At 37.6% G+C, this 72,089-nt stretch overlaps 1 long non-coding RNA gene and 1 pseudogene across 1 annotated transcript; both read left to right on the forward strand.

Moving 5' to 3' along the window:
- The first annotated feature begins 37,026 nt into the window (after positions 1-37,026).
- On the forward strand, positions 37,027-37,145 carry LOC129901935 (5S ribosomal RNA; annotated as a pseudogene).
- Positions 37,146-49,281: 12,136 nt separating this feature from the next.
- Positions 49,282-50,400, forward strand: LOC129898552 (uncharacterized). Its single transcript, XR_008769394.1, has 3 exons — positions 49,282-49,356; positions 49,451-49,542; positions 50,161-50,400. It is a non-coding gene; the product is annotated as an uncharacterized LOC129898552 (long non-coding RNA).
- The last annotated feature ends 21,689 nt before the right edge of the window (positions 50,401-72,089 follow it).

Genomic DNA, 72,089 nt, shown 5'->3' on the forward strand with positions numbered 1-72,089 from the left:
CACTCCACTCGTGGTTAGATCTTGATATTTTTCCCTCATTGTTGGTGAGTCCTCAAGATTTAAGGACAATACATTTATCTTTTATTGATCTTTATGATGCTTACTTCTTTGTTTTTGGGTGATCTAGGAGATTGTCCTATGCCTCCATCTAATTAGTATACGCATGTTAGATTGCTATGGAATCTATGTCATCCTGATGTCTTTGGAGTTTGATTCTCATCTATCTAGACACTTATATTTAGACCTTTATTCCACTTTTATGATGTTTTCTTTTTATGTATTGATTATCTTATGTATGATCATGAATGACTTGGAAAGAGGCTTGGTTGGAGTCTCTTTAGATTTTAATCACCATGTTTCACTGATATCCTAACTTGGGCCATGAAAACTTGGTATTAAAGCACAAGGTTTAAGGTGTCCTAGGGAGTCTAACAGATGCATCAAGTAGAGTCTTATTCATTAGTATAAAGTGGGCCACATATTTAAATAGGAGGCTTTGAGGCATTTAGGAAACTTTACTTCTTTCATCACTCTTATGTCATGCGATAGAGTTGAATTTAAGGCTTCTCCTTCTAACGCTTTATCTTTGATATTACAGAATCATACCTTCAAGAAGAATACCTACAAGAAGGAATGCCAACTAGGAGCAACAAGCTCACCAAGTTCCAAATTACCCCTTGAATGAACAAGTCTCTTATACGGAGTTGTTTCCAAGTTCATGCTCAAGCCATGGCATCTCAAGCCATGGCATCTCAAGCCAATTGGAAATTCATAGCTCCTGTTAACCCAAATGTGGGTACGACGGCTAGCCAAGTTTTTGATTTCACCTTTATTAACCCTCCTTAGTTTCATGGCTCTAAGGTGGATGAGGATACACAAGAATTCATGAAGAGCATTGCGAAGATTGTTGATATTTCGGTGTTAGTTTGGTGAAAAATGAGGACTTGGGGGCTTATGAACTCAAAGGGGTTGTGCAAGTTTGGTATGATCAATAGAAGGATGAGAGGGATAGGGATGATGGTCCTATTGAGTGGGAGGAATTCAAGAGTGCTTTCCTTGACTGGTTCTTTTCGTTGGATTTAAGGGAAGCTAAGGTACAAGAGTTTATCAATTTGTGACATAACATAAATGTGAGGGAGTACGCCCTCAATTTCACTAAGTTGTCAAAATATGCTCCTTTTCTAGTTGCCGATCCAATAGCTCATATAAGCAAGTTCATGTTGGGTGTGTCTGACTTGGTGGTTGAGTACTATAGAACCGCCATGATTATTAAGGAGATGGACATATCGAGGCTCAAGACACATGTCAAAGAAACAGAGGAGGAGAAGTTTAAGGAGAGGTATAGAAGGGAGTCCAAGAGGGTTCAAGCCGATAGTGGTGAATTTTCACATGGTTAGTTCGGAAATAGTGGTTATCCTCAATTTTGCCAAAAGTACTATGACTAAAATTCTTATAGAACTCTGGATCCTAAGTTCAAAAAATATATGGTGTCTAACCCTAAGCCTCAAGGATGAACTCTGAGTGGTTAACCTATTTCCGCATGCAAGAAGTGTGAAAAAAAGTATCTTGGAAAATATTTAGCGGGTTCAATTTCTTAATTTGGTTATAGTAAGATGGGTCATCAAGTGAAGAATTATCCCTCGAATGCTACTAGAGGTGGAGATAGTCGACCCTAGACTAACACTAGTACCGGCCGACCGGCTCAGCATGGTACTACTTCAGGTGGCGGACAATGCCAACATAAATTTTATGCCCTTCATACTCGTCAGGAGTTACGTCATTCACCCGATATTGTGACTGGTATGTTGAAAGTCTTTGACTTTGATAATTATGCATTGTTAGATCCAGATGCTATTCTATTATTTGTTACTCCTTATCTTATTGTAAAATTCATTGTTAGTCCTGAAATCTTGTTAGAGACTTTCTCATTCTATACCCCTTTTGGTGATTCAGTTTGGCTAAGAGAGTCTATAAAAATTGAACCTTTTTAGTTTTCCATAAAAATACCTCAATTGATCTTGTAGATCTTGATATGATCAATTTTGATATTATTCTTCATATTGATTGACTTTATGCATATTATGCTTCTATATATTATAGAACCCGTGTGTTCAAGTTCCACTTTCTTAATGAACCAGTCCTATAGTGAAAAAGTAGTAATTCTATGTTTAAGGGTCAATTCACCTAGTTCCTTAAAGCTCGTAAAATGATTTCCAAGGACTCTATCACAACCCAAACTAAGGCATAGCTGTGACATAACAAGTAGGATACCATTCATGTACATATATAAAGTAAATAGATCGAATAAAGCCAAAGATATGGAAGCATAGTCTCAATAATATGAGCATAAGTCTTGAAAGGAACAAAAGTGACAACATACTCTCATCATCTATCATGCATAAGATGGGAGCATGACACAAGCTCCTAGATCACCCATGACAAAATGAGAGAATGAAACTAATTAAGTGACATAATGAACTAAAGTGTTCAAATGAAATCAAGTGTATTATCCTCGGAACTTGAGGACTCACTAAGCGTATTATTCCAGACTCAATTCAAATCATGAATAGGATGTGCGCGATAATCGTCCTTCTATATATTATGATACACTATGGACAAAAATTATACGTTAGTACATGGAATGCACTACGCATGTGAGAAGATGCATGAATCATAAACATAGGACATAATCAATATAACAAAATGAGATGAAAGATAATTATCTTAAAAGATGAGTGAAACCATGAAAAACATTAAAACATCATAGGATTGGTCAATGCATCAAAACTTTATCAACATAAGAACTATACATATGTTGGAGATAAGTCTTTGTGAGAGATATTGTTAACTAACATAAACTATATGAGCTCTAACATGGGGTCTGATGTTTACCCATACACCAAAAAGAGAGAGTCCATACTTGTCAAGGTACGAACTGTAATGCCTAAGTGGATCTACTAAGCTAGTAAGGAATCAAGCCTCTACTAATAGGTGGTCCTTCTTCCTATGATGGCACATAGTTATAGGAAAATGGGATTTTTACTAATGGTCTCATGCCCCTATTAACAGATGATCCTCTTATCCCAAGGTCCCCTCGGTGTTTGGTCAACTCTCAATGAAATAGCATACATAATATATCTTAAGCTTTGAAGATAGTAAGAATCTATTAACACCAAGTTCCACATAAATACTTGAAAATCATAAGAATAGCTACTCTAACATATCATGATCATAATCATAATTTATATAGACTCTCGCTTCTATTAATGGCGTCTAAAATTATGATTTCTTTCATATCATGGGAAAATCTTTCATAATTCATGGTCACTTGCTTGAAACATCATTATAAACATCATTATTAACTTTCATGACTCATTCATAATCTCTGTTAAACATTCATAAAATATTAATGGAAATCCTTCATAAATTATGATCATAAATCCTTGAAAACATACTTAAAAATAGTATGTAGCATGGGTCATTGAATTTCATCTTGAAATCATGCAACGTAATGTGAATTATGCATAATCTAATAAATAATTATAAGATATATAATGATTAAGAATAACCATTGCAACATCATAGAAGGGAATTTAGAAGAAGAAATCATAAGAGAATTTTAGAGAAAAATTGAGATTCCATGGGTGAAAGGCCCTAGATTGAGGAGAAGGATAGGCTTACCTCTAGTCCCGTGTTGAGTTTACCAAAGGTTTTGATAGGTTTTTTTGTCTATTGTGATGCCTCAGTATTTGGTGTTGGTTATGTCCTAATATAAAATGGTAAAGTAATAGCTTATGCTTTAAGGCAACTCAAGGTTTATGAGAAGAATTACCCAACCCATGATTTAGAGCTAGCGGTTGTGGTATTTTATTTGAAGTTGTGGATACACTATTTATATGGAGTCCATGTGGATGTATTCATCAATCAAAAAAACTTGCAATATATGTTCACTCAAAAGGATTTCTATCTTCGTAAAAGAAGGTCACTTGAATTATTGAAGTATTATGACATGAGTGTGCTATACCATGTGGGAAAGGCAAATGTGGTTGCCGATGCTCTTAGTAGAATGTGCATGAACAGTGTTACCCATATTGAGGATGAGAAGAAGGATCTAGTTTGGGATGTTCATAGATTAGCCCATTTGTGTGTTCGCTTGGTTGACTCCGATGATGGTAGTGTCATTGTGCAAAATGGTTTCAAATCGTATTTTTGGTGGATGTTAAGGAAAAAAAAGATAATGATCCTTCTTTGGATGAATTGAAGAAGAAGATTGTCGAAAAGGCCATTGAGGATTTCTCCTTAGGAAGAGATGGAGTTTTTAGATATCAAGGCTGATTATATGTTCTTGATGTTGCTAGCTTGAGGGAAATGATATTGTCCGAAGCTCATAGTTCACAGTATTCTATTCATCCGAGTTACACAAAGATGTATCGTGATTTGAGAGAAGTGTAATGGTGTAATGACATGAAAAGAGATATTGGAAAGTTTGTGGCTTTCTGTCTAAATTGTCAACAAGTGAAAGTTGAGCATAAAAAAATGGGAGGTTTTAGGATATTGAGATTTCCACTTGGAAGTAGGAAGCCTTGAATGTGGACTTCATTAATAGTTTGCCTTTTACTAGTAGGCAACATGTTCTTTCTTTTAAGACTTCATATCCAACCGAGGACTAAACTAGATTGTATAACCAAGAGAGAGTTGGTTAAGATTCACGGTGTTCCATTTTCTATCATCTCGGATCGAGGTACTCAGTTTACATCTAAATTTTGGAGATTTTTCCAATAGGGTCTTGGTACTCAAGTGAAGCTTAGTATATCTTTTCACCCACAAATGGATATTCAAGCCGAGAGTACCATTTAGACATTAGAGGGCAAATATTATCAATTTTAGGGGTAATTAGGATGAAAATTTTCCATCGATATAGTTTGCCTAAAATAACAATTATCATTCCAACATTCAGATGGCTCCATTTGAGGCCTTATATGGTAGGAGTTAGGTCTCCTATCGGATAGTTCAAGGATGGTGAAGTTGCTTCGATAGGACCTGAGTTGGTGTTTAAGGCTATGGAGAAGGTTGGACTTATTAGAGAGAGATTGAAGATAGCACAAAGTCGACAAAAGTCCTAATCGGATGTGAGGAGAAGGAACTTGAGTTTGAATTTAATGATTGATTTTATTTGAAAATTTCATCTATGAAGGGTGTGATGTGGTTTGATAAGTAAGGGAAGCTTAGTCCCTACTATGTTGGCCCTTATCATATTTTGAGGATGATTGGCAAGGTGGCTTATGAGTTGGATTTGTCTACTTATTTAGCATCGGAGCATCCAGTGTTTCATGTGTCCTTGGACAACATTGCTATAAGGAAGAGTCTCCACTATGAGGAGGTCCCGGTTTAGATCTTCGACTGGCAAGTTAGAAAGTTGAGAAACAAGGTATTGGCTTTAGTTAAAGTATTATGGAGGAACCAAGAGGTTGAGGGTGATACATGGGAAGACGAAGCCGATATGATGTAACGATAGCCTCATCTCTTTCCATCTGTGCCTTGTTGAGGTATTTAGTTCCTTCATGATCCATTCAACCCAAACTATATTTTTCAGTCATTCTTATGTTTTCATATGTATTCATGATCGTGAAATGAGTTTTAAAGTCATGTTTTAGCTTGAGATTAAACATTTCATAGTTTATTCAATTTTGAGATGTTTTGCATTCATGTTCGGCTACTATGTTCCTTTTGTATTGCATTCATTCTAGTTTGATTCCCATTCGAGGATTAATGTTCCCATGGGGGAGATATTGTATGTCCCCAACAGTCAAAAAGTCACAAAATGAGGCTCAAAAGAGATTGCAAGGAAAAATATCAGTTTTTGGCATCAGATAGCCACCACGGGCTCAGACCATGAGCCATGGTCCTAAGTGCGGCCCATTTTGGCAATCGTAGTAAATGTCTCAAAACTTAGGATTCCGCAAAGAAATATCCACAATAGGGACCATATTCCTTGGAGAGTACCATAAATTGTGGTGCCCTCCGAGGTAGAAACCCTCCTAGAGCCCCTTATTTAGTCCCCTCACTATGCATGACCACCAAGGGTCGTATTGCCAATCACGGACCATGGTGGGTCTCATAGTGGGAGCCCTTGCAAAGACCTGTATCCTTAATGGAAACTACTATAACCCAAGAAAATAGACCGTAATGTACATCACGGACCATTATAGTGTCACGGCCCAATCTGGGCCATGATGACGCCTACTATAACCCTCGAGTAGGCAAGAAAACTCCCAACTAATGCGATGGTCAAACCTTAATTTAAATAGATAATTGATAACAGAAGAAGGCGAAGGCAAAAAGAATATAACAAAAGAACAGCCGTACCAAGGTATAGATATGTAAATAGGATACAAAATGTACAAATGGCCCTATATTGACCAAAAGAAATGATGAACTGACACTAGACCAAACCTCGGACCTGGTATCACCCATACATGAGCTACTAAGTTTAAAAGCTGATAATGTATAAATATACAATACAGATCTAACTATACAAAATTATAAATGAATTCAATAAAAAGAGGTAAAGTGTCAAGTATCGAATTGTCGAGAGCTCACCATAATCCGAATTTGGCATCGCTACGGATGATCAGGATCGCGCTGGGGGTGACTCAAACTGGGAGCTGCATCAAAAAGACGGAGAAGTTCAGTATGAATACCAAAACATGGGTACTCAGTAGACATCAAAGGCCTACCGAGCTTAGAAAGAATATATGTATATATTAAGCAACACGATTATACCACTAATAATAATTGAGAATCATAAAACTACAGTTATGAGAAAAAAGGGTACGGGGAGAATCATACGGTAAACAAGTAACTTCCAAACAAACAAGTATTAATAATACTCTCAACCCACAAAATACCACAAAATACATCAACATATAATAGTATATATAGGTCAATACTCACTCAAAAGGATCATGGGGCACCCTGAATTCATACTTCGAACTTCTCAATAATAATAATAATAATACTAGTAACACGAATATGTATCAATGGGCCACCCGAAATTCACGCCTCGAGCTTCTCAATAACAATAGTAATAATAATAATAATAACCCAAAATATGTGTCAACGGACCACCTGGAATTCACACCTTGAGCTTCTCAATATAAAATGTCATAAGTAAAATATCGCCGGTATTTCTTTAATAAAATCCTTACCCTTATTCATCAACTAAAAGTATTAATCTCATCATTTTATTCTTTCTTCAAAAAAGGTTTTTAACACTGATGAGGAAAATCAATGCAAGTAGTATGTCAAAATCATATGCCCCCAAGCTAAGTAAAATGCCCTTCAAGGGTACCAAATCACTAATCTTAGACTTTGGTGTACCAAAAATACCCCCTCGATCTCAACATTTCAATAACTAAGGCAATCAAGATACAAGCACAAGCCAAAATTCACAATAACTAGCAAATGCAACCGAACAAGTCAAACCATGACATCCTAAGTCCAAATCACCAAGAAGCAAATTCTAAGGATTCTAAGCGGTGCAAGCATACCACAATATTACCTAGACTAAGGCTCCAAGGGAAAACCCAAACTAGTCCCAACAATGATAATCGGTTCCAAAAGCTAAATAGGATATAGAAACCTAAATCACTAACCTAATCAAATGTTACCACCTAAAATATACCAATTTCAACCAAGCCAAGTCTAACAAGAGTAAGTCATAACCTACCTCAAGTCAAAACCGCAAAAGAGTCGCTAAACTTGAGCCTTTCCTTTTTGGTCTACTCCAAATGATGTCACACTATCAAATTATCGAAGAACACATAAAAACAAGAACAACGATACCTATATTGCTACAATTAAAAATGGAACCAACATTGGGTAAAAAGTCAACATTGGGACTCGCGCACGAAATCAAAAAACAAAGGTCCCCAAAGTCTTAAGAAACTTGTGCTCCATAAATGGGCACATTTCAAGAACCTAAAGAGCTCAGACAACCCCACCAATTTCAATCCCTAGATCAGTCAAAAAATACAAAGAAATGATGAATTTAAGCGAAACTTACAAGGTTTGTAGTACTACAAAAGGTCTTGGAATATCGCTGCAAGAATTCCCAACACAATGAAGAAAGAATGATCCAAAATGGACAAGAGAAAGTCTGAAAATCCCTAAACTTCTAAGTCTCAAAATAGGAATTAGCTACTGAAAACGGCACTTTTAATTCACTGAAGATAGTGAATTTTTGCATCTCGATCGCTAGCTGAACTCACGATCACGAGGTCTAATCCAATTAACCCATCACGATCTTGATGTTTAATCACGCAATCATGATGCCCAGGGTCTCAAACCTTCGCAATCGCAGACCACTAGTTCGCGAATGCGAAAAGCAAAAGCTCTTGCACCAGTAGTTCAGCTGGTGCTAAATTTGGAGAATGGAGATTTGCTTTGATGGGGTTCTAAAATTCATTCGGAACCCTGCGAATGCAAATGGACTATGGTATCCAAATAGAAATGACATTATAGACTCAGTGGAATCGATGGATTTTCCAACAGAGGTTGTTTCATTGAAATATTGACCAAAGTTAATACTTTCCAAAGAAAGCTTTCAAAATGAACAAATGGCCTAATACTCATTCCAAGCACCTCAGGGATCGAACCAAAGGTCATTTTAGACAAAAATCAGCATCCCAAAGCTTACCGCATAGACAAAATTTTCATTCGAGCTCGTTTACTCAAAATGTTGACTTAAGTCAAAATTGATCAAAACTTTAGAATTAAAAGGACAAATCACACAAACTCAAAATGAAGACTCCAAAACCCAAACCAACCTTCCTTCTAAAGAAATATTACCTTCTGAAAGTTGATAGAACCGTCAGAATTGTCATACGATGCCTAAATCTCCGAATGTTGACTAAATTCAACTCTTTCAAACTTTAAGCCTCAAAAATGGCCAAACCACCTCAAAACCCCAAAAAACACCTTGGGAAATGTTCCACCCATATAAACATCACATATTAGCTATAAGGAAGCTACGAGAAAGTGTAAAATCATAAAAGCACACAAAAGTACAAAAATAACCTTAGAGATCATTATATATAGTCTCTGTGAAGGAGGTCCTGCAGATCCCCTTTTTCCTCAAGTTTAAGGCATAGACCATGATCACCACCACGACCCTTGGTTATGTTCATGGACCATGGTGGGTCCTTCGTGAAACTTAATTTCCAGTGACCTCCTCCATCGGACAATGCCTTTACTGGACTTTTAACGATGGAATCTCCTTAGACCTCAACTTCCTAACCTTCTTGTCTAAAATAGCTATAGGCTCCTCTTCAAAGGCTAAGGACTCATATAATTGGGCTGAATCCCATTGAAGCACGTGAGACTCATTTGAAATGTACCACCATAGTATAGAAACATAGAACATAAGGTGAATATCTACAAGTATTGGGGGCAAGGCCAACTCATAATCTACCCCCTACCCAACTCATGATCTTAAAAGGGCCAACAAACCTGGGGCTGATCTTACTCCTCCTTTTGAATCTCATCACGCCATTTATGGATGACACTCGAATGAATACCCGGTATCCAACCATAAACTCCAAACACCGAACCCTTTGATTAGCATAACTCTTCTTCCTACTCTAGGAAGTATGGAGCTTCTCCTGGATCATACGAACTCTATCCATCGAGTCACACAACAAATTGGTGCCCCAAGACCTAACCTCAAAAATATCAAACTAGCCCACTGGGAATGACATCTCCTACCATAAAATACCTCAAAAGGTGCCATCTCGATGCTCGAATATTAGTTATTATTATATGCAAACTTTTTCAAAGAAAATAAACGATACCACTAACCTCTAAAATCAATAACACAAGTCCATAGCATGTCCTTGAAGACCTGAATAGTCTTCTCTGACTGACCATCAACTTGGGGTTGGAATATTATGCTGACTAAACTTAGGTACCCAATTCTTTCTATATAGAGTCCCATAAATATGAAGTGAACTGAGTACCATGGTCCTAAATGATAGATACTGGAACCCCATGCAATTGGACCAGTATTTGGATTTAAATCTAAGCTCACTTTTGTGAATTGTAGGTAGTTTGGATAGGTAAGTAGTAAGCCAACTTGATCAATCGATCTACGATGAACGAAATAGAATCAAAACATTGGGAGGTATATGGTAAACCTACTATAAAGTCCATAGCTATCCGCTCCCACTTTCGATATAGAATGGGTAGCATGATTTGAGATAGTGTTACTAGAGGATGGTATAAGAAGAGATATTATTGAGTATGTGTCTTGTTGCCTGAGTTTTTAGTAGGTGAAGGCTGAGCATCAGAGGCATAGCGGAGAGTTCTAGAGATTATCCATTCCTGAGTAGAAATGGAAGCGTATCATTATGGATTTTGTGATGGGATTGCCTCGGATTTCTAGAGGTATTGATAGTATATAGGTCATCGTTGATCGATTGACCAAGTCAGCTAACTTTTTCCTAGTTTGGTCTTTTTATTATGTAGAGCGGTTAGCCCATATTTATATTCGGGAGGTGGTTTGCCTACACAAAGTTCACGAGTTGATCTTAGCACTTGTTTCAACTCACAGACCAATGTCCAATCAACACGTACTATTTAGGTCCTTGAGAACATGTTTCAAGACTGTGTGTTAGAGTTTAGGGGTCAGTGGGATCAGTTTTTGCCTTTGGTGAAGTTTGATAACAACAACTACCACTCTAGTATTAAGATGACCCCATTTGTGACCTTATATGGTAGAGGTTATCATACTCCAGTTTGTTGGTTTAAGTCTTTGTAGCCTAGGTCGTACAGTACATATTTGCTTCAGAGGCTTTAGCCAGAGTTTGGGTGATCCAGGATAGACTGAGAACAGCTCAGAGTAGACACCAGAGTTATGCTAATAATAGATGCCATCCTTTGCATTTTTTTGTTGGTGATTGAGTGTTTCTACTAGTATCATCCTTGAAGGGCGTGATAAGATTTGGTAGGCAGGATAAGTATTTCCCCTAGCAGAGTGGGTGAGGTTGCATATAACTTAGCTCTACCTCCAACATTTTCAGCCATTCACCTAGTTTTTCATGTCTCGATGTTGTGCCGGTATATTCCAGATGAGTCTCATGTGGTGCAGTCTGATCCAGTTCAGTTAGATGATCGTTTGACTTTTGCTGAGGAGCTGACTGTTATTTTAGCTTCAGATGTCAGACAGTTTTTCTCTAGAGATATTCTAGTGGTTAAGGTTTAGTGTCTCTATCGTCCTGTCGAGGAGGATACTTGGGAGACTGAGAGGGACATGTGGGAGTAGTACCCTAGCCTATTTGAGCCTTTAGGTATTTCTTGTCTCTTACTTTCGCAGATAAAAGTTCCTTTAGTAGTGGATGTTGTAATGACTGACCAGGTCATTTTTGTGTTAATTCCTATTTTTATCAGTTAGACCTTCCCTATAACGACCCTAGGTCATTCATTTGGATTGTGTGCAACTTTTCATGTTTAGAGGTCTTTATAACTTAAAAAGTTGACTTTGATCAAAAATGTAGATAAATGGCCTCAAAATGGAATTCTGAGAATTCCATCAGCTTTTTAATAATCATTTTAGGATAGAAGCATGGTCATCTTGAGTGTCGATGCTTTCTGTGCGAGTTTGAACCATATAGCATTTTAGCTTCAGAAAATTTTCCTAAAGTTGACTTTTGATAATGTTCTTAGAAATTGGGCCCGAATGAAAAATCTGTCAGTTTAGTTAGGTTCAAAACATTGAGTTTGATCTAGAACATCCTTTCGTTTGGTTCTCGAGGCTTCTAAATTCATTTCAAGCCTCTTGATAAGATCTAGTTAAAAATGACCATTGGGAATAGGACCCACTTTGTTTTTGAAATGAACTCATATGAAATTTTTGACTGCGCCATTGAGTCTAGAATATCAAATGTAGTGGGGCTATCATAGACCATTTTGCATGCACGAGGTTCTGAATGAATCCTGAACACCCTTTCAAAAATATTGAAAATCAGAAAAGATCTGCTTATGCGCTGAATGAGGCTCAACCTCGCCTATAAAACAATCCATTTTCATATTTTATTTATAATTTTTAAACTTGAATATCTTGAGCTATAAAGTTGCAAATTGAGTGATTCAAAAGGCTAAATTGTGGAGATTTTCCGGGAAAACACAGTGGTGTGGTCGGAAATTGTTGAAGAGGCTCTATTTGAGGTAAAAATCATTATTTAGATTCTGTCCCTAGTGTATATTCTTAGCTTAAATTGGATTTTTATTGCATGGCTGATTTTCGAGGACCAATTGTGATCCATTTTGGGAAATAAGTTCGTAGAACTATTTAGAACCATTTTATGGAGTCAATTATGAAATTTCCAAAGCGAGTCCCACTTCCCATTTTTGACTTCAAAATTGATTCGTCTCCATTTCTTGCAAATTTAGTGTCAAAATGATCATAATGACATTGTAATTCTATTTTTAATAGTGTCGCAGCATTCATAGGCCATACGAAAGGGAAAAGCTCTGGCATTGTAATTTGGTTTACACGTGATTGGCCTATAGGTAGGCTATGACTTTTCTTATTTTAGATTGAGTTAGAATATGTGAATGTATGTGGTTCTACATGAATATTGGGGCAGGGAAATGATTTAGTAGGCTATGTTTGATAGAATTCATATTTTTGCTTGTTTTTGAGTTAGGCGGGTATGTGAATTGCTATAATTAAGTTTTATTGTATTTCAATTGCTTGTATTGATCTATATATCATATTAGAGCATCTTTGGCCTTAGTCTACGCTTAGACTTGCAATATTTTGGTGCCGATAGTGCTTGTTTCCTCTTTTTCAACATCGTACCAGATGACTTAGCTCCCTGTAGACTGATGTAGCAAATTTAGATCTGATAGAGATGGGCCTTAGATATGTAGTAACTCAACTCAAAGCCTTATTATCCATAATCCCCATACTTTTCTACTTTTGCATCTTCGGCCATGCTTTTGGACCCGTTTAGAGAAATCGATCAGTTATGATGCACCATCAGCTACTTTTGGGCTTATTCTGAATGAGTGGACGATGATCCGTGAAGACTTGTATGATAATGGTTTGTACGGGAAACTTTCGAAGAGTCACTTCAAAATAAATTTTCTTCATATGATATTATCGAGAGGATTCATCCACGATTTGAGGTCCGAGCTCAATCATTCCAGATTTGGCAAAACATCCTCTAACTGGTGTTAAAATTTAGTGTTCGTCCCCTTCTATATCATCACTACACTTACAAGAAGGCGACATCCGCGATTCAAGGTCTAGGCTCTGCGCTAACCCTTACAAGGTCTGGTTTATTGACATTCCACAGTAGGGAGACTCATCTATGGTTTGAAGTTTGGGCTCTACACTTCATCCTAATTAGATCTTGGAATTATTAGAACTTCTGAAATATCTTGGTTCTATTGGTTCGTTTATTCTTAGTATAGCATTTTTGTGTATCAGTTAGGCTTATGGGGGTCCGTCTGGGTTTTCACCTTAACTTGTGCACGGGTGTACTATCTGGGCTTATGGGGTCTCAGTTGGGTTTGGTTCTTAGGCTTTGGTTATTCTTTTACACCCATCTACATACCTTAACTATTCTTGTTCTTAACCTCTATTTGTGTTTTTATTCTAGCATTTCCTATTGCATTTACTTTTCTTACTCAGTCAACCTATGATCCTTGTTGAGTTCCTTTAATTGGTATTCATACTATACTCTGCATCTATTTTTGTGATGGAAGACAAAGCACAAATTATCACCACCGTCATTTGAGATAATAGCAGCCAGGATTCAGACAAGAGTGTGATCGCACAGGTTTTTGGATCATTTTCGTCTCCTTCTATTATTTTGTGACTTATCATTTGAATTTGAGACAGTTCTTATGGATGTGTATAGTTTTGGTCCACTTTAGAGACTTGTACTCTGTTAGTGGCTTTGTACTAGTGACTTCGAGGTTTTGGGGGGATTCATTTTGCTTATGTATATATTTTTTTCTTAATTTGTATTACTTCTGTATTTCTTCCTTTCTATTATTTAGTCTCTACTTATATACCCATTACTAGTTGTTTCGGGTTATGGGTTGGCTTACCTACTGGTGGGTTATAGTAGGTGCCATCATGACTCGAGTAATTGGATCATAATAAGCCGACTAACAAAGAATAGACTAACAGCAAACATCGCTTTTCACTAATGCATACCAAAGGCTAATCTAACACTATAAACACTTAGGACCAATAATACGATAACTCTAAGCCACAACACCTGGCCAACTATTAGCACAATAACACATGAATATATAATATAGAGAAAAAATAACCTATCTACACCCCCATAAGAATGGAAGGTATAAAGAAGCGAACACAAACCAACCGGCCCCAATAAAATTGTTAGGCAAAATTATTAACCAAAGTACAGGTGTTAGGCGATGTATATGAATCTAAATTATGCAAATAAATCCATAGTACTATTTGTAACCAGTTCCATTCGTAAGAAAAATATAAGACCATGGAAGTGCGAAGGCCAAACAAAAGGAAATGATGCAGAAAAAGTCATAGAAAACTACTGGTGCAGGTTCCTATGATTCAACCTATGAATCGTAGAAAGTTTTATGGACCGTAGGAAGCCCATCCCTTAGAATAATATTTGATTCTCTGATGGTTGGGGTTGATGACCTATAGATGCATTGATGATTTGTAGAAATGATCCATAGAAAGATCCCTAAGGTATGAAAAATTCACTAAGTATGAACCCAACATACAAAGGTTCCTACGGATTGTAGGAGAGTTTCAGAGACTTAGGTTTTCAGGTTTTGGAAAAGTTTCTAGGACGAGCAGGGTTTACAAACCATAGGTCCTTCGACATTCCATATATGGGGTTCGTAACTTAGGTCCTGAAGCTTGGGGATTTGGGTAAGTGTTGGGTGGTGGATGAGTTTCCGTGATCACTCATAAGACCATAAATGACTTGTAGACCTAGTTTGTAAGTCGTAGGTTTAGATTCCAATGGCTTATATTTTAGGTATAATTTCACGACCCAACCCCGTGGGCAGCGACTGGGTCCGACCTAGACTCCCGTATACATATTTGTCAACTGTAGTCAAATTGAACTATGAGCAAGCGATACTACTCATGAGAACCCTAATTAGTTAAAAAAAAATTGTGTACGTATGACCTCTTTTATTCATATCGTATCATGAAAGAGAATGCAAGCCAACAAGACTTCCATAATGTAAAAACATTTACAATGTGTCGTATAGGCACAACCGAAATAAACTCATGAACAATCCACACATATATGTCTACAGACCTCTAAGAATAGGAACGACAACATATGATGGGACAGGGCCACCATCGTACCCTTGTGTAACCAAATATATACATCGGTGGTTTGGTACCAAAACTTGGCTCCGAATTAATGGAGCTCCTTCTAAACTTGCTAAGTGGAATCCTGAGCTGGTGGACTCCCAAAATCTGTATGGTACTTGTGGGCATAAAACGCTACCCCTCAAAGAAAGGGGGGTCAGTACGATACATGTACTAAGTATATAAGCATAACATAACTGAGATAACAACTGAAACAGGGATGCAAGAAACCAAGTATAACATTTAATAGGGTACCGTACCTGCATCTCATAAAATAAAGTCATATATACCATTATCACGTACCGTATCAGGCCCACTCGGGGACCCAGTGTTACAAACAAATCATCTATCATGATAGGTATATATATACCATTAACGTTGTAGGACATACAGTCCAATCCCTGTATATAGAAAGTACATGCCAAGGAATGATGGCCCGATCCATGTATCATATAATAATGTCGAGGAATGACGGCCCGATCCATATATCGTATAACAATGTCGAGGTACGATGGCCCGATCCGTATAATGCATAATAATGTTGAGGTACGATGGCCCGATACATATAATGCATAATCATGCCGAGGTAAAATAGCCCGATCCGTATAATGCATAATAATGCCGAGGTACGACGACCCGATCCGTATAATGCATAATTTGTCGTGGAATGTACGACCCGATCCTTACATAGAAAAATGTGCCGAGGTACGTCCATCCCAATCCATATATATATCATAATACATATACGTGCACGCAAAACTCTGTAACATATCAAATATACCTCAACCATTATCGTAAAGTATGCCCAAGAACCCCCAGGTTTAGGAGCTTACACATCCAATCACTATTCAGTCTATAGAAGGCTCAAGGGTCATAGTTTAACTACTTTAAGGCCCTTAGCATTTAGGAGTGAACTCGAGTCACGAGTTATACTAGGAACTTACAACTGGAACTACCTCTACTCTCAAATCAAATCTTATTCCATTTACATTAAGACGTCACATAAGAAAGAAACAATAGGCTCTACATATATTACCTTTTATCATATAGAAGACTTAAACGTTAATAACTCAACTATTACAGGAGTTCTACCATCACGAAGTGGATAAGAATTATAAATTGTACTCAAAACTTCACGAATGGAGTTATTCCCATGTTTCATATGTATAAACCATTCATAAATTATATGTAATACATGCCAAAAGAACGAGGAATAGCTTTACATACATTACTTTTTAGCGTATAGAAGACTTACAAGTCCATAACTCAACTATCGCAGGAGTTCTAATATCTAGAAGTGAATAAGATTGATGAACCATACTCGGGGTTCTATGAATGGAATTATTCTCGCCTTACATACACAATTCACTTAAGACTAGGACATGCCAAAACAAAAAAAAGATAAGCTTTACATACTTATGCCGAAAATATGCCAACAGAAAGCTTCACATACCTTGTCTGAATTATTCCTTATCCTGCTTGCCTCGCCGTCCTTTGAACCAATTCAACATGAAAGTAGTATGAATATGAACCCCTTTTACTTTCCAGCACCCTAGGTTACATCTTAGTATTAATGGAATCTATTTCCTTAGTCATTTTCCCGACTAGTTCTATTACTCGCTAAGGCGTCGACGAAAATTGGGCAGCACCTCACCTATAATGTGCCCTATCCAAATTTTCAATTAGGTCCCTAATAACTACAACCAACCAACAACAACAACCTGCAGCAATTCACACCAACAATATACAACATAAACTCCGAATGACTTATTCAAAAATGCGGTAGCACAATAGGGCGTCTAGCCTTTATTTTGTAACGCCTTTCATTATACGCAAAGAGGAGTCGTGTGGCTGAATTCATCAGCATACACACCCATTTTAGAATGTGTTTAGTCCCTGCAACAATGCATTACACCCCTGCAGCAACAACTTACAAGAACGACACTTTATTTCGATGACAATTCACTTCTAGCGACTCCAATTTAGTTTATTTCGGGCGTCAAACATATTTATCATATTTTCACATTTCCAGCCACTTAAACAACGTATAATACCCTCTATAACAACACCATAAACTTCAATTTAAAAGGAAAGGCCTTACCTTACGTTAAACTTGTCAAACTCGCCAAAACTATCAAAACGCGAAATCTGTACAGCCCATTGTCTTATATTGTCGCTTAGTTTCGGAGGGTTAATTGAGGGCAACAGGATTTGTGGCCTCAATGAAAGTTATATACATGTGTATCAAGGTCGCAAAAAATTTTGAATTACCCCTACAACAATTTTGTACGAAAATATATGACCAAAATACTCACAGCTGTCCATGTAGGATTTCCAAAGCAAAATCTGGGCAGCAGCTCCCCCATGCTTCACCACCATTTTTCGAGCAGAGAAAAGCAAATATGGGTTGTAGAGTCTAAATGAAAGTTGTATCCCCATGAAATATCTTTCCAAAACATCTTGAATCACTCAAAATTAAGCCTTACACAAGGAGTTATACTCGTATTACTAACTTGGCGTTTCTCCAAACCAGGGCTGCCTTTGCTTTCTTCTCCACGTTTCTCTCTCTATTTTTGTTCAAGTTTTTGGCTAAAAATGACTTAATAGTCATCCATACATAGATATATATCTTTTTGGAGAGTGACACATGTCATCCCTTAAGGGTGACATGTGTCACACCCTTAGGCAGCCACCTCAATTATGCAACTAATCCATGGTTGCCACGTGGAAGGTGGGGATCCACCCCATGGTGTGTCACCTGCTGCCACGTGTCACTTTCATGTGATACCATGTGTACCTATCACGTGCTACCATGTTTCAAGTAGGTGAGTCACCTACTTGCTTCAAGTAGGTGCATCGTTTTGTTATTTCTCTTCCGTGGGTTCGTAATTTCGTCGCACTTTAAGAGCCTATGTATTCCTTGCTACTTAGTCTCAACACGCACTTGAGTAGATTAAGTATGTAAGACCTCCAAGTTGGTAGTTTACGCAAGTCAATCGAGTGCTATGACTCATTTTTTGGCCTCCAACTCCTTTCAAATTTTTATAACCTTATTTCCAATCTTCCGTATTATGAAGCATTTCGTTCTCCTTTCCTTGGAGTTATTTGATAGCATTATAAACTATCCAACTCACATAACGACTTTTGAGAAACTTAAGAGCCTTTCCAGAAACTTGAGAAGCTTATGAAGCATTCTAAGGTACCAAAGTACGGGGTGTAACATCCTTCCCCCCTTTAGAACATTCGTCCCCGAATGTTAACTAACCTCATAAGGTCTTATGAGTGCTTCAGGATTCTTCTATACTGGCTGCCGTTCATAGGACTTGTATCAACTCATATGGTCTATTTAAGAAGGTAGATTACCTGTAGGCATAGGGAACAGGTGATATTTCTTTTCCATTACTTCTTTCCAGTTTCTTTACCACCCATCATATTGCACCCTTTACACGAACATGTGTAGGAGCTTAAAATAGCCCAAAAGATGCTTTAGCATCACCATACTAGTCTGTACATAAACCTGTATCATTTCTTACTTCCTTTCTTTACTTACCCTTGAGTTTCCTCATATTCCAGTATAGGACAGATCTCTCATCCTTTCCTTGTTTTGTTGCTTGTACACCATAATATTAGTAGTCAGTAACTTTGTTACCAACATCTTACCTTCATTCGAGTATAGCCTGGATATTCCTTATAGTATGTTTAAGTTCTCATCATAATTCTCTTGTTGTATTCATCCCCTTTGTATGAACCTATTCTTTGATGTCATACTATTCAAGTCCTTATTATTAATTCTCTGCACTGTCTCTAGTATCATGGATTTTATCCATTTATTGATGGCCTTTAGATCTTATTAACTCGTGCCAGTATGGGATCTCACTTGAAGCCACTTCCCCCCTTTAGGGTGTACCCATGTCACTATCTGTTGTGTTCTACCTTACGCCCTTATTTCCAATTTTCCAATACGTATGATTCTTTTCCAACACATTCATTATATTGCACCATATCTATGTCTTCCTATATATCTTCCATACCTTTGGTTGCCTAGGTACGACAACTTAACACAATCATGAGGTGCTAATCCAGTCTAATTATGGGTACTTGAGTCACGTAGCAATTTATTCGAAACCACTTTCTCACAAGGCTTTACTTATTTTCATAACTATCCTCATTATATTCACATCATATCCTGTTCGCATTCTAACCCATAGTATAACACTTCTTAACCTTTTTCACGATTCTTACCGTGGGTTGCTTACCCTTCTTAGTTAGTCTTATCCTTAATATATCATTCTATCCAGAATTACCAGTCTTTCCTAAATCATTTTCCTTTTATTTCAAGGAAAATTTGGGCAGAGTTTCCTCTGTATTTCTTACTATCTCAACACCTGCACACAGAAAATGCCAACAATGCCTCACAGGGACAACACGCATAAAGATACATATATACGTATCATATCACATCATATCGCAGCCTCACAGGGCACCCAATATCAACAATAGTATACACTGATGGACTTACCTCGTATGTCTAACTCGAACTGCACCTGTTTAGACTTTCTGTCTACTTTTCCTTTCAATTTTTAACTTTACATGTCAACCGTAATTCAATACCTTACCTGGCACCTATCATTCATGTCTTGCTTACCTGCGTGCTGTATAACTTCCAATATCGTTAGTAACCTTCTTATATTGATGTTGTCCTTCTGCTGAAATCACAAGTTAGTATGAGGAATTTTATTCCCTATGACTTGGCTCTATCGCACGATCGTAGATATGAAAGAAAGGTAACATCCTAAATGTCCTGTAGCCTCTTGTCTATAGATGTGGTTCACAACACACCAATAAACAAGACTCTACTAGACACGGTCTGTAGACACTCTAAGGACGAATTGCTCTGATACCACTTCTGTCATGACCCAACCCCGTAGGCAGCAACTGGGGTCCGACCTAGACCCTCATATATATATTTGTCAACTATAGTCAAATTGAACTATGAGCAAGCGATACTACTCATGAGAACCCCAATGAGTTAAAACTTTTTCGTGTATGTGTGGCCTCTTTCATTCATATTGTATCATGAAAGAGAATGCAAGTCGACAAGACTTCCATAACGTAAAAACATTTACAACGTGTCGTATAGGCATAACTAAAATAAACTCATGAACAACCCACACATACATGTCTATAGACCTCTAAGAATAGGAACGATAACATATGGCGGGACAAGGCCCCCGCCGTACCCTTGTGTAACCAAATATATACAATGGTGGTTTGGTACCAAAACTTGGCTCCGAATCAATGGAGCTCCTTCTAAACTTGCTGAGTGGAATCCTGAGCTGGTGGACTCCCAAAATCTGTATGGTACCTGCGGGCATAAAACGCAGCCCCCCAAAGAAAGGGGGATCAGTACGATACATGTACTGAGTATATAAGCATAACATAACTGAGATAAAAACTGAAACAGGGATGCAAGAAACCAAGTATAACATTTAATAGGGTACCGTACCTGCATCTCATAAAATAAAGTCATATATACCATTATCATATACCGTATCTAGCCCACTTGGGGACCCAGTGTTACAAACACATCATCTATCATGATAGGTATATATATACCATTAACGCTGTGGGACGTACAGTCTGATCCCTGTATATAGAAAGTACATGCCAAGGAATGACGGCCCGATCCATGTATCATATAATAATGCCGAGGAAAGATGGCCCGATCCATATATCGTATAACAATGCCGAGGTACGACTACTCGATCCGTATAATGCATAATAATGCCGAGGTAGGACGACCCAATCCGTATAATGCATAATAATGCCGAGGTATGAAGACTCAATCCGTATAATGCATAATAATGCTGAGGTACGATAGCCTGATCCGTATAATGCATAATCTATCGTGGAACGTACGACCCGATCCTTACATAGCAAAATGTGCCGAGGTACGTCCGTCCTGATCCATATATATATCATAATGCATATACGTGCATGCAAAACTCTGTAACATATCAAATATCCCTCAACCATTATCGTAAAGTATGCCTAAGAACCCCCAGGTTTAGGAGCTTACACATCCAATCACTATTCAGTCTATAGAAGGCTTAAGGGTCGTAGTTTAACTACTTTAAGGCCCTTAGCATTTAAGAGTGAACTCGAGTCACGAGTTATACTCGGAACTTACAACTGGAACTACCTCTACACTCAAATCATATCTTATTTCATTTACATTAAGACGTCACATAAGAAAGAAGCGATAGGCTCTACATATATTACCTTTTATCATATAGAAGACTTAAACGACAATAACTCAACTATTACAGAAGTTCTACCATCACGAAGTGGATAAGAATTATAAATTGTACTCAGAACTTCACGAATAGAGTTATTTCCATGTTTCATATGTATAAACCATTCATAACTTATATGTAATACATGCCAAAATAAGGAGGAATAGCTTTACATACACTACTTTTCAGCATATAGAAGACTTACAAGTCCATAACTCAACTATCGCAGGATTTCTAATATCTAGAAGTGAATAAGATTGATGAACAATACTCGGGGTTCTATGAATGGAATTATTCTCACCTTACATACACAATTCACTTAATACTAGGACATGCCAAAAGAAAATAAGATAAGCTTTACATACTTATGCCGAAAACATGCCAACAGAAAGCTTCACATACATTGTATGAATTATTCCTTATCCTGCTTGCCTCGCCGTCCTTTGAACCTATTCAACATGAAAGTAGTATGAATATCAACCCCTTTTACTTTCCATCACCCTAGGTTACATCTTAGTATTAATGGAATCTATTTCCTTAGTCGTTTTCCCGACTAGTTCTGTTACTCGCTAAGGCGTCGATGAAAATTGGGCAGCACCTCCCCTATAATGTTCCCTATCCAAATTTACAATGAGGTCCCTAAGACCTACATCCAACCAAAAACAACAACCTGCAGCAATTCACACCAACAATATACAACATAAACTCCAAACGACTTATTCAAAAATGCGGTAGCACAATAGGGCGTCTAGACTTTATTTTGTAACGCCTTTCATTATACGTAAAAAGGAGTCGTGTGGCTGAAACCAGAAGCATCCATACCCATTTTATAATTCGTTTAGTCCCTGCAACAATGCATTACACCCCTGCAGCAACAACTTACAAGAACGACACTTTATTTCGACGACAATTCACTTCTAGCGACTCCAATTTAGTTTATTTCGGGCGTCAAACATATTTATCATATTTTTACATTTCCAGCAACTTAAACAACGTATAATACCCTATATAACAACACCATAAACTTCAATTTAAAAGGAAAGGCCTTACCTTACGTTAAACTTGTCAAACTCGCCAAAACTATCAAAACGCGAAATCTGGACAGCCCATTGTCTTATATTGTCGCTTAGTTTCGGAGGGTTAATTGAGGGCAACAGGATTTGTGGCCTTAACAAAAGTTATAGAAATGTGTATCAAGGTCGCAAAAAATTTTTAATTACCCCTACAACAATTTTGTACGAAAATATATGACCAAAATACTCACAGCTGTCCGTGTAGGATTTCCAAAGCAAAATCTGGGCAGCAGCTCCCCCATGCTTCACCACCATTTTTCGAGCAGAGAAAAGAAAATATGGGTTGTAGAGTCTAAATGAAAGTTGTATCCCCATGAAATATCTTTCCAAAACATCTTGAATAACTCAAAAATAAGCCTTACACAAGGATTTATACTCGTATTACTAACTTGGCGTTTCTCTAAACCATGGCTGCCTTTGCTTTCTTCTCCACATTTTCCTCTCTATTTTTGTTCAAGTTTTTGGCTAAAAATGACTTAATAGTCATCCATACATAGATATATATCTTTTTGGAGAGTGACACATGTCATCCCCTAAGGGTGACACGTGTCACACCCTTAGGCAGCCACCTCAATTATGCAACCAATCCATGGTTGCCACGTGGAAGGTGGGGGGTCCACCCCATGGTGTGTCACCTGCTGCCACGTGTCACTTTCATGTGATGCCATGTGTACCTATCACATGCTTCCATGTGTCAAGTAGGTGAGTCACCTACTTACTTCAAGTAGGTGCGTCATTTCCTTATTTCTCTTCCGTGGGTTTGTAATTTCATCGCACTTTTGGAGCCTATGTATTCCTTGCTACTTAGTCTCAACATGCACTCGAGTAGCTTAAGTACGTAAGACCTCCAAGTTGGTAGTTTATGCGAGTCAATCGAGTACAACGACTCATTTTTCGGCCTCCAACTCCTTTCGAATTTTTATAACCTTATTTCCAATCTTCCTTATTATGAAGCATTTCGTTTTCCTTTCCTTGGAGTTATTTGATAGCATTATAAGCTATCCAACTCACATAACGACTTTTGAGAAACTTAAGAGCCTTCCTAGAAACTTGAGAAGCTTATGAAGCATTCTAAGGTACCAAAGTATGGGGTGTAACATATATGACTGGAGTTGGTCACCCTTCAAGACACCTACTATCCGTAGGTCCTTGCACATAGTTCCCTTCATCCAGAATTAACGAACGACATTTTGTTTTTTTTGACATTATTTTATCAATGTACCTTGATGTTTTTAAGGTATTATGCAAAGAATTTAACTACATATATCCATCAAATTCCTACCATTCACTCTTATTTTCTCAAAATAACTTTAAGGAATCAAGGACTTCTCTCCCAAAAGGCTCTTCATCTTCATCAAGCTAGGTTTGATAAGGTTCAAGTTTCTTCTCCATCAAGGTATGTGGGAATTCATCCATGGAAATTTTTTGTCCATTGAGTTCCAAGAAGTTCTCTTCTTTTACCAATTTAATTCTCCAAATTCTAGGGTTTGCTCAAATTACATATGAGTCAACTCAATTATAATTTATTTCAATCCCAATAGACTATTCATGCATGATTTAAGTTAAATTACATGGTTTCAATAATCTTTTCAATGACCCATACATTATGCTACAAATTTCATGTTTCAAGCTCTGAATTTATGGTCAACAACTTATGGATAATTTATGAATCATTATGAAAGTTATGTATTATGTTTTCAGTATAATCTAAAGTAGAAAACCATGAATTGTGAAAGATGTTTCTCACAATATGCAAGTTATGATGACTTTTTGGATGCTTAGAAAGGTCAGTATCTACAAGTTCAAGTTATGATCATGGGTTTCCAGGAATTATTCTCATGTTATTTTTTCATCATGTTGGATTGGTTGATTTAGCTTTCCTAATAACTATGTTTTATATATTTTATTGGGTTTATCTTAGCACTGAGCAAACTCTTGGTGTGGATCCATGAGAAAACCTTAGTAGCGACCATTAGTTCCTAAATTACATGCCACCATAGGTTTATCTTTATGGCTTAGCTAGAGGATACACATATAGATAATGCTTATGTTTATGTTTATGGTACAAAGTCTACCTTGGCAAGTAGCCTCTGTCTTCTCTTTGTGGGAGTTACATCAGGTTCCATATTATAGTGTACATGGTCTTATAATTGGTTAAGGTTAATATCTCACATATGTATATGTTATGTTCTATAAGATCTTATGATGTTTTATGATTCATTGACCATATATTTTCGATCTTCAAATGTTTTCATGTTTTATCTATGCTTTCAAGATATTGTACATGCATCTCATTCTTATATTGAATATGTCCTATTATCATTGTTCATGCATCCTTCTCATATATATAGTACATTCCATGTACTAATACATACTTTTGCCTATATTGTATCATAATGTGGGGTCTGAGGATCTTCATGCACATTCCACTCATGGTTAGAGATTGATACTATTCCCTCATTGTTGGTGAGTCATCAAGATTCGAGGATAGGAAATTTATCTTTCATTGATCATTACGACATTTACTTCTATATTTTTGGGTGAGCAAGGAGCTTGTCTAATGCCCTATCTAGTTAGTATAGGCATGTTAAATTGCTATATAGTCTATATCGTCATGATCTCTTTGGAGTTTGATTATCATCTATCGAGATATTTATATTTAGACCTTTATTCTACTTCTATGATATTTTCTTCTTATGTCTTGATTACCTTATGTATGATCATGAATGATATGCTAAGATGCTTGATTGGAGTTTGTTTGGATTCTAATCACCATATTACATTGATGGCCTAGCTTGGGTTGTGACAAACTTGGTATTAAAGCACCAGGTTTAACGTGTCCTAGGAAGTCTAATAGACGCATCAAGTAGAGTCTTATTCATCAGTGTGAAATGCACCACATCTATGAATATAAGGCTATGAGAAATTTAGGAAACTTTACTTCTTTCATCACATATGTCGTGTGATAGAGTTGAACTTTAAGGCTTTTCCTTCTAACGCTTTCTCTTTGATATTACAAAATCATGCCTCCAAGAAGAATTCCTGCAAGAAGGAAAGCCAATGAGGAGCAACAAGCTCCTTAAGTTCTAAATTACCCCTTGAATAAGATAGTCTTTCATACTGAGTTGTTTCCATGTTCTTGCTCAAGCCATGGCACCTCAAGCCAATAAGGAAGTCATAGCTCCCATGAACCCAAATATGGGTACGGCGGCTAGCCAAATTTGTGATTTCACCTGTATTAACCCTCTTGACTTTCATGGCTCTAAGGTGGATGAGGATCCACAAGAATTCATGGAGAGCATTGCAAATATTGTTGAGATTATGGGTGTTAGTTTGGTTAAAAAGGTGAACTTTGTGGCTTATCAACTGAAAGGGTTGTGCAAGTTTGGTATGATCAATAGAAGGATGAGAGAAATAGGGATGATGGTCCCATTGAGTGGGAGGAATTCAAGAGTGCTTTCCTTGATTGGTTCTTTTCATTGGATCTAAGGGAAGCTAAGGTACCAGAGTTTATCAATTTGTGACAAGGTAACATGAATGTGAGGGAATATTCCCTCAAGTTCTCCAAGTTGTTTAAATATGCTCCTTTTATGGTCGCCGATCCAAGAGATCGTATGAACAAGTTCATTTTAGGTGTGTTTGGCTTAGTGGTCAAGGAATATAAACTACCATGATTATCAAAGAGATGGACACATTGAGTTTCATGAAACATGTCTAACAAATAGAGGCGGAGAAGTTGAAGGAGAGGTCTAAAAGGGAGTCCAGGAGGGATTAAACTGATAGTAGTGGATTTTCAGATGGTTAGTCCAAAAATAGTGGTCGTCCTCAATTTCTCCAAAAGTACTATGGCCAAAATTCTTATAGCACTCCGGTTCCTAAGTTCAATAAGGATAGAGTGTCTAACCCCAGGCCTCATGGACTAGCTCTGAGTGGTTAACCTATTCCCCCAAGTAAGAAGTGTGAGAAAAAACATCTTTGAGAATGTCTAGCAGGTTCAGTTTCTTGTTTTGGTTATATTAAGATGGTTTATCAAGTAAAGAATTGTCCGTCAAGTGATACTATAGGTGGATATGGTTGACCCTAAACTCATACTACTACCAGCGAACCGGCTCAATATGGTACCGCTTCGGATGGAAGACAACGCCAAAATAGATTTTATGCCCTTCACACTCATCAGGAGTTACATCATTCACCTAATATTGTGACTAGTATGTTGAGAGTCTTTGAATTTGATATTTATGTATTGTTAGATTAGAGTGCTACTCGCATTATTAGATCTAAGTGCTACTTTATCATTTGTTACTCCTTATCTTTCTGTGAAATTCACTGTTAGTCCCAAAATCTTGTTACAGCCTTTCTCGATTTATACCCCTTTTGGTGATTCGATTTTTCCTAAGAGAGTCTATAGAAATTGTCCCATTTAAATTTTCTATAAAATCACCTCAGTTGATCTTGAAGAGCTTGATATGACCGATTTTGATATTATTCTTAATATGGATTGACTTCATGCATGTTATGCTTCAATATATTGTAGAACCATGTGTCCAAGTTCCACTTTGCTAATGAGCCAGTCCTAGAGTTCAAAGGAAGTAATTCTATGTTCAAGGGTCAATTCACCTCATGCCTTAAAGCTTAGAATATGATTTCAAAGGATTGTGTCACAACCTATCAGGACCCGACTTAGGGCCTAGATGTAAGACGATGATTAAAACCCTGAGGGGCTCCAACCAAGCTTCTTGTATATATCATAATCATACATAAGGTAAAGCAAAAGCGGAAACATCATAAAAGAATCTAAACCATGAATAGAAATTTAAGAAAGTCACATGACAACATAAACTCAAAACATTTGTCCAACTATATGCCTCTACTCATGAATATGGACGGGGCCTAAGACATGTACCTATCTCACCCTCAATATGAAACATAGCAAAAGTCTTTGAAAACAATAACTAACTCGATAACTAGTCCCCGATAAATGAGGACTCACCATAACCACCACTGAATAGGAAAGCTTAACTAGCCATGTAGATGAGTATGATCTTCAACCTCAACCCAATGTACTATGTATGAGGGCGTGACATACAACGTAAATCATGGAATTCAATGGTCAAGTAAATCACATGATAAGATGAGGTAAGTAAAGACATTAGAAAATCATATTGACCAAAGCATTTAAAAAGCATAATTTAAAATCATAACATACATAAGAGATCATACATATGTGGGATAGGAACTATAACCAACAATAAGACCATGTGAGCTTTAACATGAAATTCTGTTGTCTCCCCATACAATGCAGAAAAAGGAGAATCTACTTGCCAGGGTAGACTCTACCCTAATAAGTGGGACATACGTACGCTATATATGGATCCAATAGCTAGGCCATGAAGGCAACCTATGGTGGCATGTAGTTTATGGAACATGAGGTTGCTACTAAGACTTTTGGTAGGGCCCCCACCTCAAGTACACTCGGTGCTAACTCAAATCCCATGGAATACATGTATAGCATAGAAATCATAATTAAATATATCATTCTCATGATCATAGGTTTGAAATCATAGCGTATCTCATTTTCATAACATACTTGTAATGTGAGAATTATCCTTTAATCCTTACAATCATATTTGCATAATTCATGTAGTTAGTCCTTAGGTCACCACATACGGCCCTAGATCGCCTCTTAGGCCTTAGGTCACCACATACGACCCTAAGTCACCTTACTTCATAAATCTGCATGAAATTCATACCTTGAATTTAGAGTGGAACTCAATTACATAATCAATTGACTTTGAAAATCATGTAATTGACTTGAAAACATGTATGATCATAAAATTTATATCATACCATACATAATTCATATAGATAATATCCTTTGGAAGTATAATTTAAAATTCTCATAATTTACATCTTGAACCCTAGAGATCAAAATAGGAGAATTCATGGAAAAACTCTTCAATTTAATGCAATAACCATCAATTTATATCAAAATTGACTCATGATCATACTTTGAATCAAACTCATGCAATAGGAATAGATATCATAAAAACCATAAAATACCATACTTTAATTTGATAGAAAGCTTGAGAAATTAATTGGGCTTCATGGATGAAAGGATCCATGAATCAATACCCACATACCTTAAGTGAGGAAACCAAATAATTTGGAGGAACTTGAGAGTTTTGATGGAGATCTTGAGTTGTTTTACTTGAAGTATTCAATGGAGTCCTTAAGAATCTTTTGTAGAGAGAAAAATATTTGAGTAGGCAAATTATAGAAGAATGAATAGAATTAGAGGTTTAGGTTAATTTATAGAGTTGAATTAGGTCTTAAAACATCTAGGTTCATTAGCTATACAGAAAAGTCTAATGTGCCCTTGTTAAAAACTAAATTCGACCAGAAATCATCACTAGGTCCATGATGCGGAGGCAAGCAAGTCCGTTACACGGACTTGTCGCGCACCTTACCGGTTTGCGCAGTTCCTAGAAAATCTATCTTTCGATCTACGGGTCCTAAAAATCTACCTAAACTATTTTCCTACAGGTTTTGATCCCCTGATTGATATTCCTAACTTGGATTTTCCAAAAAGATGAAGGATAATGCACTACATGAGCAGCTAAATCCCAAGGCATTCTTAAGGCACTTATGAACATTTTGAGGGATATTACACAACTGGAACCAGGGCCTAGCTGTGACACAGTGATTAAAATCGTGAGGGACCCCAACCAAGCCTGTTAGCATACCATTCATGAGCATAAATAAGGTAAATACAACGAATAAATCCAAATCAAAGATATGGAAGCATAGTCTTAATAAAAGGAACATAAGTCTCAAAATGAAAAAAAGCGACAATATAGACTCTCAATATATAACATGCCTCTACTAACGAGATGGGGGAATGACACAAGCTCCTAGCTCACCCATGACAACATGATAGAATGAACTTAATCAAATGACATATTGATATAAAGTGTCTTATCCTCGGAACTTGAGGACTCACCAAGAGTATTAGTCTAGAATCAACTCTAATCACGAATAGGATGTGCGTGATGATCTTCCTACCCTACCTTATGATACAATAAGGACAAAAAGTATGACTTAATGCATAGAATGCACTAAGTATGTGAGAAAATGCATGAACAATAAACATAGAACATAATCACTATGAATCATGAGATGCAAGACCAATATATTAAAGCATGAGTGAAACCATGAAAAATATTAAAACATCATAATCATTGGTCAATGCATCAAAACTTTATCAACATAAGAACTATAAATATATGGGAGATAAGTCTTTGTGAGAGATACTGTTAACTGACATAAACCATGTGAGCTATAACATGGAGTCCTATGTTTACCCACACACCAAAAAGAGAGGGTCCATATTTTCCAAGGAAAGAACCGTAATGCCTATGTGGATCCACTAAGCTACTAAGGAATTAAGCCTCAACTAATAGGTGAGCCTTTCTAAGGAATCAAGCATCTACTAAAGGATGATGCTTCTTCTTATGGTTGCACGTAGTTATGGGATAATGGAATTTCTATTAACGGTCTCATGCCTCTTATCTCAAAGTCCACTCGGTGTTAGGTCAAATCTCAATGGAATATCATACATAATATATCATAATCTTTGAATATGGTAAGAATCTAGTAACACTAAATTCAACATAAATACTTGAAAATCACAAGAAAAGCTCTTTCAACATATCATGATCATAATCATAATTTATATAGACTCTCGCCTCTACTAACGGCATCTAAAATCATAATTTCTTTCATATCATGGGAATTTTTTTTATAATTTATGGACACTTGCTTGAAACAATATTATAAATATCATTATTAAGATACATGATTCATTCATAAGATTTGATAAACATTCATAAAATATTAATGGAAATCCTTCATAATTAATGATAATAAATCCTTGAAAATAGTATATAGCATGGGTCATTCAAATTCACCTTGAATTCATGCAATGTAACATGAATTATGCATAATCGAATCAATAATCATAAGATATGTCTTGAGTAAGAATACCCAATGCAACATCATAGAATTAGGACTTTTAGAAGAAGAAATCATAAGATAATTTAAGAAAAACTTGGGATTCCATGGGTGAAAGTTCCCAAGGATGAATTTCCACATACCTTGATCTTTAGAAGTCCTAGATTGAAAAGAGAGGTAGGCTTACCTCCAGTCTAGTACCGAAAGGTTCAGATGGGTTTGTTGTCTATTGTGATGCCTCACGAGATGGTCTTGGTTGTTTCCTAATATAAAATGGTAAAATAATAGCTTATTCTTCAAGGAAACTCAAGGTTCAGGAAAAGAACTACCCAACCCATGATTCAGAGTTGGAGGCTGTGGTATTTTTTTTGAAGTTATGGAGAAACTATTTGTATAGCATCAATGTGCATGTATACACCAATCTCAAAAGCTTGCAATATGTGTTCACCCAAAAGGATTTGAATCTTTGACAAAGAAAGTTGCTTGAATTGTTAATGGATTATGACATGAGTGTGCTATACCATACGGGAAAGGCAAATGTAGTTGCCAATGCTCTTAGTAGAATGTCCTTGAATAGTTTTTCCTATATTGAGGCTGAGAAGAAGGGTCTAGTTTGAGATGTTCATAGATTAGCCTATTTGGGTATTTGTTTGGTTGACTCCGAGGATGGTGGTGTCATTATGCAAAATGGTTTCAATTCATCTTTTTTTGTGGATGTTACGGTAAAACAAGATAATGATCCTTATTTGGATGAATTAAAGAAGGCGGTTGTCAAAATAGCCATTGAGGCTTTCTCCCAAGGAGGATATGATCTTTTTAGATATCAAGGTCGATTATGTGTTATGATATTGCTGGCTTGAGAGAAATGATATTGTTTGAAGATCATAGTTCATAGTATTTTATTCATCTGAGTTCCAAAAAGATGTATCATGATTTGAGGAAAGTGTATTGGTGGAATGACATGAAAAGAGATATTGCAATGTTTGTGGCTAAGTATCCGAATTGTCAACAAGTAAAAGTTGAGAATAAAACATTGGTAGGTTTGTCTCAAGACATTGAGATTTCCACTTGAAAGTAGGAAGCCTTAAATTTAGACTTTATTAATGGTTTGCCTCGTACTCATAGGCAACATGTTCTTCCTGTTAAGACTTCATATCCAGCCGAAGACTATGCTAGAATGTATATCCAAGAGAGAGTTGGTTAAGATTCATGGTTTTCCATTGTCTATCTATCATGACCCAACCCCGTAAGCCATGACGGGTGCCCAAACTAGACACTCGCGTGTACCCTTGCTAACTATAAGGAAACATGTCTCCTATTTGAGTTATAGAGTGCCAACAGGTAAGACAATATATATAAGCCGACGAGGCTACCATAACTTATAGACACAACTATTCACACATACATATACAACCCACTTACATGTCTACAGACCTCTAAGAGTAAAAAGAAACAGAAACATATGGCGGGACAGGGCCCCCGCCCTACCCTTGAATAAACAACTATATACATTCTACGATCAGCACCAAAAGCTAGGCTTTGGAATAGTGGATCACTTCCTATATAGCTGAGTGGGAGTCCTAAGATGGAGGATCTCTAAAGTAAGTATCTGTACCCGTAGACATAAAATGCAGCCCCCCCTATCCCCCTCCCTGAAGAGAGGGAGGTCAGTACGATATATGTACTGAGTATGTAAAATATAACATATCATAGCTGAGACCAAAACTTAAACAAGGATGCAGGGGACAAGTGTAACAATTAACAAATTAATGTACCTGCACCTTAGGACACGTAGTCATATACATAATTATACGCTATGACCGGCTCGCTATGGAACTCGGTATCATAAATATTTCATCATATTACCATATCACCCTATCATCATCCCTTCTCATCATGTATATAATTTCATCAGGTCATCGTATACGGCATCATATCACCATATATGGAATAATCTTATCGTATATATCATCATAGTACATCTGATCCACTATGGGGCTTGGGGTCACAAGTGTATTCCTATATTTTCATATGCATGCCTACGTAAGTATCCGGCCCTTTAGTGAGGGACTCGGTGAAAGAGTAGTGTACATAATGTACTGCACCCGACCCCTTTATGAGAGTCGATGCCATTATTACATAGTAAAATATATCGAGGAACGTTTGGCATGATCCATAATTTAAAACAATGTTGAGGAACGTACGGCTTGATCCACATTTTCATCATATTATCATATATATATATCCGGGACGGGACTCAATGAATTACTTTATCACATAAGGCATCATTGTATGCTTCAACTTCATCGTATATGGCATTTCATCATCATATACTTCATACATACATATATAGCCATCTTGGGATGTAGTGATAGAGTAATAAAGCTTTGTACTATAACGTTCCCGGCCCATCATGGGACTCAATGAAAGAAGGGTTACCGTATGCATGAGTAGAGTAGTGAGAAACTATATGCAACTAGGTCATCTCCTGAGACTCAATAAAACAGTTAAGTGAACCATCACTTGAAGACCAGGAAGTAATTCTCCGAGGTACACTTTAGATGTTACTAGGGATTTCATCAATTAGGGCCTCAGGAACCACAAGCATGTACCAAGATAATGCCACACACTTTATGCAATCAAAGACACAATTTATGCAATTAGACACAAAGCTTATGCAATCATAGAAATTTATCCTCTTAGAGCCTTTCAGAATAGGAGCTTATATTTCCACTTACTATTCAAAATATAGGTGGCTCGGGAGTAGTAATCTAACTTCTTTAGGACCCTTAGTATTCAGAGGTGACTATGAGTCACGAATTACGTTTGGAACTTCTAAATGGAATTATCTCTAAACTCATATCAGACATCATTTCCCTTACCTTAAGCCCCTTTCAAAGAGAGAAATAGGAAATCCTTATATGTACTACTTATCATCCTACAGAAGACTTGAAAGGCGAGGACTCCACTTATTGCAGGAGTTCTAACATCCAGAAGTGAACAAAATGGTATTGACTCCTAATCAACGCTTTATGAATGGAATGACTCCCAAATTTTATATATATATAACTTAAGGCTAAGACATGTCAAAAGAAAAGAAAGGGTAAGCTTCACATACCTTTTGTGGATTAAGTGTAATTCAGATCTCCTCATTACCTCCTTGACCTAATAACATGAGAGTAATACTAAGGTTAATGACATTTCTCTTTCCTATTTCCAACTCTACAACCAAGTACCCATAGGAATCATTTCCTTATCCAATACCCTCGACTAGTTTGTTACTAGTTCCAAAGTTATCGAAAATTGAGCAGCATCTCCCCTATAACTTCAACATCCCCGAGATTTCACTCGGCCAAAATTTCAACAACCATACCAAAAACACCAACCAGCATCATATATATAAATAAATCACTTCAACATTACCCAATACAACTCCGAACAACTAGCTCAAAACGACGATACCAACATAGAGTTTTTAACCTTTATTTCGTACAACCTTTAACCATACTAAATGGGGGGTCATGTGGCTTAAAACAGAAGTAACCAAACACCTTTTATAACACTTTCCATTCCTGAAACATGCCATCCAACCAGCTGCAACCGCATCACCACAATCGCAACATACTACTCGACTTCGATATAACTACGATGACTTTAATTTAGTTTGTTCCTAACGTCAACCATACTTATGTAAGTTTTACACTTCCAACCTTGTTTAAGACATGTAATATACCTTATAACATCATCATAAACTCCAATTTAAAAGGGAAAACCTTACCTTGACCGAAACTCGCCAAACTTGCCTCGGAAGTTCCTTTAGTGCGACTAAAACTTTGTGGCTGCTTGCTAATGTTTTGGTGATACTCCAAACCATAAATTTACATTACTAACATCTTAATAACATCGTGGTATACCCTAGATAATTAATTCACAGAATGAAATCGGAGGCTTATCTTTCTTTCTTCTTGGCCGAATCTACTCTCTCTCTAGTTCTAAATTTTTCTTCTCTTCTTTCTTTCTCTAGAAGTCTCTTGAACTAGGAAGATAAATGACTTTCTTGTAGATAAGAATGAGTCATAACATATTTATAGGCTACTTTATGGGGTGACACATGTCAAGCCCTAAGTGGTGACACATGTCAAGCCCTAAGTGGTGACACGTGTCAAGCCCTCATTAGGCTAACACATCCCTTCCTCCTACCATAGGCTGCCACGTGGAAGGTAGGGGTCCACCCCTTTCTCTAGCTGCTGTCACATGGCACTCTCCGTTTCTGCCATATGGCACTCTCTCATGCTTCCACATGTCTCTCTTTTTTCCTCTTCATAGGTTCGTAATCTCGTCTTACTTTACGAACCTATGTAATCCTTGATATGTAAGCTTGGTATGTACTCAAGTATCTTAACTATGTAATATTTCTAAGTTGGTAGCTTACGTAAGTAAGTCGAGTCCTACGACTCATTATTTGGTCTCTAACTTTTTTTGGATTCTTACAATGCTATTTCCAATCTTCCCTATCATGAGGTGTCACAATCTCCCTTCCTTAGAGTTGTTTGATAGCGTTATGGACTATCCGGATCCCATGGTAACTTCTAAGAAGCTTGAGAAGCTTTAAGAAGCTTTAAAAAACATAAAAATCCTTACAAAAACATAAGAACCTTTCAAGATACTTAAGAAGCTTAAGAACCTTCCAAGGTACAAAAGTACGGGGTGTAACATCCTTCCCCCTTTAGAACATTCATCCTCAATTGTGAAAAAAAAACCCTCCTCAAGATCTTATACCGACTATATAGAGAGTTTCTCTGTTCTATCGCAATAAAAAAATACTTTCACCAAGCAATCAATATCAGAGATCCAAAGGTTGGGATTACCTATAGATGTAGAGAAAAGGTACCGATACTTGTGCTTCATTTCCCTTTCAGCTCCCTAGGTCATTTCTTCATGACTCTCACTTCACCATAACACCTTGACAGAAGTTACGCCCTTAATTCACTACCCCCTACTCCACCGATCCAGGATGGCGACCGGTTGCTTCTCATAGGATAACTCCTTTGTGTCCTAGATATCCTCTATGCATATACTCAGGATGGATCACCAACACACTTTAGAAGCATCGATACTTGGAAGACTGGATTTACTACTTCTAGATCCACTAGTAAGTCCAACTTGCAGGCAACCTTGCCTATTCAGCGGAGGATCTAATAAAAGCCAATGCATCTCAGACTAAGGTCCTCTTTCTTATTCGATCTCATAACTTTCTCTGTGGATGACACTTTTGGGAGTGCTTAATTATAACTTGAAACCCTAGAGATCGACGTCGATTATCCACGTATGACTTCTATCGATTCGAAGCTGCTAATAATCTCTCCCGAATAAGCTCACTTTCTATACCACTTATTGAACCACATATGGGTGAATTAGTTGTGTTTTACTACCATCAAACTAATTAATTGGCGACCTACGCTATCCGCCATACTAAGTCTCGTATGGGGACATTTGGATACTAGAATGATAGTTAATATCATAAATACTTTTGACAGGTGGTAGCCAATTGTCCGAGCTACCTTTGGGGTCAACTATATAGGCCCGCCATATATCGTCTAACATTTAGCTAGTAAACTTAGTCTTTCCATCAGTCTGAGGGTAAAATGGTGTACGAAGACCTATCTGTCTTCCCAATCTCTTTGTAAATTGATCTTCGGTAGTTAACTGTAACTTAGGCTCCTTCATCTAGGACAATAGCTATTGGAACTCCGTAAGGTCCTACCACCCTCTTGACCTATAGTTTCACACCATCTTGGCTAAGTAGGTAGTCTTTGACTGGAGGAACATGGGCAGATCTTGTTAATTTACGGATAACATTCCATATAGAATTATTTGTCTAGGGAGTGCAAAGTGAGTCTTGTAGCCAAGGACGTGTTGTGGAATCTTCGACATCGTATATTACTTCTTGCCTTCTTTAGATGACATCAACTGGTACCCTCACTTTTTTGGGTTTTTCTTTTTGCCCATCAGAGTCGGCTACTAAGTTGTGCTAAAATCCCCTCAGACAATAACCGGTATAGCCGTTTCGTGGTTTGCCTATCATGAACTAGTATTATGTTGAAGAACTGTGGAATACAAGTGCTCCATCTGTTAGTAATCAGCTAATCCTGCTTGCTTTGCTTAAGCCCTTTTATAATTCCCTTAACATAACTTATAACACTCTAGGTATATAATCTCGTGTCGTTGCTTCGCCGCTAGTTCAGATTCTTCCATCTCGTGCGATCATAGCAGCATTAATGCACCAGATCCCACTGGAATTTCAAAGTTAAATATGCTTAGGAGAGAGTAGTACTGGGATGGGTGACCCCCCGGGAAGTCCTCATGTCACATTCCATTGCAATCCTTGCAATAATGTGTGAAGGCACTCAACCTAGCCCAAGATTTACCTTAGCATCTTCTCGATAGTCTTCATGCTTTGCCTTTCCCTATCCGCCCCTGTCTTACACTCGACATTGGGATAGATTGTTGGTTCAACCACAGCTAGGTCCTATTTTTCCATTAGTACTCACCCCATATCAGTAGTTTTGTCTAACCCATCTTGACATCTCTCTGTAACATATCGAAAACATCCTAGCTCATTTTTTCGTGTACTTCTCACTTGACCCTATACTCAACATATACATATACATAGGTATATAACCATTCCGATACAACTTGTATAAGATAGATATAATATTTTCATTTCCCGGCCCATCTTGCTTTACATATCGACTTCACACTAGAACTTGCTCGTGCCAATGCTATTTTGTCCTACTCCTTTATTTTCTTCCTTTACGTACTCCTTGGTATCCTTATTTCCTACCGTAAGAGATTTTCTATTCTTTCTCTTTGCTACTTGTATGTCCAGATATCAGCAACCAATGACGTTGTTTCCATATCTTAATCTTTACTCAAACACGACTCTACTACCATTTTCGCGGCCCTTAGTTTGCTCAGTCCTACTCTCTTATCGTATTCACCCCTTTTTATAGGCACCCATGATTCTTTGCATGGTCTCAGATACCGCGGCCTCTATCTATTTATTGTTGGCCTCGAGCTCCTGCTAACTTGTGCTAGTATGGAATCTCGCTTGAAATTTAAGCATTCCTATCAACATGTGATAGTTTCAGTTGATTTTATCTCAGGCATGTATTTCTCTCATCCACTTCCCCCCTTTAGGGCGTACCTATGTCATCCTCTATTTATTTTCAACTGTTCATACACATATGATTCTATTCCAACACATTTGACATACTGCACCATGTCTAGACCTTCTATTAAGTCATCTATACTTTAGGTTTCCCCTTTAAGAAACCTTAATACAACCATGGGGTGCTTAGAATTATGGATAAATAGTACACAATCTAGTCTAAGTACTGGTACTCGAGTCATATAATTAATGTAGTAGCTTAGTCGAAGCCGCATTTCCTTTATCCCAATCAGTACGTCACTAGTGCTTATAATCATGTCTGATTCTCCATTCGGGGGCAATTATACTTTGATGACATATGTTTGTAGCTTTGCTATAACAGTATCTTCATCCTAGTGAATACCACTTGTTCCTGTTAATGGACTCACAATGCATCAATGGTCTTGCAGAGCTACCTCCCTCATCCTTGAGGGGTCTTACTATTTTCCACGGTGGAGGTACATATACACAATACCCCTTTTGTGCTTTATGCGCTGTCCTCCTTATCGTGTACTCGATGCTGATTCCTAATCTTACTCACAATCACATTCTTTAGTTACTTCATTACTAGGCCCTACGTACTTCCATGATAATCCTCATTATATTCACACTATATTCTGATCATGGTCAATCCCGGAGGGTAATATTTCTTAACCCTTATTCACGATCCTTACTCTGGACTATTCCACCTGGTGGAGCAAGCGTACTTAACCCCCTTATCCTTCCTCATCATTGTCATCCTTAATACCTCACAGGCAGTCTTAAGACGTTTATATCCATCACCCTTCTTCTCACCACATCAGTATCGACCTTCTAATTACCACCTTTACCGCAATTTACTTATTTCCCAAAGTCAGTTGTACTTCTAGTTTAGTTGGATCTTATCGTTACCATGGATATAATCTCTCAAGATATAATACAACCTTATATCTCATTCTCTTTTTATTTCAAAAATAAATTGGCAGAGTTTCCTCTATATTCCCTACTATCCCAAACCTGCACTCAGGAAATACCAACAATACCTTATAGGGCCAACATATATATATTCATATCACCGCCACACAGGGCACCCAATATTAACAACAATATAAAATAATGGACTTACCTCGTATGTCTAACTCGAACTGCACCCGTTATACTTTCTTATCTACGTTTCCCTTCAATATTCGACTTTACATTTCAATCATATTTTAATGTTCTTACCTTATCCAGCATGCCTCCTTCACACCATTATTTACCTATATACTGGGTAGCTTCCAATATCATCCGTCATTTTCTTTTATCGATGTCCTATAGCTAGGCTCTATCGCACAATCTTAGATATGAAAGAAATGTGACATTCTAAATGCCCTATAGCCTCCTTTTTATAGATGTGGCACACAACACACTAATAAACAAGACTCTACTAGACACACTTTGTAGACATTCCAAGGAAGGACCGCTTTGATACCACTTCTGTCATGACCCAATCCCGTAGGTCATGATAGGTGCCCAAACTGGAGACTCGCATGTACCCTTGCTAACTATAAGGAAACCTGTCTCTTATTTGAGTCATAGCGTGCCAATAGGCAAGACAATATTTATAAGCCGACGAGGATGTTACACCCCACACTCTCGAGCTCAGAATGTCTCTTAAGTTCCTTAGACATTATTATGTGAGCCGGATAAGTTACGACACTATCAAATAACTCTAAGAAAGGGAGAATGTGTTACCCCATAGTAGAGAAGGTTGGAAATAGAGTCAAAAGAATCCAGAAGGAATTGGAGGCTAAATAATGAGTCGTAGGACTCGATTTACCTACGTAAGCTACCAACTTAGAGGTCTTACATACTTGAGCTACTTGAGGACAAACTAAGCTTACGTATCATGGATTACATAGGCTCTTAAAATAAGATGAGATTACAAAACTACGAGAAAGGGGAAAAGACGACACGTGGCAGCCAATGGAGGAGTGACACATGGCAGAGCCTCAAAGAAGAAGGTGACCCACCTGTTTGGGGTCAAGTAGGTGACCCACCTGTTTGGGGGAGGTGGGCCGCACTGCCACATGGCAGCCCCTCCTTCAATGCATGGCTACGGTGGCCCAATATGGACTGGACACATGTCCCCCTTAGGGGATGAAATGTGTCACCTCTTGGGACCATATATATGTATGTATATGTAACATATACTTCAGTTCCTGCACCTAAATCTGCCGCAAAACAAAGAAAACAAACCGTAAACTTGGAGAGAAAAGTGTGGCAGCTAGGAGGAACAAAATAGGTAAGTCCCAATTTCATTCTATAAATTAATTTTCCAGTGTATACCGCAATGATATGTAGGTATTAGAAGTATAAAATCATGACTTGGTGCAGCCAAAACGGACAGCAAACAGTCCACACAGTTTCAGTGCGACTAGAGAAGTTCGAGGCGAGTTTTGGCTAATTTCGGGTAAGGTAAGAATTCTCTTTTAAATTTGGAATTTATGGGGGTTTTATGTAGGGTATTATATACCTTTTATACTACTGTAAGTATAAAAAAGGTCGTGGAAATACTCGACAATAGAAACAATCGAAAGTGAAATCGTCGTAGTTAAATTGTAGTCGAAATAGGGTGTTGTGTGTGTGGGGTGATGCTGCAGGTGTGTGGTGATGTGTTGCAGGGACTAAATGTATTTTAAAAGGGTTTGGGTGCTTCTGGTTTCATGCCCACGACCCCTCATTTCGTATAATTAAAGGTTCTGCGAAATAAAGACTAGAAACCCTATTTTGATATTACAATTTTCAGCAAATTAGGTGGAGTTTATATTGTGTAATGTTTCCATGTTTTACTTGTATATGATCTGCAGGTTGTAGTTGTTGGTTGGCTATATTAATTAGGTATGTAATTGGGAATTCGGATAGGGCATATAATATAGGAGATACTGCCCAATTCTTTGCAGGTAAAAGAGTAATTGAACAAACATTGAATAAAACAGTACCCGAAGGTTCACAAGCAGCTGAATACTTATCTTTAAATGAGTTAAGGAACTAGTCGAAGAGGCGAACGAGGAAATGAATTATGTGAATACTAAGGTGCAACCAAAGGGGCTGAAAAGTTTAAGGTTGTTGATACTCGCCTTGCTTTTATGTTAAATAGGTTTGGAGGACGACGTTGTGGACGTGATTAAGAGAAGTCCATATGAGGTATGTGAAGCTTTCTTTTAGCGTGTTTTGGAATAAGTATGTAGAGCTATCTTTCTTTTCTTTTGACATGTCTTAGATGTAAGTTATTGTTATAACCCGTATTTTGCACATTAGGGCATTTCGGGATAACGGTAATAAGTCAAGGGCAAGGCTATGGTTGATCTTGTTGGATACAAAATTCTTATGACTAAATTGGAATTTCAACTTGGAAATATTAGAAAAAGTAAGGGGCAAAAATTGGTATTTCTCATAGAGGATGTTATATCCCGTATTTTATACGGTTGGATGTTTTAAGGTAGCCGTGGTAAAGTTAAGGGAATGAACATCTTCCAAAATTTATTTAATATACAAGTTGGATATGAATATTATTTATGATCATTAATAGTGTGGAAATATTGGAAAAGGCAAAGGGCAAAAAGGAAAATTCACAAAGTGGCCTATGGTAATATTGTGGAAGGCTAGGGGTAAAATGGGAATTTCACAAAGTCTTCAAGAAGACTCATGTGGGACCCACATTCCACATGGCATCCCATGATTGGAGAAAAGGGGTGTGTTGGACCAATGAAACCTTGACATGTGTCACCACTTAGATCTTGACATTTGTCACCACTTAGGGCTTGACACGTGTCACCACTTAGGGGATGACATGTGTCACCCCTAAAGTTGTATATATATATATATGAGTCTTATGACTCATTAATTTCCACACTCATCTAGAGTGTTCAAGAGCAAGAAAAATGAAATGGCAAGAAAAAAAAAAAGAAGAGAAGAGAAGAGAAATTAAGGTAGAAAGAAGGAAAGAGCTACGGTTTTGAGAGGAGAAAAAGGTAAGTTCTCCAATTCCGTTCCAAGAATTAATTATATGAGCTATAGCATGATGTTATGAAGATGTTATTAATGAAATTTTATGGTTTGAAGAAGCCCAAAACGTTACCAAACAGCCAATAAGTTTCAGCTGCGCTAAAGGAAATTTCGAGGCAAGTTTTGGCGAGTTTTGGTGAATTTCGGGAAAGGTAAAGTTTTCTGTTTTGAACTGGACTTTATGATGATGTTATGAAGTATATTACATGTCTTAAAATATGCTGGAAGCGGAAACAATTTATAAGGATGTTTGACGTTGGAAACAAACTAAATGGAAGTCGTAGTAGTTAAATCGAAGTCGCGTAGTGTGTTGTTGTTGTGGTGCTGCAGTTTGGTGGTGGTTTAATTGCGTGTTGCAGGGCTGTAAAGTACTCAAAAATGGATGTGGGTGCTTCTGGTTTCATCCACACAACCCTCCATTTGGTATGACTACATATTTTACGAAATAAAGGTTAAAAACTATATTTTGGTACCGTAGTTTGGAATGAGTTGTATAGAGCTTGTATTGTGTAAAGTTGAAGTGATTTAATTGTATACATGCTGCTGGCTGTTGTTGTTGGTATGGTTGTTGACATGGTGGCCGATTTGAAAACTCGGGGATGTTCAAGTTACAGGGGAGATGCTGCCCGATTTTTGGTAGATTCGGAGCTAGTAATAAACTAGTCGAGAGACATAGATAAGGAAATGATTCCCATGGTTACTTGGGTGTAGAGTTGGAAATTGGAAAGTGAAAGTTTATTAACCTTAGTATTAATTTCATGTTAAATAGGTTCAAGAGACGACGAGGCGAGCATAGTTAAGAGTAATCCGTAAGAGGTACGTAAAGCGAACCTTTCTTTCTTTTGGCATGTCTTTGTCATAAGTACGTAAAGCTTATACTTTCTCTTCTTTTGGCATGTATTTGTTATAAGTATGTAAAACCTTTCTTTCTTTTGGCATGTTTTTGACATAAGTATGTAAAACATATTCTTTCGATTTTCATGTTTTGACATAAGTAGGTAAAGCTAATCTTTGTTTTGGTATGGTATTTATGAAACAAAAATATGACTTTTATATAATTTCAAAGAGGTTCCTATTCCTAGAGCCATTAGGATGGCCAATTCCTTGATTTCCAAAAGGTATTTTATTATGCTTCAATACGTCTATATGATTCCAGAAGATTTATTCTGATATAATCCAGGATAACTTTCGAAAGGTACTTGACATGAGTCTCGTATCAATTTTTAAATGATAGTTCATTCTGATTATTCCATTGAGTCTTAAATATGATTTAAATTGCATATAGTTTCTCACTACTCCACTCGTGGATGCCTTAATGCTTCCTTCACTGAGTCTGGGCCAGGATATGTTATCGTGCATACTTCTCTGCATTGTTCGCCGTGTCCCGACGTGAGGGGGCAGGTATGACATGTACATGGGGTGGTAAATGTTATGCCACGGAGTTATGCTGTGCCATGTACATATATGTTTGTGATATGATATGATATGATATGATATGATTTGATATGGCCATCTGATATGATATGATTTGTTACGGAGATATTCCCTACTCTGGTGTTATGCTGTGCTGTGGCGTCGATGATGGGAGGGCGACCACACTTTGTTCACCGAGTCCCATAATGGGGCCGGATATGGCATATGATTTTCTGCATACATTATCTGAGGTTTTGATCAGCATTTGATATCTCCGGACATTTTTCTCAGTTTTGTACATTCTATTGCGGTAATGACTTTACTTATTACAACCCATTTATGTGGTTTGATAAGCATTTGATATTTTTGGATATTTTGCTCATTTTTGCACTTTCTACTCTGGAAATAACTTTACTTATTACAGTTCATGCTCTACATACTCGATACATTTTCCGTACTGACCCCCTTTCTTCGGGGTCTGCGTTACATGCCCGCAGGTACAGATAATTGGTTTGCTGATCCGCTCGCTTAGGACATCCACCATGTTGGTCGACAGTGCTCCTTTGTCCGGAGCCCTATTCTGGTACTGACACTTTCTGTTGTATATATATATATATATGTTGTTCAGGGGTACGGCGGGGCCCTGTCCCGTCATATGACTAGGATATCATTCCATAGAGGTCTGTAGACATGAGATGTGGGTTTTGTATATATGTTTTGGGTTTTGTTTTGTGTTTCGTGATGGCCTATCGGCCCTCGTGCATTATATCTATTTAGAGATCCCTTCTAATCATTACCTATGTTTATTCGATTAATGTACTAAGTGGGGTTAAGGGTACGTATGGGTGCCCAATTCGGGCACCAGTCATGGCCTACGGAGTTGGGTCGTGACAGAAGTGGTATCAGAGTGGTCCTTCCTCGGAATGTCTACAGACCGTGTCTAGTAGAGTCTTGTTTATCGGTGTGTTGTGCGCCACATCTATAAATAGGAGGCTACAGGGCATTTAGGATGTTACCTTTCTTTCATATCTAAGATCGTGCGATAGAGCCCATCCATAGGACATGAAATTCCTTTTTCTAACATTTGATTTCAGCTAAGGAACGATATCGATAGAGGAATGCGATGGATGATATTGGGAGCTACATAGTGTACGGGTAAGTAATGGTATGAAAGCGATATGTTGAGTAAGGTGTTGAGCTTGAAATGTAAAGTTGAAAATTTAAAGAAAAGTAGATAGGAAAGTGCAATAAATGCAGTTTAAGGTAGACACATGAGGTAAGTCCATTATTTTCATACGGTTATTGATATTGAAAGCTCTGTGTGACTATGATATAAGGTGATATAAAAAAATGTATATGTTGGCCCTGTGAGGCATTGCTGCTATGTTCTGCGTGCAGGTTTTAGATAGTACAAAATACAGAGGAAACTATTCCCAATTATTTTTTTGAGAATGGAACAAAAGCAAGGAAGAGACTGAGACATACGTTTAGAAGGTGTCTTGGAAGTTGATACCGATAGGGTAAAATTTATAACGTTGGACTAAAACTGAAAGAGGTTCCCTCTATGTTTTCGGTAAAAGGAGTACCATTTTTACTTGGAGAGTCATAATTCGAAAGAGAATTTCGGTTGGAAGGAAAAGTGTCCAGCGATTGAGTTTTATTATTGCTGGAAAGTACAAAACCCTCAGCTGTTATTTGAGGACTAGAAAAAAATTGTTCATGACTCAAGACCATGTGAGTCAAGTACTAGGAAGTACTCTGATGCTTAGTGGATATTAGTTCCTCTCTGGTGGAGGTTGGGAAAATATTGTATAGGGACATCTTATTAGTTCCTAGTCGACTAATTGGAGGTGTAACCTGTGAATGGAAAAACATAAATTTGTAGGCGATTCAAGGTCACGTGTTTCATGTGGTGGAAAAATGCTGGGGTGATTCATTAGTGCCTGCAATACGGAGGGATGATTTAGACAAAGGTTGAATACGTTTGCCTCACCAACTAGAATTAACCTGTAGCAATAATTGTGAGGAAGGTGAAGAAGTGTTACACGAGTAGGGTATACTGTGAATATACGAGAATCGTTATGGAAATAAATAAAGCTTAGTAAGGAAGCAACTACAATATATGGTCGTGAGTAAGATTAGGAGTTAGTATCGGGTACACGATAATGATGAAAGCTCATGAGGCAGAAAAGGGTATTATGTATATGTACCTCCATATTGGAAAATACTGGGATACCTAGAGGAGAAAGAACAGAAATTACAAAACAACCGAGGCATTATGAAATTATTAAAGGAACAAGTAGTATCCATTGGGAAAAACTGTGATAACAAAATATGAAACATGTGTCATCAGAGTATAAGTGCCCCGAATGGAGAATCGGACACGGCCATAAGCACTAGTGACGTACTGATTGGGATGAATTGAATGTAGCTTCGACTAAACTACTACATTAGTTATATGACTCGAGTACCAGTACTTGGACTAGATTGTGTACTATTCATCGAGAATACTAAACAACCCATGGTTGTACTAAGGTTTCTTATAGAGGTAACCTAAAGTATAGATGTTCTAATAGAAGGTGTAGACATGGTGCGGTATGTTAAATATGTTAAAACAGAATCATTTGTGCATGAATAGTTGAAAATGAACAGAGGATGACATGGGTACACCCTAAAGGGGGAAGTGGACAAGAGAAATACAAGCGTAAGAGAAAATCAACTGGTGCTATCATATGTATATGGGAACGCTTACACTCCAAACGAGATCTTATAACAGATGGATGGATCTCGAGGCTAATAATAAATAGATATAAGCTGCGGTATCTGAGACCGTGTGAAGAATCATTGGTAGAGACCTTGATGGATGGTGCGATCACTACCCTCGGGAATCTGGTAGTCCAGGATGAAAGATAGTCACGTACGAAAGCAAAAAGTAAAGATTGAGGATCAAAAAAGGTAAAACAGTAATTGTAAAAGATGGATGTGTTACGAAAGTGTCTCAGAATTTGTAAGATCTCGACTCGCTCCCAATAATGTAATACAGGTCAAACGAGGAAATGGACGCGATTATATCAACATTAACGTACCCAATTCCATCAAAGTTATGAGGTTAAGCGTGTTCAGGTGGGAGCAATTTTAGGATGGGTGACCCCCTGAGAAGTATGCAAGAATTCTATATATTCAGACGTAAGACACAAATCAGAGGCTAGAGTAACTTAAGGGAAAACTAGAGTTTATGGAATGGCTATAAACCGCAAGAGGCCGCGTAAGACGATGTAGACTAGGCTGGTGAAGAGACAGAAAGTACATCACAGCTCTAGAACAACGATATGCTTGAACATCGTTTGGAGCTATTTTGTAGTCTAGTTGATAGTGAATATATACATATATATATATATATAGGATGTCCCACGTACAATTATATCGGTGGACATGTGAGTTCCAACAACTTGTGTCACAGTAAGAAAGGTATTAATCACGCTAGGGTACCAAAGATCGAGCGACAATAAGAATAAAAGGTACAACTGTTGCAACGTACTCTACTATTATTTGACTGTAGGTTAAATTGGAGATTTTAGTAGAGAGATATTTGGGAAATAAAGAGGGTAAGTAGATAGAAAATAAAGAGATCAAACTATTAGAAGGAGGTGAAAAGTAAGGAAACCTCAGTAAGTGAAACTCCCGAAAGAAATCACCGGCAAGGCGCGAGACCATATTATATTAGGCCAAAGAGGGATCACAATATTCTCAAGTACCAAAAAAGGAAACCCATAACGGGGAATGAGGACTCGTGTAAGACCTAGTAGTTCGAGTATATTTTCAATTCTCAGGAGAACTAGTGATGGAATGGGCAGTTAATACAGCATCGCCGAGAGGGAAGTTTATTTCCTACCTTAAGGTGAGAAAAATAATCAGAAAAGGTTGTGTTTATCACCTGGTTCGCATACAGTATTTGGAAGCGGAAGCGCCAACCCTTCAGTCAGTTCCCGTAGTTAATGAATTCTCATATATATATCCAGACGAGCTTCCAGGCCTTCCTCCCGAATGAGAGATAGACTTTACCGTAGATGTGCTGCTAGATACCCATATGATATATATTCCTCCATACAGAATGGCATCTGCAGAATTAAAAGAGCTAAAGGAGCAGTTAGAAGACTTACTGGAAAAAGGCTTCATCAGACCGAGTACTTCACCTTGGGGAGCCCCGGTATTATTTGTGTAAAAGAAAGATGGGTTGCTGCAGATGTGTATTGATTACAGGCAGCTGAATAAGGTAACCATTAAGAATAAACACCCCCTTCCCAGGATTGATGATTTATTTGATCAGTTGGAGGGTGCTAAGTGGTTTTCAAAAATAGACTTGCGATTGGGTTATCATCAGGTGCGGGTAAGAGAATCAGATAAACCAAAGACAACATTCTGGACCCAATAAAGCCATTACGAGTTCAGAGTGATGTCTTTTGGCCTGACAAATGCTCCAGCGGTATTCATGGACCTGATAAATCGGGTATTTAGACCATTCTTGGATATGTTCATGATTATATTTATTGATGATATTCTGATTTATTCTCAGTCAGAAGCAGAGCATGCAAATCATCTGAGAGCGGTACTTATAGTACTCTGACACCAGAAACTGTATGCTAAATTTTCCAAATGTGAATTTTGGTTGACTTCTATGGCACTTCTGGGATATATTGTTGGGGTTGATGGTATTAGGGTAGATACACTGAAGATCGAGGCCGTAAAGAACTAGCCTAGGCCGACGACACCTATAGAGGTACGCAGCTTCTTGGGATTAACAAGTTATTATAGGATATCTGTAGAGAAATTTGCTTCAATTTCAGCACTACTGTCAAGATTAACTCAGAAGGGAGTCAAATTCTAGTGGACTCGTGCCTGTCAACGAACCTTTAAGTTATTGAAAGAGAATTTTACTACAACTCCAGTTCTAACTCTTCCAGAGGTACCATATGGGTATGTTATTTATTGTGATGCTTCGGGTGTAGGAATAGGTTGTGTCTTGATGCAGCACGGCCAAGTTATAGCGTACGCTTCCCGGCAGCTTAAAAAATATGAAAGAAGGGATAGGTAATGGGCATACTTAAAAGGACAACAATAAGAGGAACCCTTCTGAAGTATGAAGACACCGTATGAGGTTAGTTCAACATTCGAGGACAAATGTTCAAAAGGGGGGAAGAATGTTATAACCCGTATTTTGCACATTAGGGCATTTCGGGATAACGGTAATAAGTCAAGGGCAAGGCTATGGTTGATCTTGTTGGATACAAAATTCTTATGACTAAATTGGAATTTCAACTTGGAAATATTAGAAAAAGTAAGGGGCAAAAATTGGTATTTCTCATAGAGGATGTTATATCCCGTATTTTATACGGTTGGATGTTTTAAGGTAGCCGTGGTAAAGTTAAGGGAATGAACATCTTCCAAAATTTATTTAATATACAAGTTGGATATGAATATTATTTATGATCATTAATAGTGTGGAAATATTGGAAAAGGCAAAGGGCAAAAAGGAAAATTCACAAAGTGGCCTATGGTAATATTGTGGAAGGCTAGGGGTAAAATGGGAATTTCACAAAGTCTTCAAGAAGACTCATGTGGGACCCACATTCCACATGGCATCCCATGATTGGAGAAAAGGGGTGTGTTGGACCAATGAAACCTTGACATGTGTCACCACTTAGATCTTGACATTTGTCACCACTTAGGGCTTGACACGTGTCACCACTTAGGGGATGACATGTGTCACCCCTAAAGTTGTATATATATATATGAGTCTTATGACTCATTAATTTCCACACTCATCTAGAGTGTTCAAGAGCAAGAAAAACGAAATGGCACGAAAAAAAAAAAGAAGAGAAGAGAAGAGAAATTAAGGTAGAAAGAAGGAAAGAGCTACGGTTTTGGGAGGAGAAAAAGGTAAGTTCTCCAATTCCGTTCCAAGAATTAATTATATGAGCTATAGCATGATGTTATGAAGATTTTATTAATGAAATTTTATGGTTTGAAGAAGCCCAAAACGTTACCAAACAGCCAATAAGTTTCAGCTGCGCTAAAGGAAATTTCGAGGCAAGTTTTGGCGAGTTTTGGTGAATTTCGGGAAAGGTAAAGTTTTCTGTTTTGAACTGGAATTTATGATGATGTTATGAAGTATATTATATGTCTTAAAATATTCTGGAAGTGGAAAAAATGTATAAGGATGTTTGACGTTGGAAACAAACTAAATGGAAGTCGTAGTAGTTAAATCGAAGTCGCGTAGTGTGTTGTTGTTGTGGTGCTGCAGTTTGGTGGTGGTTTAATTGCGTGTTGCAGGGATGTAAAGTACTCAAAAATGGATGTGGGTGCTTCTGGTTTCAGCCACACAACCCTCCGTTTGGTATGACTACATATTTTACGAAATAAAGGTTAAAAACTCTATTTTGGTACCGTAGTTTGGAATGAGTTGTATAGAGCTTGTATTGTGTAAAGTTGAAGTGATTTAATTGTATACATACTGATGGATGTTGATGTTGGTATGGTTGTTGACATGGTGGCCGAGTTGAAAACTCGGGGATGTTCAAGTTACAGGGGAGATGCTGCCCGATTTTTGGTAGATTCGGAGCTAGTAATAAACTAGTCGAGAGACATAGATAAGGAAATGATTCCTATGGTTACTTGGGTGTAGAGTTGGAAATTGGAAAGTTAAAGTTTTGTTAACCTTAGTATTAATTTCATGTTAAATAGGTTCAAGAGACGACGAGGCGAGCATAGTTAAGAGTAATCCGTAAGAGGTACGTAAAGCGAACCTTTCTTTCTTTTGGCATGTCTTTGTCATAAGTACGTAAAGCTTATACTTTCTCTTCTTTTGGCATGTATTTGTTATAAGTATGTAAAACCTTTCTTTCTTTTGGCATGTTTTTGACATAAGTATGTAAAGCATATTCTTTCGATTTTCATGTTTTGACATAAGTATGTAAAGCTAATCTTTGTTTTGGTATGGTATTTATGAAACAAAAATATGACTTTTATATAAATTCAAAGATGTTCCTATTCCTAGAGCCATTAGGATGGCCAATTACTTGATTTCCAAAAGGTATTTTATTATGCTTCGATACGTCTATATGATTCCAGAAGATTTATTCTGATATAATCCAGGGTAACTTTCGAAAGGTACTTGACATGAGTCTCGTCTCAATTTTTAAATGATAGCTCATTCTGATTATTCCATTGAGTCTTAAATATGATTTAAATTCCATATAGTTTCTCACTACTCCACTCGTGGATGCCTCAATGCTTCCTTCACTGATCCTGGGCCAGGATATGTTATCATGCATACTTCTCTGCATTGTTCGCCGTGTCCCGACGTGAGGGGGCAGGTATGACATGTACATGAAGTGGTAAATGTTATGCCACGGAGTTATGCTGTGCCATGTACATATATGTTTGTGATATGATATGATTTGATATGGCCATCTGATATGATATGATTTGTTATGGAGATATTCCCTACTCTGGTGTTATGCTGTGCCATGGCGCCGATGATGGGAGGGCGACCACACTTTGTTCACCGAGTCCCATAATGGGGCCGGATATGACATATGTTTTTCTGCATACATTATCTGAGGTTTTGATCAGCATTTGATATCTCCGGACATTTTTCTCAATTTTGTACATTCTATTGCGGTAATGACTTTACTTATTACAACCCATTATATGTGGTTTGATAAGCATTTGATATTTCTGGATATTTTGCTCATTTTTGCACTTTCTGCTCTGGAAATAACTTTACTTATTACAGTTCATGCTCTACATACTCGATACATTTTCCGTACTGACCCCCTTTCTTCGGGGGCTGTGTTACATGCCCGCAGATACAGATAATTGGTTTGCTGATCCGCTCGCTTAGGACATCTACCATGTTGGTCGACAGTGCTCCTTTGTCCGGAGCCCTATTCTGGTACTGACACTTTCTGTTGTATATATATATATATGTTGTTCAGGGGTACGGCGGGGCCCTGTCCCGTCATATGACTAGGATATCATTCCGTAGAGATCTGTAGACATAAGATGTGGGTTTTGTATATATGTTTTGGGTTTTGTTTTGTGTTTCGTGATGGCCTATCGGCCCTCGTGCATTATATCTGTTTAGAGATCCCTTCTAATCATTACCTATGTTTATTCGATTAATGTACTAAGTGGGGCTAAGGGTACGTATGGGTGCCCAACTCGGGTACCAGTCATGGCCTACGGAGTTGGGTCGTGACAGTTATGAATGATAAGTATGTGATATTTGGAATTCAATCCATTCATAAAGCCCAGAATATAAGTCAAAACTCTCATTTACTTTTTGATGTTAGAACTCCTGCAATAGCGGGGTTGTTGCCTTTAAGTCTTCTATGTGATGAAAAGTATTACATGTAAAGCCTATCTCTTCTTTCTTTTAGAATGACTAGTTTTAAGTAAAATGATATATGATATGGGTTTAGAGTAATTCCATTTATGAGCTCTAAGTGTAACTCGTGACTTGTAGTCACTTCTGAACATTAAGAGTCTGAAAGTAGTCAAACTACTATTCTCGAGCCTGCTATATAAGGAATAGTAAGTGAAGGTATTATCTCTTCTTTTTAGAGGCTCTGAAATGATAAATGTATCTGATTGCATAAGTTGAGTCTTTGACTAGATAAATTGTGTTTCTGATTGTATAGACTATATTTCTGATTGCATAAATTGTGTGGCATTATCTTGATGAATGTCTGTGATGCATGAAGCCCCAACTGATGTAAGCCCTAATGACATCTAAAGGGGTACCTCAGATAATTACTCCCCTAGTCTTCAGGTGATGGTTCACTTGACTATTTCATCGAGTCTCAAATAATGACTTAGTTGCATATGGTTTCTCACTACTCTACTTGTGTATACTATAACCCATCCTTCCTCGAGTCCCACATGGGCCGGGAACGTTATCGTGCGCAGTTTTACTACTTCTTTCACCATATCCTGGGCCGAATGTGTACAGTTCCACGCATGAGGAGACGATTCCATACGTGAGGTGTGATATATGTTATATTTTATGACAATATAATTATTCATAGAGTCCCGGGCCAGCTCTAATATGATGGTATATGTGGCGAAATAAGGAAGGAACATCGAGTCCCTCCTTAGAGGGTCATATACAGTATGTATATTATGATGGTATACTATAGATGTACACCACTCCATTCACCGAGTCCCTCACTAAAGGGTCTGATACTTTATGTAGGTATGCATATGAGATTAGAGTGATACATTTGTGACCCCGAGCCCCATAATGAACTGGATGTAATACGATGACATATACAATAAGCTTATACCATATACAATGATATGATGCCGTATACGATAATATGATGACATAAAATATATGATGATACGATAACATGCGAATGTGATGAAATGATTATGACACCGAGTTCACTAGAGAGTCGGGCACAGTATACAATGATGTATATGATTACATGTCCTAAGGTGCAGGTACAGTAATTCATTAAATTATTATACTTGTCCCCTGCATCCCTATTTTAGTTATGGTCTCAATTATGATGTGTTATGTTTTACATACTCAGTACATCTATCGTACTGACTCCCCTTTTCTTGGGGGGCTTCATTTCATGCCCGCATGTACATGTGTTCATTTTGGAGATCCGTCAGCTTAGGATTTCCTCTTATCTATGTTGGAAGTGCTCCACTGTTCTGGAGCTTAATTTTTGATACTGGTCATGTAATATGTATATATTTGTATATTCAAGGGTACGGCAGGGGCCCTGTCCCGCCATATGATGCAGTTATTACTCTTAAAGGCCTGTAGACATGTGTATGTGGGTTATTTGTAAGTTCGTTTCAATTTTGCTCATACAACATATTGTAAATATTTTTATGGTATGGCAGCCTCGTCGGCTCGTGTGCCCTTTCCTGTTATGATACAGGTGAATGAGGCTACAGATTTATGAACAAAAAGTTTTGACCTATTGGAGTTTGTGTATAGTGTCACATCACACACGGTTCAAATTAAGTGTAGCTGATAGGTATGTATACGGGGGTCCAAGTCAGACCCCAGTCGCAGCCTACGGGGTTGGGTCATGATAGAAGTGGTATCAGAGCAGTTCGTCCTTGGAATGTCTATAGGCCGTGTCTAGTAGAGTCTTGTTTATCAGTGTGTTGTGCACCACATCTATAGACATGAGGCTATATGACATTTAGGATGTTACTTTCTTTCATATCTAAGATCGTGCGATAGAGCTGAGTCATAGAGAATGAAATCCCTGATACTAACTTGCGATATCAGCAGAAGGACAATATCGATAGAAGAAAGTAACTGACGATATTGGAAGTTACAAAGCATGCAGGTAAGCAACAGCACGAAAGACAAATGGCAGGTAAGGTGTTTCAATAAGATTGATATATAAAGTTGAAAAAAATGAAAGGAAAAGTATACCGGAAAGTGTAACAGGTGCAGTTTGAGTGGACATACGAGGTAAGTCCCTTTCCATACTGTTAATTATGGGCGCCCTGTATGGCTGCGATATGAGATGATATGAATATATATGTGTTCCCTGTGTGGCTGCGATATGATACGATACAAATATATATATATATATATATATATATATATATATATATATATATATATATATATATATATATATATATATATATGTGCCCTGTGAGGCATTGCTGGTATTTTCTGTGTGCAAGTATTGAGATAGTAAGAAATACAGAGAAAACTTTGCCCAAAGTTTCCTAGAAATAAGAAGAGAATAAGATACAAGGTTGTAGTATGTCTTGAAAGGTTCTGCCCACAACAATAATGAGATTTGATTAAACTACGAGTGTGGATGAACCCGAGAAATGAGTTAATTGCTAAATTAATGGCAATAAAAACTAGGAGGTCGATACAGGTATAGTAGAACAAAGTTGGAAAGGACCTATAAGCCAAAGAAGATGACTTAGAGAAAACTGATAGATCGGGATAAAATGATATAGTAAGACATCGCCTGAATTGATACATAGGGATAAACTATGACGAGTTATAGTTGAAAGAAGTAACAGTATGATTACAACAAGAGTACAAGGGAAAAAGGATTATGACGAAAATGAAGTGTTAATAAGACAGCTTTTGAAACATTAAGGATAAGACTAACTAAGAAGGGTAAGTAGCCCATAGTAAGAATCGTGAAGAAGGTCAAGCAGTGTTATACTGTGGGACTGAATGTAAACAAGGTACTGTGTGAATATAACAAAAACCGTTACGAGAATAAGTAAAGCTTAGTAAGAAAATAACTAGAAGGTATGACGCGGTCAATGTGAATGGAATGTAAAGATAGGTGTAAAACGGAAAAGCAAGCTATGGAGCAAATAAGGAAAGGTTATGTGATGACGAAAAAGATAGCTTGTGCAAGGAAATAAAGAGTAATTTGGAATTCCTTGCGCCTAACCAAAAATTCATATGATCTGGAGGAATAATAGAGAAGTTCTAATGGAGACACTCAAGATAGATGTGATTAATTAAGTGTGAGTATCGAACAAAAAGAGAATTAAACAGTTACGAACTGAAAGTATAGTACGATGAAAAGGTGATAAGATAAGGCCACTACTACAACAAAGTTGATGGTTTTAAGCAGGATTAGAAATGCGCCTTAAGCACATGACAAAGATGAAAGCTCAGGAGACATAAGGAAGTATTGTGTATACGTGACTTCACCTTGATGATTAGTGAGATGTGCAAGGAGAGGGAATGTTGATTTGCAGAACAACTACTGTATTATGAGGTTATTAGAAGAATAAGTGGTATCTACTGGAATAAGGTTCGTATAATGACGGAGCTTGAAATACGAATCATCAAAGTATAAGTACTCTCGAGGGGAGAATTTGAACCAATTATGAGCCGTGCTAATTACTGATTGGGATGAATGGAATATGGCTTTGAATGCACTAATACATTATAGATATTACCCGAGTATCAACCATTAGATGGGATTTTATACGATACATTGTGAATACTAAATAACCCTATGATTATGCTAGGGTTTCCTATAAAGGCAACCTAACATATGGATGATTTAACAGAAAATGTAGATATGGTGCGGCACGTTAAATATGTTGGAGTAGAATCATTCACGTATGAATAGTTGAAACTAAATGGAGGATGACATGGGTACACCTAAAAGGGGGAAGTGGACAAGAGAAATACAAGTGTAAGAGAAAATCAACTGACGCTATCGTATATAAATGGGAACACTTAAACTTCAAATGAGACCCCATAAAGGATGGACGCGATCATACCCACACTAATGCATTGGATTCCGTCAAAACTCTGAAGTTAAGCATGCTTGGGTGAGAGTAGCGCTGGGATGGGTGACCCCCTAGAAAGTGAAAAAGGGAACGAAACAAGTATAACAAAAAGAGATTGTAAATGCGTGTTAGTACAATGACATATATAGAACAGAGTAAGCCAACAACAGAAAAGATTATGACTAAATTAGAACGCACCTCGTGCAAATGGCAGAAGAATAATTGTGCAGCCTACGAGCATTGGCATACTAAGAGTAAGATCAAGTGATTACTCGATAAAAAGAAATCAGTAATAGCAATGTGATTGCCATACTTAGAATTTATTCAACGAAAGTGTAAGATGGTTCGAGGGAGAACTATTAAGCTATAATTGGTATTAAGGACAAAAGCCATGGCGGAGCCCTGACCTCGACTGAAGGAGGTGAGCCGCTAGTATAGCGACGCTAAGGCATTTTCTGAATTGCTCTAAGTACCTACACACATTTATGTAAGAACTATTACATAATGTATGGTAATAAAACTGGAAAAAGAGGAGTTGGATAGCATACCTAAAGTGTTACAAGTTGGATTAAGAGGAGTTGTATAATAGCTTAAACGAAGTGGAGCATCAAAGGCTTGATAGTTTGTTACAGGGGATGGGAATCCCAACTCAAAAATGGAAGGCAATTAAGGTAGGTTATAGTGCAAGCTGACCTCGCACTCTATGAAAGTATAAGTTTATATGGGTTATGATAGAAAAAGCTGCCTATGAGTGGGACCTACCATCCGGTTTGAAACAATACATTCAGTTTTCACAGATCAATGCTCCGCAAGTATATAAACGACCCTCCCAGAATATTTCTCGTGGAGGAGGTCTATGTAATAGGGAGTTATCCTATGAGGGGCAACCTATTGCCATCCTGGATCGGCAGATTAAAAGGGTTGAGAACTAAGGACGTAGCTTTTGTTAAGGTGTTGTGGCAGAATAAGAATCATGAAGAAAATACTTCTGTAAGCTGAAGAGGACATGAAACATAGGTATCCATACCTATTCCCAATGTCTACAGGTAAACCCCCACTCCTGGAACTCATATATTAATTACTTGGATGAAAATGTATGTTATTGCAATAGAAAGGAATCTCCCTACAATTTGTATAAAGTCTTAAGGGAAGTTTTATTCAACATTCGGGGACGAATGTTCTAAAGGGGGGAAGGATGTTACACCCCACACTCTCGAGCTAAGAATGTCTCTTAAGTTCCTTAGACATTATTATGTGAGCCGGATAAGTTACGACACTATCAAATGACTTTAAGAAAGGGAGAATGTGTTACCCCATAGTAGAGAAGGTTGGAAATAGAGTCAAAAGAATCCAGAAGGAATTGGAGGCCAAATAATGAGTCGTAGGACTCGATTTACCTACGTAAGCTACCAACTTAGAGGTCTTACATACTTGAGCTACTTGAGGACAAACTAAGCTTATGTATCATGGATTAAATAGGCTCATAAAATAAGATGAGATTACAAAACTACGAGAAAGGGGAAAAGATGACACGTGGCAGCCAATGGAGGAATGACACGTGGCAGAGCCTCAATAAAGAAGGTGACATACCTGTTTGGGGTCAAATAGGTGATCCACCTATTTGGGGGAGGTGGGCTGCAATGCCACATGGCAGCCCCTCCTTCAATGCATGGATACGGTGGCCCAATAGGGGCTGGACACGTGTCCCCCTTAGGGGATGACACATTTCACCTCTTGGGACCACATATATGTATGTATATGTAACATATACTTCAGTTCCTGCACCTAAATCTGCAGCAAAACAAAGAAAATAAACCCTAAACTTGGAAAGAAAAGTGTGGCGGCTAGGAGGAAAAAAATAGGTAAGTCCCAATTTCGTTCCATAAGTTAATTATACAGAATATAAAACGAAGATAAGGAGGTATTAGAAGTATAAAATCATGACTTGGTGCAGCCAATACGGACAGCAAAAGGTCCACACAGTTTCAGCGCGACTAGAGAAGTTCCAAGGCGAGTTTTGGCGAGTTTTGGCTAATTTCGGGTATGGTAAGACTTATACTTTAAATTTGGACTTTATGGGGTTGTTATGTAGAGTATTATATACCTTTTATACTGCTGGAAATAGAAAAAAGGTCATGGAAATGCTCGACAATAGAAACAATCAAAAGTGAAGTCGTCGTAGTTAAATTGTAGTCGAAATGGGGTGTTGTGCGTGTGGGTTGATGCTGCAGGTGTGTGGTGATGTGTTACAGGGACTAAATGTATTTTAAAAGGGTTGTGGGTTCTTCTGGTTTCAGACACACAACCCCTCATTTCGTATAATTAAAGGTTTTGCGAAACAAAGACTAGAAACCCTATTTTGGTATTACAATTTTCAGCAAGTTGGGTGGAGTTTATATTGTGTGATGTTGCCATGTTTTACTTGTATATGATCTGTAGGTTGGCTGTAGTAATTAGGTATGTTATTGGGAATTTGGATAGGGCATATTATACGGGAGATGCTGTCCAATTTCAGGTAACTCTTTAAACAAGTTAAGGAACTACTCGAAGAGGCGAACGAGGAAAAGAGTTATGTGAATACTAAGGTGCAACCGAAGGAGCTGAAAAGTTTAAGGTTGTTGATACTCTCCTTGCTTACATGTTAAATAGTTTTGGAGGAAGACGTCGTGGACATGATTAAGAGAAGTCCATATGAGGTATGTGAAGCTTTCTTTTAGTGTGTTTTTGGAATAAATATGTAGAGCTATCTTTCTTTTCTTTTGACATGTCTAAGATGTAAGTTATGAATAATATGTATGTGATATTTGGGATCAATCCATTCATAAAGCCCTAGATATATGTCAAAACTCTCATTTACCTTTTGATGTAAGAACTCCTACAATAGCGGGGTTGTTGCCTTTAAGTCTTTCATGTGATGAAAAGTAGTACATGTAAAGCCTATCTCTTCTTTCCTTTAGAATGATTAATTTTAAGTAAAATGATATATGATATGGGTTTAGAGTAATTCCATTTATGAGCTCTGAGTGTAACTCGTGACTTGGAGTTACTTCTGAACATTAGGAGTCTGAAAGTAGTCAAACTACTATTCTCGAGCTTGCTATATAATGAATAGTAAGTGGAGGTATCAGCTCCCCTATTTAAAGGCTCTTAAATGATAAATGCATGTGATTGCATAAGTTGAGTCTTTGACTAGATAAATTGTGTTTCTGATTTCATAGACTATATTTCTGATTGAATAAATTATGTGGCATTATCTTGATGCATGCCTGTGATCCATGAAGCCCCAACTGATGTAAGCCCTAATGACATCTAAAGGGGTACCTCAGATAATTACTTCCCTGGTCTTCAGGTGACGGTTCACTTGACTATTTCATCGAGTCTTAAATAATGACTTAGTTGCATATGGTTTCTCACTACTCTACTTGTGCATACTGTAACCCATCTTTCCTCGAGTCCCATGATGGGCCAGGAACGTTTTCGTGCATAGTTTTACTACTTCTTTCATCGCGTCCCGGGCCGGATGTGTACTGTTCCACGCACGAGGAGACGATTCCGTATGTGAGGTGTTATATATGTTATATATTATGACGATACGATTATTCACTGAGTCCCGGGCTGACTGTAATATGATGGTATATGTGGCAAAATAAGGAAGGAACATCGAGGACCGGATACATTATGTATATTATAATGGTACGCTATAGACGTACACCACTCCATTCACCGAGTCCCTCACTAAAGGGATGGATACTTTATATAGGCATGCATATGAGATTAGAGTGATACATTTGTGACCCCGAGCCCCATAATAAGCCGGATGTAATATGATGACATATACGATAATATTATACCATATACGATGATATAATGACATGTGAATGTGATGAAATGATTATGACACTGAGTTCACTAGAGGGTCGGGCACAGTATACGATGATGTATATGATTAGGTGTCCTAAGGTGCAGGTACAGTAATTCATTAAATTATTATACTTGTCCCCTGCATCTCTATTTCAGTAATGGACTCAGTTATGATGTGTTATGCTTTACATACTCATTACATATATCGTACTGACTCCCCTTTTCTCGGGGGGGGGGGGGGGCTGTGTTTCATGCCTGCAGGTACATGTGTTCATTTTAGAGATCCGTCAGTGTAGGATTTCGTCTCAGCTATATTAGAAGTGCTCCACTATTCTGGAGACTAATTTCTGACACTGGTCATGTAATATGTATATATTTGTATATTCAGGGGTACAACGGGGGCCCTGTCCCGCCATATGATACAATTATTACTCTTAAAGGTCTGTAGACATATGTATGTGGGTTATTTGTAAGTTTGTTTCAATTGTGGTCATACGACATATTCCAAATATTTTTGTGGTATGACAACCTAATCGGCTCACGTGCCCATTCCTGTTATGATCCAAGTGAATAAGGCTACATATTTATGAAAAAAAAAGTTTTGACCCATTAGAGTTTGTGTATAGTGTCACATCACACATGGTTCAACTTAAGTGTAGCTGATAGTTATGTATACAGGGGTCTAGGTCGGACCCCAATTATGTCCTATGGGGTTAGATCATGACAGATGCTATCGTAACATATAGGCACAACTGTTTACACATACATATACAACTCACATACATGTCTACGTTGTAAGAGTAAAAAGAAACAGAAACATATGGCGGAGTAGGGCCCCCGCCATACCCCTGAATAAATAACTATATACATTATACGATCATCACCAAAAGTTAGGCTCTGGAATAGTGGAGAACTTCTGACATAGCTGAGTGCGAGTCCTAAGCTAGAGGATCTCCAAAGTAAGTATCTGTACCTGCGGGCATGAAACGCAGCCTCCCCTCCCACCAAAGAGAGGGAGGTCAGTACGATGTATATACTGAGTATGTAAATTATAACACATCATAGGTGAGACCAAAAATGAAACAAGGATGCAGGGGACAAGTATAGCAATTAACAAATTAATGTACCTGCACCTTAGGACACGTAGTCATATACATCATCATACGCTATGCCTGGCTCGCTAAGGAACTCGATATCATAATTATTTCATCATATTACCATATCGCCATATCATCATCCCCTCTCATTATGTATATTATTTTATCTGGTCATCGTATACGGCATCATATCGTCATATACGACATAATCTTATCGTATATGTAATCATAGTACATCCGGTCCAATATGGGGCTCAGGATCACAAGTGTATCCCTATATTTTCTTATGCATCCCTACGTAAGTATTCGGCCCTTTAGTGAGGGACTCGGTTAAAGAGCAGTGTATATAACATACCGTACTCGGCCCCTTTATAGGACTCGGTGCCATTATCACATAGTAAAATATACTGAGAAACATTCGGCCTAATCCATAATTTAAAATAATACCGAGGAATGTACGGCTCGATCTACATTTTCATCATATCATCATATATATATATATCCGGCCCGGGATTCGGTGAATAACTTCATCACATACGGCATCATCATATGCTTCAAATTCATCGTATACAGTATTTCATCGTCATAGATTTTTTGTATATTTTATTGCTAATTTATTTTTAGGTATACTTCATACATATATATATATATAGCCGACCCGGGACTCGATGAAGGAGTAATAAAGCTACGCATGATAGCGTTCTTGGCCCATCATGGGATTCGGTAAAAGAAGGGTTACCGTATGTATGAATAGAGTAGTGAGAAACCATATGCAACTAGGTCATCTCCTGAGACTCAATGAAATAGTCAAGTGAATCATCACTTGAAGACCAGGGAAGTAATTCTCCGAGGTACCCTTTAGACGTTATTAGGGATTTCATCAATTAGGGCCTCAGGAACCACAGGAATGTACCAAGATAATGCCACAAAGTTAATGCAATCAAAGACATAATTTACACAATCAGACACATAGCTTATGCAATCAGATATACAACTTATGCAATCAAAGACATTTATCCTCTCAGAGCCTTTTAAAATAGGAGCTTATATTACCACTTACTATTCAACATAAAGGTTGCTCGAGAGTAGTAATCTAACTACTTTAGGACCCTTAGTATTCAGAGGTGACTATGAGTCATGAATTACGTCCAGAACCTCTAAATGGAATTATCTCTAAACTCATATCAGACATCATTTTCCTTACCTTAAGCCCCTTTCAAAGAAAGAAATAGGCAAGCCTTATATGTACTACTTATCATATTATAGAAAACTTGAAAGGCGAGGACTCCACTTATTGCAGGAGTTCTAACATCCAGAAGTGAACAAGGGTATTGACTCCTACTCAACTCTTTATGAATGGAATGACTCCCAAATTTTGTATATATATAACTTAAGGCTAAGACATGCCAAAAGGAAAGAAAGGGTAAACTTCACATACCTTTTGTGGATTAATTGTAATACAGCTCGCCCCGTTACCTCCTTGTCCTAATAACATAAGAGTAATACTGAGGTTAATGACCTTTCGCTTTCCTATTTCCAACTCTACAATAAAGTACCCATAGGAATCATTTCCTTATCCAATACCCTCTACTAATTTGTTACTAGTTCCAAAGTTACCGAAAATCGAGCAGCATCTCCCCTATAACTTTAACATCCCTGAGATTTCACTCGGCCAAAATATCAACAACCATACCAAAAACACCAACCAGCAGAATATATATAAATAAATCACTTCAACATTATCCTATACAACTCCAAACAACTAGCTCAAAACTACGATACCAAAATAGAGTTTTTAACCTTTATTACGTAAAACCTTTATCCATACTAAATGGGGGGTCATGTGTCTGAAACTAGAAGTTAAAAAACCCATTTTAGAACACTTTACATCTCTGCAACACTCCATCCAACCATCTTCAACCGCAGCACCACAATCTCAACACACTACTCGACTTCGATTTAACTACGATGACTTCAATTTAGTTTGTTCCTAACGTCAACCATCCTTATGCAATTTTTCCACTTCCAACCTTGTTTAAGACATGTAATATACCTTATAAAATCATCACAAATTCTAATTTGAAAGGGAAAACCTTACCTTTCACGAAACTCGCCAAACTTGCCAAAACTTCCCTCGGAAGTTCCGTTAGCGCGACTAAAACTTTATGGCTGATTGCTAACGTTTTGGTGCTTATCCAAACCATAAATTTACATTACTAACATATTAATAACATCGTGTTATACCCTAGATAATTAATGCACAAAACGAATTGGAGGCTTAACTTTCTTTCTCCTTGGCTGAACCAACTCTATCTCTAGTTCTAGATTTTTCTTCTCTTCTTTCTTTCTCTAGAAGTCTCTTGAAATAGGAAGATAAATGACTTTATTGTAGATAAGAATGAGTCATAACATATATATATAGGCTACTTTAGGGGGGTGACACATGTCAACCCCTAAGTGGTGACATGTGTCAACCCCTAAGTAGTGACACATGTTAAGCCCTAAGTTGTGACACATGTTAAGCCCTCATTGGTCCAACACATCCATTCCTCCTACCATAGAATGCCATGTGGCAGGTGGGAGTCCACCCCCTTTATCCATTTACTGTCACGTGGCACTCTCCCTTGCTACCACGTGACACTCTCTCATGCTTCCATGTGTCACTCTCTTTTCCTCCTCGTGGGTTCGTAATCTCGTCTTACTTTATAAACCTATGTAATCCTTGCTACATAATCTTGGTATGTAATCAAGTAGATTAAATATGTAAGATTTTCATATTGGTAGCTTACATAAGTAAGTTAAGTTCTACGACTCATTATTTAGTATGTAACTTCTTCCGAATTCTTACAACGCTATTTCCAATCTTCCCTATCATGATGCATAACATTATCCCTTTCTTAGCGTTGTTTGATTGCATTATGGACTATCCGGATCCTATGGTAAATTCTAAGAAGCTTGAGAAACTTTAAGAAACTTAAGAATCCTTACAAAAACTTAAGAACCTTTCAAGATACTTAAGAAGCTTAAGAACCTTCCAAGGTACAAAAGTACGGGGTGTAACACTATCATCTCAGATCGAGGTACTCATTTTACATTTTAATTTTGGAGATTTTTCCAAAAGGGTCTTGGTACTCAAGTGAAGCTTAGTATAACTTTTTACCCACCGATGGATGTTCAGGCCTAGCGTACCATTCAGATATTAGAGGGCATGTGTTATCCATTTCAGGGATATTCGGGATGATTATTTGCCATTTATAGAGTTTGCCTATAATAACAGTTATCATTTCAGCATTCAGATGGCTCCATTTGAGGCCTTATATGGTAGGCAGTCTAGGTCTCCTATCAGTCAGTTCAAGGATGGGGAACTTTCTTTGATAGGACATGAGTTGGTATTTAAGGCTATGGAGAAGTTCAGACTCATTAGAGAGAGATTAAAGATAACCCAAAGTCAACAAAAGTCCTATTCGGATGTGAGGAGAAGGGAACTTGAGTTTGAAATTAATGACTGGATTTATTTGAAAATTTCACCCATGAAGGGTGTCATGCATTTTGGTAAGAAAGGGAAGCTTAGTCCCCATTATTTTGGCCCTTATCAAATTTTGAGGCGGATTGGCAAGGTGGCTTATGAGTTAGATTTGTCTTCTGATTTGGCATAAGTGTATGTAGTGTTTCATGAGTCCTTATTAAGGAAGATTGTTTTTTACCCTAGTTCTATTGTGCCATTGGACAACATTTAGGTAACGGAGGTCCCGATTTAGATCTTGGACCAACAAATTTGAAAGTTGAGAAATAGGAAAATAACTTTAGTTAAAATGTTATGGAGGAAACAAGAGGTTAAGGGTGATACATGTGAAGACGAAGCCGATATGATGTCATGATAACCTCATCTCTTTCCATCTGTGCCTAGTTGAGGTATTTAGTTCCTTCATGAGCCGTTTAACCCAAACTATGTGTTTCTGTCATTCTTATGTTGTCATATGCTTTCATGATCTTGGAATGAGTTTTAAAGTGATGTTTTCGCTTGAGATAAAACATTTCATGTTTTATTCAATTTAGAGATGTTTAGCATTCATGTTGGGATGCTATATTCCTTTTGTATTGCATTCATACTAGTTTGATCCCATTCGAGGATAAATATTCACAAGGGGGAGATATTGGAAGGCCACGAAAGTTAAAAAGTCACAAATGAGATTCAAAAGAAGTTCCAAGAAAAAATCTCTATTTTGGTATTAGGTAGCCACCATGAGCCATGGTCCTCAGTATGGTCCATATAGGCGATTGTAGTGAACGTTCCAAAACTAAGGATTCTGTAAGGAAAGTTCCACAATAGGTACCACAGTCTTAGTGAGCACCACGAGCCGTGGTACTCTCTGTGGTGGACACCCACCTATAAACATATAGTCCCCTCACCATGAACGACCACCAAGGTTGTATTGCCCATCACTGACCATGGTGGGTCTTATAGTGGGAGACCTTTCAAAGATACTCGTCCTTAAGATTAAGCCCCTCACCACAACCCCTACACGATGGACCGTACTGTCCTTTACGGAGACCCAAAGGGTGAGTTTATGGAGGTTACCTTCTAGAACTAAGTAATAAGCATTAGGCATTTTGAGCGAACACTTATAAAACTAGAAGAAATTTTCTTTTTACTTTAATTTAAGCTTCACTCATTAGATTGAGTAATACTATTATTGTCTCTGCGTACGAGATCCTGCATATCCCTTTTTTCCTCGATTTTAAGGCATAGACCACGATCACCACCATGAACCATGGTTAAATTCACAGACCATGGTGGGTCCTTCATGAAACACAATTTCCATTTTTTATATGAGGTTATTTTGGTCTTTCCCTATATTTTATTAATAAATGTGGATGGTTTTTGGGACTATATCCTCACCTATTCACTACCCTAAGCTCTTCTAACCCTCTCATTATCTCCCAACACTCCAAATCATAATCTTCTCTCCTAAAGAGTGCACTCCAAGTCTTTTTCTTTCTCATGTTAATTCAAAGGGTTTCTTCAAGAACAAGTTTCAAATCTCTTCAATCTAGGGCTTCCAGGGATTAAGGTATGTGGAAATTCATCCTAGGGCCTTTTCACCCATGGAATCCTATGTTTTCTCTCAAAAATTCTCTTATGATTTATTCTTATAAAGCCCTAATTTCATGATTTGTTTTGAGTCTTCTTAATTATGATATATTTTGATGGTATTAGCCTAATTATAAATAATTCATATTACATTGCATGATTTAAGATGAATTTCAATGACCTATGCTATATCTAGTTTGAAGTATGATTTATGATTTATGAGTTATGATCATGATTTGCAAGTTATTTTAATGAAAGCTTTATGAATGAAGTTCAAAGATGTTTTTAAGTAAGAAGTTATGAAAGATTATTCAATGATGCTATAAGCAAAGAAGTTATGGGGCAATAAGGATCATTCTTGTACAATCATGTTAAAGAAGTTAAACGTTGTGATGGAAAATTCCTCATACATTCATGATGAATTTAATAGATGAGCTATTCTTATATTATTATATAAATATGGATTGATATCTACTATTATCTTTCCTAATAATGTTAAAGAATATGTTTTCAAAAGTTCCATTGGGATAATGACTTAGCACCAAGATGACTTTAAGGTGGAGCTCGATCCAGTAGCCATTATATCTACCTAAGAGAATCCTAGTAGCAATATTTAGTCCCTAACTACATTGCCTGCATAGGTTTAAAGATACTAATATGGCGAAACTAGTGGATAAATATGTAGCACAATTAAGGAGATGAGTAAGAGCAAGAAGTCTACCATGGCAAGGTAGTCTTCCCCTTTCGATTTGGGGTTCATCAGATTCCATGTAATATCTTGCATGGTGTTATATGTCGTTTAAATGTCTATCCCACACAAGTTAAAGAAAAGTTATAAATCTCTCATAATGATGATGTTTTGATACATTCACCAATGAGTTTAATGTTTTAATATTTTCATGGATTTACTCATGTTTTAAAGATATTGGTCTTAGATCCCATTATTTATATTGATTATGTCCTAAGCTTATTGTTCATGCATATTCTCACATAATTATTGTATTTCATATACTAACACATAATTTTTGCCTACATTGTATCATCATGTAGGGTTCGGCAATCACACTCATCCTCCCATTCATGGCTAGAGCTTGTTAGAGTGTAACTTGTTGGTGAGTTCTAATCTCTTGAGGATGTAACATTTTACTTTCATGTTGTCATTTGAATATTTCATTACTCCTATGTTGTCATGGGTGAGTTTGGACCTTTTCTTATACACTCATTGAGTTAGTAGATCCATGTTATATATTTTTGGAGTCTATGTTATCATTTTTTCTAATTTAAAAATTATGTTCCTTTTATTGAGACGATGCTTCTATATTTGATTTAGCTTTATTTGATCTCTTAACCTTATGTATCCTTATGAATGATATGCTAAGAGGCTTGGTTGGGGTCCTTCGTGATTCTATTCGCTATGTGATGGCTAGGCCCTAGTTTAGATCGTGATACAAACCAACTTTTCTTCTAAACAAAAATAAACCTTTCAAAGCTGATGGAACCACCAAAATTTCCATACAACGATTGAATCTCTGAATATTGACTAAAGTCAATGCTTTTACACTTTAAACGTCTAAAAAGAGAGAAACTCACACAAAGCTCACCTAACTACCTCAAGGAGTGTACCTCCCATGCCAATATCACTCATGGGCTATAAGAAGATATGGGAAGGAAATGACCTTGGAGGTCATTACAGTTAGACCACTAGTCTAGAGATTTTCCCCAGCGGAGGGCAAGACCTCCCTATTCTTAAATAGTATGGTCAGCTCTAGTAGTAGCACCTCCAACCAGAGGCATGAATCAAGTCCAAGACCATAGGGGTGATCAATAGGGTGCTCGAGGTTTATTTAGGGGAGGCAGGTCAGGCAAACAAGGGGATGATCGAAGGAGAGGCCGTCAGGGCTATTTCTATGCTGCTCTAGTAAGGGCAGAGGCTGAGGCATCAAATGAGGTTATTAAAGGTTTGATTATTTATTGCCAACAGTCATCTTCAGCTGTATTTGATCCAGTTTCTATCTATTCATAGGTATCTATATATTTTGCTCTACGACTATTGTGACTCCTAAGCTATTAGCAGAACCGTTACGTGTTTTGACCCTAGTAAGTGATTCTTTAGTAAATGATAAGGCATATAGATCTTGTGTAGTCATCTTACTGGGCCAAGATACCCGAGCTGGCCTTAATCTTCTAGATATGCTGTACTTTGATGCTATTCTAGGCATGGATTATCTAACTCCTCATCATGCAGTTTTGTACTATTTTGCCACGACCATTACCTTAGCCATTCCTATTATACCTCATGTGGTATAGCAAGGGTCTTATAGTTGCACACCGATTGGGATCATTTCTTATGTTCGGGTTTAGAGGTTTATTTCTAGTGGGTGCTTGGATTAATTAGCTTATATTTGGGATGTGGCTAGTGATACTCCTTTTATTGATTCAGTTCCTGTGGTTTGTGAGTTTCTAGATGTGTTTCCAATTGACCTACTCCATAGGGAGATATTGACTTTATTGTAGATTTGGAGCAGCGAACTAAGCCCATGTCTATTCCACCTTATCAGATGGCCCCCGCAGAGCTTAAAGAGATCACTGTTAAGCTTTAGGGCCTCCTAGATTAGGGATTTATTTGGCCTAGTGTATCTCCTTGGGGTGTTCTTGTCTAATTTGTTAAGAAGAAGGATGGGACCTTGTTGATCTATGTGTTGAATAAAGTGATGGTAAAGAACCTTTATCTCATGGTTTGTATTAATGACCAATTTGATAAGCTCTAGGGTGCGAAAATATTTTCTAAGATTGAGATAAGATCCATCTACCACTAGTTGATGATTAGGGCCTTCGACAATGCTAAGACTACCTTTTGGACTTGCTATGGATATTACTAGTTCGTTATAATGTCATTTAGGCTGACTAATACCCTTGCTTCCTTTATGGATTTGATGAATTGTGTCTTCAAGCCTTATCTTGACTCATTTGTTATAGTTTTTATTAATGATATTTTGGTATACTCGCAATGTAGATAAGAGCACGTGCAATATTTGAGGACAGTGCTCCAGACTTTATGAGATCATCAGCTTTATATCAAGTTCTCAAAGTGTGAGTTTTAGTTGTAGTCAGTGACATTTCTTAGGCACGTTGTGCCCAAGAATGGCATTATAGTGGATCCGATGAAGATTGAGGCTATTCATGGCTGGTCTAAGCACACGTCTGTTATTAAGGTTCATAGTTTCATTGAATTTGCTAGTTATTATAGGTGATTTATTGAGGGTTTTTCTACTATTGCAACACCACTAACCTGGTTGACTCTCTAGTATGTTACCTTTGTATGGTTTGAGGAGTGCAAGATGAGCTTTCAACGGCTCAAGGAGTTGCTTACCACTAGTCTTATCCTGACTCTTCCAATTGAGGGAGAGAGTTTAACATTATATTCTAACACTTCTAGTGTTGGTTTAGGGTGTATTTTAATGCAGCATGTCCAGTTTATTGCATATGATTCTAGAAAGCTAAGAGTATATAAGCGCAACTACCCTACTCATGAATTAGAGATGATGACCATAGTTTTTTCGCTTACATTTTGGAGGAACTATCTTACAGGGTGTATTTTGAGGTTTATAATGATACTCGCAGCCTACAGAACATTATAAGCCAAATGGATCTTAATTCTAGGTTGCATCATTGGATTGAGCTTTTGGTAGACTACAATCTCCCTATTCTCTACCATTTGGGTAACGCGAATGTAGAAATGGATGCCTTGAGCCAGAAGGTGGGGAGTATGGGTAGCCAAGCCTAATTTTCTATTGCGGAGCAACCCTTGGATTTAGACATCCAATCTTTAGCTAACATGATGGTCATACTAGATATTTCAGATTCCAGGCAGGTACTTGCATTTGTCAGGGTTCAGTATTCCTTATTTGATCGGATCCATGCCCGTGAGTATGATGATAAGTCTCTGGTTTCAGTTATACACAGGGTGATGTAGGGTGACACCGGTCAGGCCTCTATTCATTCAAAAAGGATTTTATGGTTTGACGGTCATCTATGTGTTCCAGAGTGGAGGTTTAATTTAGTTTATTCTTTGTGAGGTGCATGATTCTAGATATTCTATTCATCCTGGCACTGGAATATGTATCGTGATTTGAGACATGATTACGGGTGGGATAGTATGAGATGAGATATTGTTGATTATATATCTTGTTACCTGAGTTGTTAATAGGTGAAGGTTGAGCATCAGAGGCCTAGCATAGACTTCCAAAGATTACCCATTCTTGAATGGAAATGGGAGTGTATCACCATGGAATTTATGATAAAATAGCCTCGAAATTCAAGGGGTATTGATAGTATACGGGTCATTGTTGATTGATTGACCAAGTCACCCACATTCTCCTAGTTTGGTCTTCTTGCAATGCAGAGCGGTTATCCCGTATTTATATATAAGAGGTGGTTCACCTACATAAGGTGCCCATATCTATTATTTCAGATTGTGGGTCACAGTTTACATCTAGTTTTTACAGAGCTTTCCAGAGAGAGTTGGGTACACAGGTTCGATGGTCATCTATGTGTTCCAGAGTAGAGGTTTAATTTAGTTTATTCTTTGTGAGGTGCATGATTCTAGATATTCTATTCATCGTGGCACTGGAATGTGTATCGTGATTTGAGAAATAATTATGGGTGGGATAGTGTGAGATGAGATATTGTTGAGTATATATCTTGTTACCTAAGTTTTCAATAGGTAAAGGTTGAGCATCAGAGGCCTAGCATAGAGTTCCAAAGATTACCCATTCTTGAATGCAAATGGGAGTGTATCACCGTGGACTTTATGATGGAATAGCCTCGAAATTCAAGGGGTATTGATAGTATACGGGTCATTGTTGATTGATTGACCAAGTCACCCACATTCTCCTAGTTTGGTCTTCTTGCAATGCAGAGCGGTTACCCCGTATTCATATTCAAGAGGTGGTTCACCTACTTAAGGTGCCCATATGTATTATTTTAGATTATGGGTCACAGTTTACATCTAGTTTTTACAGAGCTTTCCAAAGAGAGTTGGGTACACAGGTTGATTCCAAAAGGGGCCCTTTTGAGAACTTATATGGTAGAAATTATCTCTTCTCCAGTTGGTTGGTTTGATCTTTAGAGCCCAAGTCATACAATATAAATTTTCTTCAGGAGGCATTACCTAGAGTCCGGGTAATCCAGGATAGACTGAGGATAGCTCAGAGCAGACACCAGAATTATGTTTACAATAGATGCCATCCTTTATGTTTTAGTGTTGGTGATTTAGTGTTTCTACATGTATCACCCTTGAATGCAGGGAAAGCATAGCCCCCGGTATGTTAGGTCGTTTGAGATTCTGAGGAAAGTGGGTGAGGTTGTATATGACTTAGCTCTACCTCCAACATTTTCAGCCATGCACCTATTTTTCATATTCAATTTTGCGCCGATACTTTCCAAATGAGTGTCATATGCTGCTGTTTGATTCAGTTGAGTTAGATGATCATCTGAATTTTGTTGAGGAGCCAACAACTATTTTGGCTTGAGATGTCAGACAACTTAGCTCTAGAGTTATTATAGTGGTTAAGGTTCAGTGGTGCCATCATGCAGTCGAGGGGGCTATCTAGGAGACTGAGCGGTACATATGGGAGTAGTACCCCAGCCTATTTGAGCCCTCAAGTATTTCTTGACTCTTACTTTCGTAGACAAAATTTCTTTTAGTAGTGGATATTTTAATGACCCACCAGTTCATTTCTATGTTAAGTCCCATTTTTCATTGGTTAGAGCTTCCCATAGAGACCCCAGGTTATTTATGACATGCTGGCATTGATAGTTCAGTCTCCTAGATGTTCATTTGGATTTTGTGTAACTTTTCATGTTTAGAGGCCTTTAAAACTTAGAATGTTGACTTCAATCAAAAATTTGGGTAAACAGCCTCAAAATGGAATTTTGACAATTCCATCAGCTTCGTAATTGTCAATTTAGGCTAGAAGCATGGTCATCTTAACTATCGAGACTTTCAGTGTTAGTTTGAACCATTTAGCATTTTAGCTTTAGAAATTTGGCCTAAAGTTTAGTTTGCTCAACATTCTTAGAAATCATGCCCAAATGAAAATTCTGTCAATGTGGTTATCTCTGGAACATCAAGTTTGATCTAGAATGATCTTTTATTTCATTCCCGAGGCTTCTGAACTCATTCTGATCCTTTTGATAGGATTTAATTAAAAATGACCTTTTGGAATGGGACCCATTTCTTTGTCAAAACGACCTTATATGAAAATGTTGTCTGCGCCATTGAGTATGGAATGTCA

The sequence above is a fragment of the Solanum dulcamara genome, chromosome 8, assembly GCF_947179165.1.
Source record: "Solanum dulcamara chromosome 8, daSolDulc1.2, whole genome shotgun sequence".
Classification (NCBI taxonomy): Eukaryota; Viridiplantae; Streptophyta; class Magnoliopsida; order Solanales; family Solanaceae; genus Solanum; species Solanum dulcamara.